Below are 72,089 nucleotides of genomic sequence, written 5' to 3'. Positions count from 1 at the left end.
GTATGTGGTTCAGTTTCTTCCAGAACTTCAGATTCCATAGTCTTTAGTTCTGAATGATTCAGAACCTCTATTTGTCATTTGTAGATACAAAGCTAGAAGAATATCCTTTCTGAACAGAACTGAGAGAGAGGGATTTTGTAGATTCTATCCATATACAAGATTCTGAATTAACAGATTTTTCAGAGCATCCAAGACTTTCTCCTTTGCTTTTACTTATACCATAAATCATAGAAGCAGTTTTAGTTTTGTTAAATCTAGAAATGTAAAACTCTTGAAGTGCCATATCATACTCATTAATAGGTTTATCAGTCATTTCTTTTAATAAAGCAATATGATCTCTTTCAAGTTTCTTATTCTTCTTTTTGGAATACTCTATATCAACTTTTAAGAGATCATAGTCTCTTATAAAATATTTCAACTCATCAAATTTTTCTTGATAATATCTCACAATAACTTGAATGAGAACAATTAAATCAGAGCGAGGTAGTTTAGAAAGTACCTCAGTTTCTTCTTCAGAGTCAGAGCTAGAACCTAGGTCAAATTTTGAGTCTAAAGATGTTGAAACCATCAGAGCTAGATTGGCTTCTTACTTATCTATTTTATATTCTTCTTATTTATCAATTTCATCCCATACTGTTATGAGACTTTTCTTGACCTTGTTTTTGAAGCTGTTCTTCTGAAAGTTTCTTTCTTTGGTTGGTCCTTCTGCAGCTCTAAGCATTCACCAAAAAAGTTACCAGGCTTCTTAAAGTTGGAGTATCCCTTTTTATCATCTTTGTTGATTTTGGAGCTCATTCCTCTGAATCTATTGCCTCTTTTGAGAACCTTATGTTTTTCTTGTTAGCCTGATATTGAAATCTTTTTATTAGAAATTTCATTTCTTCGTCTTCTGATTCTTCTTCAGAACCTTCTTTATGAGTAGTTTTTTCATATCTCCTCATCAGTGAAGATTTATCCTTATGATTAACCGACTTCAAAGCAAGAGACTATAACTTCTGAACATGTTCATATATAATCAGCTTCATCTTATGACTCTGGAGATCGCTAATCAAGCTTTCTATACTTATGCTATATAAGTATCTAGCTTCTTGAATAGAAGTCACCTTGGGTATATACTTGGCAGAAAGACTCCTAAGAATCTTCTTGACATTATCAATAGTAGTATAACTTTTACTCAACACTTGAAGACCTGATACAAGAACTTGAAACCTAGAGAACATAGTTTCGATATATTCATCCTCCTTCATTTTGAATAGCTCATATTGTTGAAGCAAAATATTTGCTTTAGCATCTTTAACTTGTTGATTTCCTTTATAGGAAACACATAGAGATTTGGAGACAGTTTTGGAAGTAGATATGTCTAGAATCTTGAGATAGTTTTGACTCTGTGATGTTTTCTCTATACCTTTTTCTGATCAGGTGTGATGCTCTTTCTATCAGCCATTATACCTACTCCATAAATAGAAAAATCAATACCATCTTCAAGAATGTCCCATAAATCGTCATCAAGACATATGATGTGAGTATACATCTTGATTTTCAGCCACTCAAAATTAGTAGAATTTCCATTGAATGTAGGAGGTTTGGAAGTATAGTTGTTCTTCTCAGATGTACTGGCTTCAGCATGGTTAATAACATCATATCCAGGCATGATGTTATTCTCTAAGGATCTTTTCTGTACCATTGTTAAGTGTTGATGCACGAAACATGATATAAATCCAACTAAAGGTGAGAAAAACACAAGAATGGGGGTTGAATTGTGTTGACTTTTTTCTTTTTCTTCTTAGGATCTCTTATCAGATTCTGGCTCAGAGTATGATTGATAGCAGGAGAAAATATTGAACAGAAGTAAAGAATAGAGCAAGGAAATAATGTCCTCATGCAAATCAGGAGTAGTCCAGCCCCCTTGCACTTCCAAGAGATTTTCACTATATCTGAATATGATTATAAGTTGATCAAGCTTACAAGAAAGAGACTTATAATGCCTAAATACACAAGTAAGGGACTTCAATTCTAAGGCACACTAGCAAGAGACTTCTGATTGCTCAAGCTCACAAAAAAGAGACTTTTACAAATGCTTAAGCACACAAGCAAGAGATTCACAAATGCTCAAGCACACAATCAAGAGACTTCACAAATACTCAAGCACATAATCAAGAGACTTCACAAAATGCTCAAGCACACAGGCAAGAGACTTCATTGCTCAAGAACGCAGGAAATATACTTTTAACAATCTATCTAACAGATAAATGATTTGATAGAGTGACAGTTACACTTGATATATAATTAGAGGTGTAAATAGATTACAACACAGAAAACTCTAAGACTTAAGAACTTCTAAGATACTACAATGGTAAGAAGTTCTAAATTAGCTTGTGCTTTTTGTTTTAACATAATGACTTTTTTTTTCTTGTCAAGGCATAGTGTTATATTAATCTCTAAATATTTAGCTCCTTTAATAGAGTTCCATGAAAGAGTCGTTGGAGAGATCTTCAAGCACGAGAGAGATTTTGTAAAGATGCTTCAATAGATCCGTTGCAAAGTGGAATTTTTGGTACAAGAAGATTATTCTTCCAAGACCAAACTAAACTCTCTTGCTTAAAAGTTTTAAGAGTGAGAACAACAATCAACTCATTACCTAAATGCTTCTGAGTGAGACCATTATGTCTACCAAAAGTATCAGATGATACATGGGTGACTTAAAACTACACAAGAGACTCCCAAACCAGCAACTATAAACTTCCCCTAATTTACAAAAATGTGAAAAGTTAAAAATACATTAGGTCAAGTCTTCTATTTAAATATGTAACACCCTTCTAATACCCCGCATAAATATTAAATAATAATCAGAGTAAAACATGAAAAAGGCATTACAACTTCCATATAATCAAAACAAAAACTCATGTCATACCATAAAAGGAACGTTAAATCCAAAATTATTCAGATCATCATGTTAACACAACGGAAATATCTTTAACATCTGAACAATGCAACATCCAAAGTCATAGACTTTAAAACACCACCATAATAAAACACCCAAATAAAAGAGCTTAACAATTAACTCTAAACGACGTTCCCAGTGTTACATGACCAGAGCATGACACGGACCCAACTAACTCTAACGGACTACTTGACGAGCTATTCCTCACCAAGTACAAGAGCTACTCCTCAATCTGAAAAATAACAACAGTAAGGGTGAGTCTCATTCGCATTTAACCAATGTTATAGGATATAGATGATAAAATATCAATCACATGCTATTCACCCAATTACAGTTACGATCAGATTCTCAACCACACAATCAGTACAACAAACACACAATCAACACATATTATAACATTGGACAATCTTCCATTCATGTTATAATAACACAAGTAGCCTAATGCAATGCAACTACATGCATGTGGTACCAAAATCTAGGATAACCCATCTCACCGATCCACCATCGTCAAGGATACGGCAACACCCACTCACTAATTCCACACAATGGGAATTAGCTACCACTGATCCACCATCGTCAAGGATCAGCCACACAATGATTATGAAATGCATGTATCAACCATAACATGCTCATCACCCACATAAGTCAACCAAATGTCATAATCATCAACTACAATAATCAATAGCTATAAACAATCATGCTATTTCTCAACCATAGTAAAACACATATTTTATACCAACAATACATGTATAACAAACACCAGTTACAACCACAACATCATACAGGTGAAATATTCATTAATATACCTGTACGCATAAACCACCACAACCAATTAAAATCGAGTGTTTCAAAATAATTTCGAGTCACGACTCAAAACACTATTTTATTATGTAAATCATTTTATTAGCTTTACTATGCTCAAAACGGCACTAAAATCGGAATTACGGTTTAAAAGTTAGGAGTTTTCAAAGTTAAGAAAGTTTTAGAAAAAGTCACGTAGAACCCGGTTCCTCCCTACGTGGGAACCGGTTCCTGAAATCCTTCAGAAACTCCTCTCTGATTTTTACTACTAGGAACCGGGTTGTACCTACATGGGAACCGGTTCCTGCAGAATAGAATTCCTTCTCTTCTGGTTTCTACTACTGGAACTCGGTTCCTCCCACCTGGGAACCGGTTCCTACGTTGCTGTATCAGAAAAACACCATTCTTTTCAACACCGTATCGACCCGAATCCATACCAATTCGCACCCAAATGCATTATAACACCAAAACGGCAACCAAAAACACAATTAACACATTTATAACACATTTTAATCATCCAATTCACATCACACATGATCAATACAACATTATTAAGCAATTCTCCCAAAACCTAACATCTCTACAACCTAAGCATAACTCAATTAGCATGAGAAACATGTTCAATTCCATTCTACTACCTATAACCCCATAATAGAAGATAAATGGAAGAGTCCCTCTTACCTGAAGGTTGATTCTTCGCTCTTCCTCTGTCGCACTTCTCTGCTCCACTTCTCTTTTCACGTGTTTCTCTTTTCCAAATGCTGTAACCTTCTCTATTCCACAACTCCCTCTATTTTATTAAAATGAAATAAAATTATTTTAATTAGTAATAGGGCCTACCAATGCACCCCCTCTTTACTAATCACAACTCAAGCCCAATTGCTTAATTCCTCAATAATTCCAATTAATTCCCCGTAATTCAATTAAATTAATTAAATTAAATTATGAAAATATGGAGTGTTACAACTCTCCCCCACTAAAAGAGTTTTAGTCCTCGAAAACATACCTTAGGCAAATAACTCTGGATAGGAATCCTTCATCTGACTTTCCAGTTCCCAAGTCACATTCCCACATGCTGGTCCTCCCCAAGCTACTCTGACTAGTGCTATCTCTTTGCCACGCAATTGTTTCAGGTTCCGATCTTCAATTCTCATAGGAAAAGCTTCAACTGCCATGTTATCCTTTACCTGTATATCATCTACCTGGATAACATGAGATGGATCCGCAATGTATTTCCTCAACTATGATACGTGGAATACATCGTGCAAATTCGCAAGCGTTGGTGGCAACGCAATACGGTAAGCCACCTCTTCAACCCTCTCTGTAATTTGATACGGACCGATGAAACGTGGAGTCAACTTCAGTGATTTCAGTGCTCTACCAACACCAGTCGTAGGAGTCACCCTCAAGAACAAATGATCTCCCTCTTGAAATTCAAGTGTCCTTCGTCTCTTATCATGGTAGCTTTTCTGGCAACTCTGAGAAGCCTTCATCTTCTCCTGAATCAATTTAATCTTCTTCGTGGTCTCTTGTACAATTTCTGGTCCGATCACCATACTCTCACCAGATTCATACCAACACAAAGGTGTTCTACACCTCCTACCATACAAAGCTTCAAATGGAGCCATACCAATGCTCGAATGAAAACTATTGTTGTAGGTAAATTCGATCAACGGAAAATAACTATCCCATGCACCACCTTTTTCCAATACACAAGCACGTAACAAATCTTCCAATGACTGAATTGTCCTTTCAGTCTGACCATCAGTCTGCGGATGATAAGCAGAACTCAACCTCAATTTAGTACCCAAAGCCTTCTGCAAACCTTCCCAGAATCGAGATGTAAACCTTGGATCTCTATCTGACACGATACTCGAAGGAATACCATGCAGACTTACTATTTTCTCAATATACAATTGAGTTAATCTCTCCATCGGATAATCCATTCTCATCGGTATAAAGTGAGCAGACTTCGTCAATCTGTCCACAATAACCCAAATAGCCTCACAATTCTTCACCGTTCTCGGCAATCCAGAAACAAAATCCATAGATATACTATCCCACTTCAATTCAGGAATAAAGAACGGTTGCATAGATCCATACGGCTTCTGATGCTCAATCTTCGACTTCTGGCAAGTCAAACAAGCATAGACAAATTCAGCTATTTCCTTTTTCATTCCAGGCCACCAGAACAGCTTCTTTAAGTAATGATACATCTTGGTAGCACCAGGATGAATACTCAATCCACTATGATGTCCTTCCTCAAGAATACTTCTTCTCAATTCGACAACATCAGGAACATAAACACGGTTGCCAAACCTCATTATACCATTCTCGTCGATTCTGAATTCACCTCCTTTACCTTGGTTAATCAGAGTCAACTTATCAACCAACTCTACATCAGTCTTCTGACCCTCTCGGATTTCTTCCAGAATACCACTAGTCAGCTTCAACATACCCAATCTAACACTGTTAGGAGTATCTTCGCATACTAAACTCAAATCTCTGAATTGTTCAATTAAGTCCAACTCTTTCACCATTAATATAGACATATGTAAGGACTTCCTACTCAAAGCATTGCCAACAATGTTTGCTTTACCCAGATGGTAATTCAGCCCAAAATCATAATCCTTGAGAAATTCTAACCACCTTCTTTGTCTCATATTTAGCTCTTTTTGATCAAAGAGATACTTCAGACTCTTATGATCACTAAATACTTCAAACCTTGAACCATACAGATAATACCTCCACAGCTTCAACACGAATACAACTGCTGCCAACTCTAAGTCGTGAGTCGGATAATTCTTCTCATGCACTTTGAGTTGTCTCGACGCATAAGCGACTACCTGTTGATTCTGCATTAGCACACCTCCTAATCCCATAAATGAAGCATCACAATACACAACAAAAGATTCCGCCGGATTTGGCAAAATCAAGATCGGCGCACTAGTCAGCCTCCTCTTCAGCTCTTGGAATCCTTCTTCACATTTAGAATCCCAGATGAACGCTTGACCCTTCCTAGTCAACTTAGTTAACGGCAATGCTAACTTTGAAAAACCTTGAATGAACTTTCTATAATAACCTGCCAGACCAAGAAAACTACGGATTTCAGAAACTGACTTCGGAGCTTCCCACTGAGACACAGCTTCTACCGTTGTTGGATCTACGGCGATACCATTCTTGGAAATCACATGTCCAAGGAAACTTACTTCGCTTAAACAGAAATCACACTTCGACAGTTTAGCATACAATTTCTTCTCTTTCAGCAATTCTAATACCACTCTAAGATGATTTGCATGTTCTTCCTCACTCTTAGAATATATTAGAATATCATCGATAAATACCACTACGAACTGATCGAGATAGGGATGAAAGATCCTATTCATATATTCCATAAAAACACCAGGTGCATTAGTAACTCCAAATGGCATCACAGTATATTCGTAATGACCATACCTCGTTCTAAATGCAGTCTTCTGAATATCGTCCGTCTTCACCCAAATCTGATGATATCCTGACCTCAAGTCGATCTTACTGAACACTCACGCCCCAACCAATTGATCCATTAGATCATCAATCCTCGGCAACGGATACTGATTTTTGATAGTAACTTTATTCAGCTGTCTATAATCCACACACAGCCTCATTGAGCCTTCTTTCTTCTTTACTAGTAACACCGGTGCACCCCACGGTGAAACACTAGGACGGATAAATTCCTTCTCAAGTAATTCTTCCAATTGACTCTTCAATTCAGCCAATTCCAATGCCGACATACGATAAGGTGCCATCGACACTGGACTAGTTCCCGGAATTAACTCAATAGCAAATTCCACTTCCCTCTCCGATGGCAACTCTCTAACATCATCTGGAAAGACTTCGGGAAAGTCGCATACTACCGGTAATTCACTTCTCACCACCTTATCCTTCACTTCCACGGATGCAATCAACATAAACACGGCAGCCCCGTCCTTAACTGCTTCATTTATCTGTCTAGCAGTCATCGCCAAACCTTCCACACTTTCATCTTTAGGAAAAATAACCGTCTTCAAGAAACAAGTGATATGAACTCGATTGAATTGTAACCAATTCATTCCCAGAATAACATCAAGTTGCTCCAACGGAAGGCACACTAAATCTATTCCGAACTCCCTACCAAAAATATCAATTGAACAGTTCAAACAAGCAAACGAAGTAGTCATTGAACCCGACGCAAGAGTGTCAATGATCATACTCCCGTTAATATCAGATATTTCTAAATTCAACCTTTTAGCACAATCCATAGAAATAAAAGAGTGTGTCGCGCCAGTGTCTATAATCGCAATTAAAGGTGTGCCATGAATAAAACACGTACCTTTAATCAACTGATCCTCTGGAGTAGTCTCGGAAACAGATAAGGCGAACACCTTACCACCAGCTTGATTATTCCTTGGCTTAGGACACTTAGGACTAATATGGCCCTCTTCTCCGCAGTTGAAACAAGTTACAGTGTTTCCTTTGCACTCAATAGCAATGTGGCCTGCCTTACCACACTTATAGCACTTCTTTTCTTCACTTTTGCACTCATGAATGTGATGTCCAGGTTCTCCACACTTAAAGCACTTAATAGGGGCACTTGAGTCTCCCCCACTAGGCTTCTTCCAACCTCCAGTTTTTTGGTTACCTTTACCATACGGCTCACCACGATCCATATGCTTCTTCCCTTTCCTGTCGACTAACTCGCGAGAGTGTGACGACTTCAGCTTAATATTGTCCTCTTCAAAGATTCAGCTGCAGTCAACCAAATCAACAAACCTGCGAATCCTCTGATATTTAATACCCTGTTTAATCTCGTCACGGAGACCATTCTCAAACTTAACACACTTCGAGAACTCACTAGCCTCATCATTGTCGTAGTGGACATAATACTTTGCCAACTCAACAAACTTGGACGCATACTCCTGCACGGTCATGTTACCTTGCGTCAGCTCCAAAAATTCAACCTCTTTCCCGCCTCTAACATCCTCAGGAAAGTACCTCCGCAAGAATTCTCTCTTGAACACAGCCGAAGTAATTGCAACACCAACAGACTGCAATTCATCCCTACTAGCCATCCACCAATCATCAGCTTCTTCAGACAGCATGTGAGTACCATATCTCACCTTCAGATTTTCATAACAATCAATCACTCGGAAGATCCTTTCAATTTCCTTTAGCCATTTCTGAGCGCCTTCGGGATCGTGAGTGCCTTTGAACAACGGAGGGTTGTTCCTCTGAAAACTATTTAACTGCCTGTCAGCACCAATACCAGCCTCATTGGCATTCCCTCCCAGCACACCAGCAATCATACCCAGAGCCTCAGCAATCGCGTCGTCGTTTCTTCCTCCTCTTCCAGCCATTGTTCTGCTAAATATTAACAATATTCATTAGAACAAGAAGTATCGATAGTATCAACCTTACACTAATCGAATACGAGGGATTAACCGACACTAAGACTCTGACTCAAACGACCGACTATGCTCTGATACCACTTTTGTAACACCCTTCTAATACCCCGCATAAATATTAAATAATAATCAGAGTAAAACATGAAAAGGGCATTACAACTTCCATATAATCAAAACATAAACTCAAGTCATGCCATAAAAGGAACGTTAAATCCAAAATTATTCAGATAATCATGTTAACACGGCGGAAATATCTTTAACATCTGAACAATGCAACATCCAAAGTCATAGACTTTAAAACACCACCATAATAAAACACCTAAATAAAAGAGTTTAACAATTAACTCTAAACGACGTTCCCAGTGTTACACGACCAGAGCATGACACGGACCCAACTAACTCTAACGGGCTACTTGACGAGCTATTCCTCACCAAGTACAAGAGCTACTCCTCAATTTGAAAAATAACAACAGTAAGGGTGAGTCTCATTCGCATTTAACCAATGTTATAGGATATAGATGATAAAATATCAATCACATGCTAATCACCCAATTACAGTTACGATCAGATTCTCAATCACACAATCAGTTCAACAAACACACAATCAACACATATTATAACATTGGACAATCTTCCATTCATGTTATAATAACACAAGTAGCCTAATGCAATGCAACTACATGCATGTGGTACCAAAATCTAGGATAACCCATCTCACTGATCCACCATCGTCAAGGATACGGCAACACCCACTCACTAATGCCACACAATGGGAATTAGCTACCACTGATCCACCATCGTCAAGGATCAGCCACGCAATGATTATGAAATGCATGTATCAACCATAACATGCTCATCACCCACATAAGTCAACCAAATGTCATAATCATCAACTACAATAATCAATAGCTATACACAATCATGCTATTTCTCAACCATAGTAAAACACATATTTTATACCAACAATACATGTATAACAAACACCAGTTACAACCACAATATCATACAGGTGAAATATTCATTAATATACCTGTACGTACGCATAAACCACCACAACCAATTAAAATCGAGTGTTTCAAAATAATTTCGAGTCACGATTCAAAACACTATTTTATTATGTAAATCATTTGATTAGCTTTACTATGCTCAAAATGGCACTAAAATCGGAATTACAGTTTAAAAGTTAGAAGTTTTCAAAGTTAAGAAAGTTTTAGAAAAAGTCACGCAGAACCCGGATCCTCCCTACTTAGGAATCGGTTCCTGAAATCCTTCAGAAAATCCTCTCTGATTTTTACTACTAGGAACCGGGTTGTACCTATGTGGGAACCGGTTCCTGCTGAACAAAATTCCTTCTCTCCTGGTTTCTACTACTGGAACTCGGTTCCTCCCACCTGGGAACCGGTTCCTACGCTGCTGTATCAGAAAAACACCATTCTTTTCAACACTGTATCGACCCGAATCCATACCAATTCACACCCAAATGCATTATAACACCAAAAAGGCAACCACAAACACAATTAACACATTTATAACACATTTCAATCATCCAATTCACACCACACGTGATCAATACAACATTATTAATCAATTCTCCCAAAACCTAACATCTCTACAACCTAAGCATAACTCAATTAGCATGAGCAACATGTTCAATTCCATTCTACTACTTATAACCCCATAATAGAAGATAAATGGAAGAGTCCCCCCTTACCTAAAGGTTGATTCTTCGCTCTTCCTCTGTCGCACTTCTCTGCTCCTCTTCTCTTTTCACGTGTTTCTCTTTTCCAAATGTTGTAACCTTCTCTATTCCACAACTCCCTCTATTTTATTAAAATGAAATAAAATTATTTTAATTAGTAATAGGGCGTACCAATGCACCCCCTCTTTACTAATTACAACTCAAGCCCAATTGCTTAATTCCTCAATAATTCCAATTAATTCCCCATAATTCAATTAAATTAATTAAATTAAATTATGAAAATATGGAGTGTTACAAAATACACCTCTACAGTCCATGGGCTTCGAAATATGCATCCAGATATTTCTTTATCCACAAGCTGATTGATGCACCAATTGTAAAGATAAATCTCCTTAAATCTTGGAATACAAATATCAAGTTTCCTAAATTGTCTAAACATCCAATTTTGGCAACTTGTATATAGCTAGAGATACAAAAACTTGTTCCAGATTAAATCTTATTAACTTGCAAAATATACTGAGATATATCCAAAAGAAATATCACATAATCAAATAAAATCTGTCAAGATTTAAAACAACCTTTGCTAATGTTCTGGTATAACATGTCACAACATCTGTCAGGAAATCCTTCCTGAGAAACATGTTAGAACATCTTCCATAACATCTTTGCAGTAAACCATGTTTTAGCAAAATTGTGCCAATCCTAAAACAGTGGTACTAACACAAAGCTTCCTCAAATGGATAATGTTGTTGCAAGCTCATTTGAACTTACTTTGCTACAAAAGGAATTATTAGTTGCAAACGTTCAGGATTCTACAACTTTCTGGTGAGTTTTCACATGACGAGAACAGGATAAATTAACCTCAGAGTGTGATAGCGACATGTCATGAATTCCTCGGCTCCTGAGCTTTGATTGGGTTCGGGTTCTTGTTCTTCAGTGTATGAGTCTTGGCTTATGATCCTTCAGACTTTGACTCTTTAGAGGATGGCTTATTCAAAGTCTGGAGACAATAGATTTAGATCATATTGATTAGAAGTTGATTCTTCAAAATATGATCTTCAAAATCACCCTCTTAAAAACTTTTCTTCAAATGTTTAGTGTAGTTTCAGAATTGTCTTTCAATCCGTATATTGATCTTTGTACCTGCACACTTGAACACACATTAAACTATCCAATTGTTCTTCAAATACTTTGATATCATCAAAACTCAAGGGATATGGTATAAATCAATTTTGTTCTAACAAACACTGCCCTTAGAATCCTATGGTGATTAGTCTAATTTGTAAATAGACAAGGGTAAGTCTTTGATCATTCAGGTGTTCTATCTCAATATGAATAATGTCTTAAGTGTTTTGTAACCCTTCAATAGTACTTTTCGTTTGAGAACCTTCAATAGTACTTGTCGCTAGGGAACCTTTGAATGATTGAATTATTTTTTTCTCCAAGCTTAACCTCTCAAAGGCATCCTAATAAAAAACATCAATCTAGCTCATAGGATCAACTAAAACTTGCTTCACCTTCCAAATATCTAATTTCATGATTATTACCATAATATCATCTTCACAGAGAAAGATCCCCGCAACATCTTCATGAGAGAATGTGATCATAGGTTCCAGGGTTAATCTTAGCATATGACGAAGATCTTCAACAGTCATGGCCTAGTAGGCATATCACATTTGAGAAGGATTGGACTCCCCGGCACCAATGATGGTATTAAGTGTAAGGAAAATTAAACTAGTATATATTTTTTTCTTCTGTCTAGTTCTTTTCTTTCCCAAACGAGGTCTTATGGGTTGCTCTCTCCCTTGAGGGAGGGATCTTTTTCCATGTTTGTTGGGAATTCCCTTGGTCTTATTCCTTCAGGTGACCCTCTTTGATGAGGTGTTATATCTCCCTTTTTAACTAGTGAGACTCATTTGTGTAGTGAAATTTAACCTTGTGGTATTTGCAACACTCTGTGGGATTGTTCCCCATCACTTTTGACTTCAGGGTTAGATAAGAAGTGATATTGTGAGTATGGTTCACTTCATACCATATATGGCCCTTTACGATATTCATATGCATGTAGTTATCCCCCGCTGATGCGAGGATTCTGCCATGCTGCATTCCCTGGAATCCCAGGTTTTTCTTGTGCCATGATCTCAACCATGGATGTGATGGGTTTTTAAGTGAGAGACTCGTTAAGTTCCTTGCTTTCAAACCATTCTGGAATTCTCCCAAAAACATTTCGCAGTTCATGTCTACCACCTTTATTGTTGCCTCATTAAATCGGGCGAGATACTCTTTTTAGAACACAAAATGCCCTCGATGGACATTAAACAGGTTGTTTGATGAAACCTTTCAATGTTTTCTCATTGAAAATTGATGAATTAATTTCTTCGTGGGATCCTAATACTAGTAATTGGGAGGTGTGGGATGTTCATATACCACCTCAGAGCTGGTTCTTTGAAAGTACTAGACATTAAATTTCATTTCAAGGAATAAATGGTACCAATCATCTCAATATGAGTATTGATAGCGGAGATGTGCTTCTAGGGGTCGCTATTTTTGTTAAACATATATAACAATTGAGGCATGAAGTTCTCCAACACTAGAGCGCCTCAGATTTTAGAGAGAGGTTAAGGGTCCAAGATTTCAGCGTCTTCGATTAGGTTATCTAAAGAGGCAACACATTATATTCTAGGATTTGGTTTTGGTGGTGCATCTTCTCCATAGCATCTCACATCCCTTCTATAACCTCGTTGTCGTCACTACAACTCCTACTAATTGTTGTGGTGCCTTTTCATGTCACCATATTGAGGAAGAATGTAACACCCTTCTAAATCCCCAACGGAATAAATTAATTAATTCAGAGTGACATGTAAAAAGGATGCTACTGTTCTACAAAAACCATTTTTTTTAAAAAAACACATGTCATGCTATCACGAGGAACTCAATAAATAACATTCACTGAAACATGTTAACACATCGGAAAAAGATTCATAAGTTGAATAACATTAAACCATCGTTCATCATCTCCAAAAACTTAACAAATTATTCAACCAAAATAAAATTAAGAGTCATCAAATAACTCTCAAACAAAAGTTCCCCAGTGTTACATATCAAAGCATGACACCGACACTACGACTAACAGACTAGCCTATAAGCTATCCTCACCAAAGCAAAAGCAGCTACTCTTCAATGTGAAAAACATCAAAAGTAAGGGTGAGTCTCATCACAATTAATAAATGTTATGAACTCATAAACAATAACATTTCATAAGCATATTAATCACCCAATTATAATATATTCAGATTTTCAGAGATTCATTCATCAACAACATCATATACAGTCAATCACAATCACCGTGAAATAACACTGGAAACCTTCCAATCATGTTATAACTGTATGTATGCAATATACTGACACTATGCATGTGGTACAAATTCATCATGGGATAACCCATCCATCGATCTAAACATCACCGAGATACGGCCCTGTCGGAACTAATTCCACACAATGGGAATTATGCCACCCACTGATCCAAAACATCACCGGGATTCAGCCACCAAATATGATAATGAATGCATGCAACATATAACATACTTACCAACATCACCGATTCGATGAACAATATCATCTCACCATAACTCACTGTTATCATCACCAATTAGTATGTACATGTCTCAGCATCATTCAATAATCAATCATATATCAATCACCACAATCACAATACAATCATATCATAACCACATCAATCACATTGTTACATAATACCACCTATGTCTCCAATGCATAACATCACCGAAATAATTAAATTGAGTTTTCAAAATAAAATCGGCCACTGCCCCAACATGTCATTTAATTATATAGAATTTTTAATTATTGACACAACACTCAAAACGGCGCTTAAACCGGACGCACGGTTTAAAAGATGTGAATTTTAGAAAATATTTTTCAAAACAGCACCAGGTGTAACCGGTTACAACATGGGCGATACCCGGTTACGCCTTTACATCAACTTATTCTCTATTATGAAAATTCTCCTGTAATCGGTTACAACAGTGAAGGTAATCAGTTACAACAGTCAAAATTGCCCAGTTTCCTTATTTTTCCACGCGGTAACCGGTTACAGTATGGCTGCTACCCGGTTACATCGTGCACATAACCAAAAATCTCAGTTTTGACAGCATCTCAGCCCCTCTACTCATCACCATTTCGTACCAATACGAATTCTACATCAAAACGGAACCAATTCCAGCAATTCAACATAATTCAAACACAACACCAATTCATCTAACATCCATGATCATTCATACACATTCTATTGTATCAAAACACACAATTGAACCTAAAAACTTCAAGATCCCAAAACCTACAACATATATAATTGAGAGAACTAATCTACCCAATCAATCCTATCACTTATGAAAACATAAATGATGATAATTGGAGAGTCCCCCCTTACCTTAGCAAAAAGTTCTTGAGTGCTCTCCTCTTCTTCCTCTTGCTCTTTCACGTTCTCCTCTTCTCCTTCTCTTTTCTCCCTTTTTTGCTTTCTATTTTCCAATTTCTTTCTTTTCCTTCTTTTATGAAAAATAGAACCAATATTAGCAAGGCCTAACACTTAGCACCTCTCATTTACTAAACACGACGTTGGCCCAATAACCTTATTTCTCAATTTCTCCAATTTAATCCAACTAAAATACCGAATAATCTAAATAATTAATTTAAATCCTAATTAAATTAATAAATGAAAAATATGGGGTGTTACAAAGATGACAGATGCAACTGAAAGTACGAAGTAAGTATGGCCTCGGTTAGTTTTATCAAGGCCCCGCGATGGGCACCAAGTGTACTTAAAAAAAATACAATGAGGTGATAAACCATCTTATGTAGGAGAAAGCAAGAATTTCCGTGCATTTGAATCTCTAAATTAGTGACTATCTTCCCAACCCTAAGGATTAGGATATTTATAGCCTTGGTCTCTGGGCCGGATTGTGGGTAAGAAAGCGTTCTTTCCTCAAATCCTTAGCTAATACGCGGGCATATGCATATCATTTCTCCCTCTTAAATTGGAAGAACGGTTTTCTCAACAACCTTGACCAAAATTGGTCCTTTCAGGACTTGGATTAGATGACCCAAGATTTAATTGGGTGATTTATGACCCGCCTTATCGTGTCCATCTGTTCTGTTTTATTTCCCTTTCAAGGCACCTTTTATATGATCGAATCATGGTCTATTTTGCTCTAGGATCCAATAAAAAAAATTCTTATGATTTTGAATAAGCTTTCTTAAATATGTGTCTTTCTAATGGTCGTCACTTCTTCCCTAATCCAAGGAAACTTTTTTGATTTTTTTTTTCAGAATGCATGTTGTAAACACTTGCTTGTCAATGGTCATCTCCCTTGGCATTCTAAGGACTTGTCGAGGCTTCTTTTCCTCTTACACATTTAATTTTTTCAAATAAATTAATTTTTAGAAAAAAAATTGGATAGTAATATGTATATTTCTTGTTGAACAAGTAATAATATATTCTGGCAACAAGATGGAATTGATATGTTTCACCTTGAGGAAGATTTAAGATTGAAATAGACCAACAAAATGAAATTTTCACAAGTAATATAGAGATGGATACACAAATTTTCTTCTTTTATTCGTGTGTACAAATTAATTTGTGTTAACTTTGGCCCTCCACATATGTTGGCCCAACAAAATGAGTTATAGTTTTATGTATTATTAATACACTCAAAATTAAAGAACCATCAACAATCTCCCAAAAATAATTACTAAAACAAAATTAGGTTCCCATGTAATGCATACATGCCACATATGAATTGAAAGGTGCAAATTTTTTTGTCATAAATTTAAAGATGCTACTGTTTCCAAGGGGCTACTCTCCTCCAAACAAGTTAATAATATCAAATTTCTATTTAAGCAAATGTCTAACAAAATCAATGGATAACTTAAAGCCTAAGTAAACTTTTTTCATAGATATAAACCACACCAAACAACTTAACACAAAGTAAAAACTCCCAAAATCCTTAGGCCTTATGAAGCCTTCTAAAACTTTCTAACTATAATTCTTTTAATCGAGATTCGTCATCATTGATTCAACCAATCCAACAACAACAACAACAACAACATTACCAGCAACAAAAAAACCATCAAATATGGCAACTTTAACTACGATCATCGTGATTCTAACAATTTTGACTCTAACATTGACATTCTTTGTGGTTGATGCTAAACAAAAGAAACAAAAACTTCAAGTACCTTTTCCAATCTATGGAGGAGGTCTAGCAACAGCAAAGCCTGATTTTACCACAAATTCAATTGGACAATGGGAGATACTTTCTGAAAATTCAGGTGTTTCTGCCATGCAGGTTAATTTGATGCCAACCAACAAGATTGTTGTATATGATGCAACGATTTATCGTCTCTCTAGACTTAAATATCAGAAAGGAATACCGTGCGTTCCTTTCAAAGATGATAGGACTCTACAAAACAAAATTGATTGTTATGCTCATTCTATGGAATATGATATTGAAACTAATTTAGTTAGGCCACTCAAGGTAAGTGTCATTATATAGCTCAAATATATTTTTCATTTTTTTTTTAAAATTGTGTTTTATATAATTAGAGAATAAAAATTTTAGAATTTGATTAATTGTTTGGTGTAATGTTTGGTGTAGGTGACACAAGATCCATGGTGCTCATGTGGAGGTCTTGCACCTGATGGAACCCTAATAAGTGCTGGTGGTTTTCAAGATGGAACAAGAACCATTAGACACATTGGTGGTCCTGCTTGCAAAGGCAATGATTGTGATTGGAGAGAATATAAGAATACATTGCAAGAGGATAGATGGTATGTATAACCAATTTTACAAAAATACTAGGGTTAGGGTTCTTCATGTTAGGGTTAAGACGGAAAATCAAATTGAAATGAACTGAATCATAATAAAAAATTTGAAGAAGCGGATCAAACCGTTTAAGTTATTCTCAAACTAAATTGAACAAAAATATTTGTTTGATATATTAGTTCTAAATTTCAAACCGAACCGAATTGAATTATTAGTAGTATTGTTTTCTTAGTCGAATTGTTGTACTTTTGAATTTTTGTTATGGTTCAATTTAGTTTGGTTCGGTTTCTTGGCTCGTACGTTATACGATGATTTTCATTGCTTTATTGTTGTTCAATTAGGTATGGAACTCAAACAATCCTTCCTGATGGAAGCTTCATTATAGTAGGAGGACGTAGATCATTTAGCTATGAGTACCTTCCAAAACAAGAAGGCCTAAAAACTGAAAAAGTCTACTTCTTCCCATTCCTCTATGAAACTTCTGACATTGATGAAAACAATCTTTATCCATTCACTCATCTCACACCTGATGGTAACCTCTTCATCTTCTCCAACAACCGCTCTCTTCTCCTTAACCCTAAAACCAACAAAGTTGTTCGAACCTATCCCGTCCTCCCCGGAGGTGCCCGGAATTATCCAGCTTCCGGTACGTCTGCCCTCCTTCCTATAGATCTATCTCTCCAAGACAATATGGGTCCTTACAAAGCAGAAGTCATTATTTGTGGTGGTAACTCTCATGACGCTTTCTATATTGCCGAAACAAAGAAAGCATTCAATCCTTGTCTCAAAGATTGTAACAGGTATTACTCTCGGGTCACTATTATAAGCAAAAGAAAATTATTTTTTAAGTTCACTGAATAACTGATGTATCTGATCTGATTCATATATATAGGATGGTAATCACTGATAAAGTCCCGAAATGGGAAACCGAACAAATGCCTTCAAGTAGAACAATGGGAGATTGTCTAAACCTTCCTAATGGACAACTTTTGTTTATCAATGGTGCACAAAAAGGAACAGCTGGATGGTGGGATGCTGATTCACCAAACCTAATTCCAGCATTGTATTACCCAGAAGAAAAGAATGGTGAAAGGTTTAAGCAAATGGCTCCGACGAAAATATCAAGAATGTATCATTCAACATCAGCAGTGTTACCTAATGGAAAAATTTGGGTAGCTGGAAGTAACACTCATGATACATACAAAGATGTAGATAAGTTCCCAACTGAGACAAGAGTTGAAGGCTTTTCTCCTCCTTATTTGGATCCAACTCTTGACAAGCATAGACCAACAATTGTTTCAGAATTTACAGGAAAAAATTTGAAGTATGGTCATAAATTTGAGATACAGTTTAAAATGCCGAAAGATCCGGCTAACAATGATTTGAATAAGGGTGATATTAAGGTTACTATGTATTTCCCACCTTTTACTACTCATGGATATAGTATGAGCCAAAGGCTTTTAATGCTCAATCTTAGGTCTATGTCTACGGATCGCCAAGGACTTTATAGTATTATGGCGTTGGCGCCGCCTTCTGGTGAAATTGCTCCTCCCGGATACTATTTGCTCTATGTTGTTCATCGCAGCGTGCCTAGCGAGGGAATATGGGTCCACATCGAGTAGGGCTCTCGGAGTGAAATGATTATACATAGTACAATGGAGAGTCGTCCGATTTAAGAGAAAAATTTTAATTTTCTCTATTGTGCTATCTTAAGCATGTGATGTTCAGTCAATTTGTGCATACTAACAAATAGGGTTTGTTAGTAGTTTTGGATTATTTATGTATACTTTTATGTAGTTGAATTGTAGTTAATGTTGTATGTACAAAATAAGGAGGGAAATAGTGATGTTATTATTAGTAATGTAAAAGTTAACTTGTTGCACAAGATTTAGTTTTTGTGCAATGTAAATAATGTAAATTGTATTGCAAGAAAGCATAGATGAAATTTTTTTCCTACAAATTATCTCTCAACTTTTAATATGTGTTCACTTGTTAGTTTAGAATGAATTGTTTAGCATTCCATTTCTTCATTGTATTTTGTGTGTAAATGAGATGTATTTTTAACTTGTTCCTATTTTCTGCACAAACTCGGACGGGAGGATAAAAAGCGCAGGCGAATGAACGAAAACTATCAGGATCGAAACACTTTTGATCCAAAGCTTTAACCAACTTTTAGCATAAGTGTGCTCAATGGTTACCATAACTTTAAGGAAATTAGCCCATTGATCTTGTAAAGAAACAAAACCTTGGTAATCTTTAGAATGGCCTAATCTTGAAAAGATTGTTATTGGTTGGTGTGTATGTTATTGAGAGTTTGGTTAGGTGTTACATATTTTGTAGAGATGTTTCAAAATCTGTCTTGAGATCGATTGGCACTGCTTACATATAAAGGTGCTATTCTGTGGTTGAGTAATAGTTGCGGATTCTTAAAGCGAGTAGTTGCGGTTAGTCCTTGTTTTCCTGCTGCAGGATATAGAATTCATAGTGGATACAGTGCCTAGCCTAGTATAAGTCCAGCACTTAATAGAGAGTATTTAACTTTTGAGGCATAGTGTGTTATGCAGTTTTTGGTTATTTCAAGTTTTCTCTTTAGTCCTTTAAGAACCATTTGATTCGCCGCTTCGGCCTGCCCGTTGCTCTGGGAATATTTTACTGACGTGAAATGCTGGTTGACCTTTAAGTCTTCTAAAAGTTTCTTGAAGTTCTTATCTATGAATTGTGTCGCGGTGTCTGTCATGACGGCCCGAGGAACCCCATTCATGACTAGGATGCTCCTCTTGAAGAATTTCAAGGTGTTGGTCATTGTGATCTTTGTTAGGACTTCTATTTCAACTCACTTGCTGAAAAAATCTACTGCTACGATAAAAAACGCGCTAAAGGGAATGAGTCAAGAATATTCCTCTCCCATTGTAGTTCAGGCAAGGGAGCATTGTGAATGTCTAAGTGTCTTTAGCATCGGTCACATCTTTTCACATACTTTTTAGCATTATGAACCATACTCAGCCAATAGTACCCAACTTTGAGAATATTTTTGGTCAGAGCATGAGCATTTAAATATTTCCCAGTTATTTCTTCATGCACTTCGGCGATAGCATTGACGACTTCTTCTTTTTCTATGAACTTCATCAAAGGGTTGAGAATTTCCTTTGGTAAAACCAACGTACCTTCAATCAAAGAGTACGAAATGACTCTTTTCTTTACGAAGGCGGCGTTAGTTGAGTCAGAAAACAACGCCTCTTGCTTAATGTATGTTGCAATGGGTGGTATAGATCAAGAAGGTAGTGTGACGTTGCTTATCACGACTCATGGGTTTTCTAATTTCTATGTTGGGGCTTGATTGAAAAATGGTTAACCCCCTAATGATCTGGTTTTAACTAGCTTAGACATGATGTCTTTTCGGGTGCTCTTCTCTCTCGAGACGTGCAGTATTTATGAAGTATTGAACTTTGCCAATTTTTCCCTGACTAGAGTGACATATCGTTACAACAACAACTCTTTGGTCTGGGGTTGTCTCTTAATTTGTGAGAACACAAGCTCAAAATATGTCATCAACCTAATGCTTTCGGCCCCCATCTCAGTGGAGTTGATATAATCGTCTTTAAGGATATGAACGCTTGTTAGCACTCTGAGGTCCATTCGAAAAGTTCTTCTTTCTTCAACAACAAGTAAAATGGTAGGACGTGTTGTGCCGATTTTAAAATGAACCTGTTCAAAGTTGTCAGTATCATATTCAACTTCATGACTTATTTCTTTGTCATAAGTACCGCCATCCAGATGACCGCATCACATTTATCCGACTTCGCTTCTATGCCATTTTCCTACATATGAAAACACAAAAAACTTGTTTGATCTTACTCCAAAGTTTCACTTTTCTGGATTGAGCCTCATATTATACTGTCGGGCTCTTCAGAATACACAAGCAAGGTGTTGGTAGTGTAGTCCCTCTTTGTCATACTTAATGATCATGTCATCTATATATACCTCTAGTATTTTGCCTATTTCCTCTTTGAAGACCTTATGCATCCTCTTTTGCTATGTTTCCCCCTCATTCTCAAGCCAAAGGGCATCACATAATATTTGTAGTTGGATGTTCGGTCATGAAGGCAGTCTTCTCTTTGATCGGCTCGTACATGGGTATTTGATGGTAGCCAGAATATGCATCCATAAACGACAGAAGCTTGTACCCCACCAAATTTGTTACCAACTTTTCTATGCTTGGGAGCGGCTACGAGTATTTGGGGCATGCTTTATTGAGATCGGTATAATCGATGCATATTCTCTATTTTTTATAAGCTTTCCTGACTAGCATCATATTGGACAATCATTTAGTCTATTTTATTTTAGAAATGAAGTTAGAGTCCAATAAACTTGGATTGTTTTCGTGGTCGTTTCGACCTTTTCATGAGATTGTCGCTTTCTTAACTAGCGACACGTCACACTAGGATCCATGTCCGACATCTCGTGGGGAGAGCCGGTGATGAGATTAGCGTTGGCCCTTAAGCACTTAATCAGTCCCTTCTTGACTTCCGTAGGTAGGTTAACCCCTATCTTTAGCGATCTCATTGGATTATCGTATACCTGGACAACTTTGAACTCTCCACCCAAAACTAGCATTAAGGATTTAATCTTGGTCCCGGCCTAGAGGCTAGCTCGTTTCCTTTTGGATTTAATTTTGTGCACGTCGAGATCACTAATATTTGTCACCCCACAAGCTTCCTCGCTTCTCGCTTCAAGGATGACAACCATTAATAAGGGATTCCTTAATATTTCTTCATGTATCTGTCGTGCTTCACGTATGTCACTTTGACTACAATTGGCTCGCCAGAATCGTTGAAGTATTTCATCTTCAACTGGATGGAGGAGGTCACAACGTCCAAAGTCGCTAAGAACGGTCAAGCAAGAATGATTGTAGACGTTTTTGCATGGGATCACAAAGAAAAGAGCGCCCTCAATTCTTTTTCTACTCCTTTATCCCAAGGAAACTGATAAGTATATATGTCCACATGGACGAGTAGAACAATCATTGAATGCTAGGAGCCTTTGGCCTTGCACAGCCTCAAATATTGCTTTCTTAAACCCAAATCTGTGAAAATTATGAAGTATATCAAGTTGGAGGGGCTTCCGTCATCTAAGAGGATCCCTGAGACAGAGTGATTAGCGATGGTAGTAGTAATGATCAATAAAAGTGTCGTATTCAGAACAGGGATGGCCTTAAGCACTAGCTCGCGGGGCGGGAGCCCAGAGCCCCATAATTTTAGGGGCACCAAAATTTTTTTTTACCCCTTATATATATATATATATCAAAAGAAAATTTTTTAATATAAAAATAATTGTTAGAATTTTCTTTTTGAAAAATACTGGCTAACAATGTGAAAGGTTTAACTATTAAACCTTTGTCACAAACACGTTGGAAAAGTCATGTGAATAGTGTATTTGCAATTAAATCTCAAACTTCAGATGTAAGAAAAGCACTTCTTCAACTATTTGAACAAGATAATGATCCCAAAATTAAGAGTGAAGCCAGATCTTTAGCAACTCATGGTATTGGAAACTTTGAATTTTTAGTAGTTATGATTATTTGGTTTGAAATTTGAATTGTTAATGCTGTTAATGAAATTAGCAAGAGTTTGCAAAAAATGACATACGTATTGATGTGGCTATAGAACTAGTAAAAGGTTTGATCAAGTATTTGAAAAATATTGAGAGTCTAGATTTGTAAATGCTAAGGCTATTGCTGAAAAGATTGGGAATGAAATGGAAATTGAATGTGTGTTTGTTCAAAAACGTAAAATTCGTAGAAAACAACACTATGATGAAAATCCATCTCAACCTACACAACGGAATTTTGAGTCTATTGAAGAATCTTTTCGAAATCACTATTTCTTATATATTGTAGATCAAACAATTGGCTCACTTGGTAGAAGATTTGAGAAGTATACCACATATGAAAATATTTTTGGATTCTTGTTTAATATTTAAAGGCTTAGATCATTATATAGGGACTTGAAAGCATGTTGTAAACATCTTGAAACTTGTTTAAAACATGGTGATTCTCTTGATCTTAATGGTGAAATTTTGTTTGAAGAATTGAAAGTTATTAGAGAAATTTTAACAGTTGAATCAAAATCAAACTATATGATATTGAGTTCTTTAAATACTTTTAATTGTTTTCCTAATTCATGCATAGTTTATAGAATAATATTGACTATTCCTATCAGTGTTGCATCTGCTGAAAGAAGTTTTTCTAAATTAAAATTATTAAAATCTTATTTGAGATCTACTATGTTTCAAGATAGATTAAATAGTCTTGCGTTGATTTCAATTGAAAATAATTTTTTGAAGAACTTTGATTATGAACAAATTATTAATGATTTTGCAACAAAAAATGTTAAGTGGGTGATATTTAAATAATTTTAAAGGTTTGGTCAAATTTTTTACAGGAAAAAATATCGGATCTAGAAGAAGAAGTGGTTTATGTTTTGATGTAGTATAAACATTTATTCAAAGATTCATACTTGTATTCTTTTTGCACAATGTCAAATGAAAATGTGTCTTTATCCAACTATTTCTTTTATCCTTATGTATTTATTTTTAACAAAAAATTTGGAACACCACTCTTTTAATTCGTCCAAGGCACCAAAATTTAAAGGACCGACCTTGATTTAGAGCCCCGTCCACCTTCACGTAGTCTTAGAACTCTAAGATTGGTCTATCGTCTTTCTGCTTCTCACATAGAGATGCTGATTTAAGATATCCTTGCGATAGAGATTCTTCCTACTTGAACGAATATCTATCAATGATGTCTCCAGTGAAGACTAAAGATGAGCTTTATTTAGAGGATTTTGTAAAATCTTTAAGAATGAAATTCAAAGTTGCTTACATCTAACGTATGTGTCAAATCAATTAAGGTTTGAACCATAGGAGATTTGATTGAATAAGTAAATATCTTATTGAATAATGAGAGATTTGATCGTGAAATCAATTCTGAAAGACGACGTCACTGTTATGTTGAAAAACTAAAATTGTTAATGCATGTTCTTGATGCGGTGGTGCAAATTACTATGTTGCAGTTATGCGGGATAAACATGTAAGATTAACACTTTAACATTCAAAATAAGTCTGTGAATAAAGAAATAGAGTGGATTATGACTATATATATATATATATATATATATATATATATATATATATATATATATATATATATATATATATATATATATATATATATATATATATCAATTATGAACATATATTTCATGGCTAATGTAGCAACATGGTCATGTTAAAAGTGTAAAAACAGAAGAAAAAGAAAGTGACCTTAATTAATTATTGTAACGAGAAGGCTCAACTAACTAGCCCAAGGTATTTTTGTTCCTCAATGAGGTGTGCACGTTTGGTGGAGGATTTCCATATTTCTAATAATCACTTACCACTCAAAAATTAAAAAGCTGTAAAGAATAAGATTAGTCCTACCCATGACATTCCAATTTCTCTATCCGCGTCCCAGATAAGTCTATATGTTTCAATTTCAATTAATTTAGTGCATTTGGTTTTCCAACAACAAAAATTAATTTCTGCAAAAAATATTTTTAAATTAATTTTATTCAAGAGTATAATAAATTTTAGTGTATAAATCATAAATTTTAATTTTAAATTAGAACTTATTATGAATGCAAATTCAACTTTACTCTAAATTAATAAAATATGTTAAAATTAATTTTATATTCAAAATAAATTATTGTGGCTTCAAATATGAAATCAAACTAAATTTATTTATGATATAGTTGACATATATTTCAATGGCTCCCCCAAATAACAATAATTTCATATAAATTCCATAAAAAGGTCAATATATACTTGACAACTATTAAATTAAATTTATAAATATTTAACGCGTAGTTCATATAATGTTGTCAAATTTGTCCTATATAAAGGCATCACAAACCAAAAGAAAAAAGTATCCAATTGCAAGTGATAGAACAACAAATTCATACAAGAAGAAAAGTTATAATTAATTAAGGCAGTTAACATGGCAATGTTTGAAAAATTGTTTGCTTTGTTCTTACTTGCAATTATACCCAACAGCATTGCCCAAGTAGATGCAACTTTTTCTAAAAGCATGTATATTACATGGGGTGCTCAACATGCATCACTTCAGAATGATGATCTCCAACTTGTGTTGGATAAAACCTCAGGTACAATTTAATTATGTATGAATAATTTGAATGGTATTTAATTAGTTAGGGGATGTAAGAATCAATGAAATGGAAAAATCAAACCAAACCAAAAATTAGTTTGTATTTGAAATTTGTTTATTTAATTAGTTATGTGGACTATATCAAGTCATTTAATTAGTTTGTATTTGAAATTTGTTTAGTATTTAATTGAATTGTATTTTAGACTGCATTTAAATTAGTTTGCAATTTGAGACTTGAAGATTTTGTGCCGAAATCTATATCAACCAATGATTTATAAAATCATTTTTGAAATCGTTAGTTAATTCAATCCGTTTGAGTTGCCACTCCGAACCATTACAATCTTAGCTCTTGGTTTAGTTTTAGACAAGATTTATAACAAATCTATATCACCGATGATTTAAAAATCAGTTTGGACCGTTAATTCAATCGGTTTGAGTTGCAAAACAACGAGTTTGTATGTTAGTTTATTTCAATTGTACTATAGTCAAGTTGAACGCCAAATTGAATTAGACTTGAACTACGATTCAACCATATTACACGTTCAATTAGTTTTTATCTTTTTCATATTTGTTAAATAAAATTAATTTCAGGATCGGCAGCACAAACAAAGATACCATTCTTATTCGGAACTATTGAATCAAGAATTAAACTAGTGCCTAATAATTCAGCAGGAACAGTTACAGCTTACTATGTAAGTTAAAAAATAAAAATAGAAAATTGCATTAAATTGAAAATCAAATTTTATATAAAGTAAAAATGCTAATATTTTATTTGACAAAAAATTGTGCAGCTCTCTTCCACAGGAAACCAACATGATGAGATAGATTTTGAGTTCTTAGGAAATATTTCAGGACAACCTTATACAATCCATACAAATGTATACACGCAAGGAAATGGAAGCAAAGAACAACAATTTCATCTTTGGTTTAACCCTTCTACTGATTTTCACAACTATACTATCCATTGGAACCCTACTGAAATTGTGTAAGATTCACAAATATTATGCATGTTAACTAAATTGTATAATAATTTCAAGTTTATAAGAAAAAATTGGTTACCCTTTTTAATTTTGTATACCATGGTTTATATTATTTTTTTACACAGGTGGTATATTGATAGTATTCCAATTAGGGTATTCAGAAACTATGAAAATGAAGGCATTGCATACCCTAACAAACAAGGAATGAAGGTTTACACAAGTTTATGGAATGCAGATGATTGGGCCACTAGAGGTGGACTTGTTAAGACAAATTGGAGTAATGCACCATTTACAGCTAAATTTAATCATTTTAGAGCAAGAGCTTGCAAGTGGAATGGAGCTATTAGTATTAGCCAATGTTCTTCAAATATAGCTGCAAATTGGTGGATGTCTTCAACATATAAACAATTGGGCTATGCTCAAATAGGCCAATTGAATTGGGTAAGGAAAAATTATATGATCTATGATTATTGTGGTGATACCAAAAGATTTAATGGACAAATGCCTCCTGAATGTTTCAAGGCACAATTCTAAATTTGAGAAGGAATCATAAGCTAGCTTGAATGGGGTGCCTTTTGTCTTTATTGTTTTTTTTGTTTTTTCTTGATGTTACAAATTTGTGATTTGATTTAATTCTTGTTTTTCAAGAAGTGAATAATAAGATATATTTGTTTGTTTATTGCAATTTAAAATATTAAGTTATTTTATTGTTGTCTTTATTGATATTTTAATAGGATCTTATTTAATAGAGAGAATAAGTTAAAGCAAAATAACTCTTTTTTTAAAAGAATTATATGACAATTTTATCATTTATATTTACAAACATTAATAAATTTGGTTAAATGTTATCATTAACATGATAATAGTTAATCCTTCTTTCTTTTACAATATAATTTTAAAGTTTGTTTTTTTACACATAATTTGATGTATTATTGTGAAAACAATTGTAAAGATCTAAAATTGTATCTAAAAAGTTAGAAAAAAGAGGATTAAGTTTTAAGACTTAATGAAATTGAATAATCTTAAGAAAAATGAAAGATTAAGTATTTCATATGTAGTTTTGAAAGAACAAGAAGATAATGCACAAACAATTATGTCATTTGTTACCATATTCAAGAAAAGTTAGATGCTAAGGGGATTGTTTTCCCTCCTTTTGAGTGTGTGTAGTTGTCTTTCTTTTTTTTGGGCTTAGGCCCTCCCTATCATCAAAAAAAAAAAAAAAAAAGTTAGTTACAACTAACTATCTCTTATTTTTTTTCAATAAGTAATGATATTACTCACAAAAGGATCAAAATTACAAAGGAAATCACGTTACCTCTTTATACAGAGAAGAGGATAAGTGTTCCAAACGTGAAAGTTACAAGCTGTAGAAGAATCATTAACTACTCTAAACCATTTCCAGGAACTAAGGACGATAGCGGAGAAACACTCGTTGAAATTAAAAATGCTACCTTTGAAGAGAATAGCATTTCTTATCATCCACAGATTCCACATGACCGCTATCCAAATTACTGCCACAGCTAATCGTTCTTCTACCACCTTAATCTTATCAAAATGATCCAAGAAATTCCTCAGATCCTCATTCTGCAAATTCACGTTATCCCCTATCCATTATCCCATTTTGTTCCAAATTCTTCTAGTAAATGGGCAACTGTCAAAAAGATGAGAAGAGGTTTCCATTTCTTGAAAACAGAAAACACAACAACAATCTATATCATCAACTATAATCCCTCTAATTTTCAATTGTTCTCTCGTCGGTAGTCTACCCAAAACGAACCTCCAACCGAATATACCCACCTTAGAAGGAACTTTAATCTTCCACACAAATCTGATTCTCCTTAATTGAATAGATTGCAGCCCCGGACCATGATTGTGACTACTGATTTCCTTGGCACAACCTTTAACAGAGAATCCTTTTTGCTCGTCTGCCATCCAAACGACCTCATCTCTACCGGAATTCTAGCTGCTGACCAGCGGCAATTGTTGATGCATCGAGCTCAACAATTCCACATATTCTGCTTCAGCTTCTTGCAACCAGCAGTCCCAATCCCAGTTCCAAACCTCTTCCTCCCAATGCCCAGCCTCAGCTACTGACATGATACGGTTTGCAGCTTTATCATACAGCTCCGGATACGCTTCCGACAAGGTTTGATTCCCCACCCACTTGCTGAACCAGAAGGACAATGTAGCTCCATTTTTGACCTTGCAAAGAAATAAATCAGAAACAGACAGACCGTTGGAGCCTTCGCAATCGTTTTGACCCTTGCCACTTGAAAATTTCGTTCGTTTAAACCTTTTAGTAAGAAGGTTCAGCCAAGGATCTTATGTAGCATGTTAGGTGGCAAATAGATTTTTATTTTTAATTTTCTTTAGTAACACCTGTAATCACTAATACCACATCAGAAATGAAAAACATTTTGAACTTAAAAAGAGACAATTGCCAACTCCTTTTTCGTCCTTCATTTTTTTACCCTAAAATATAGAAACTCCATTGAAGACAAATGTTGGTGTGTGTTGCAGAAGATTGTTGGTTTCGAAAGCAAGAAATAAAGTGTTCTACATTGGTCTCATAGTCGTGCGCATTCACTCACAAGTTGAGGAAAAAGAGACGATAAATGCGACAAAACTATATACAAAAATAACTACACTTTGACACTTATCACTTAACACTAGTAGTTATACTATCTCTTATATTTTAGTGTCCATCCAAAGAACTATGATTGTTATCAACTTTGATTTAGGATTCTAGACCAAAGAGTGTGATCCATATCCAATTGATGTAAGAATATGAGAGAATTGAGTTCTCTCCAAAGATAATTTCAATAACTCCGAAAACAAAGTCTACTAGCCAAACATTGTTACCCATATTGTTGCATAATAGGTTTGATATTAACCATCCAAGAGTACCTAAACTGAAAAATTGTTATTATATTCAGGTTTTATGATGCTATGCCAAAAAGATTTCACATCATCGTAATCTCGAACATGCATGATGGAATATGGTACAACATTACATCTAAGACATAAGTTATCAACATTCCTTGTTAGTGAGGAGTTTATAGGCACCATTTCCTTAGTGTAGTACGCAATAGAATTGGACCTTTCAACTTTTATTTCTCATGTTAGATGTATTCGTATGACCGCACTCATGCGTGATGAAATTCCTAACTTATCATGCACTTTCCATTTTATCATAAATATAGGACCATACGATTTTCATTTGAATATTTTTATCTATTTCAAAATTTTGTAGTTTGTCAAAATATAAAACAAACTAATATCCTAAAAAGTTCAACATCATTGACATAAAATTTTATGGTTCTCACTGTCATATAATAATATTTTTCGAATTTAAAATTCTAAAAAAAAATCAATAATATATATTACAGTCAATTTATTAAATATATATAAATATTTAACAAGGAGTGATTTTTTATAACATTGTCACACCCTAGTCCTATATAAAGACATTACAAAACAAAAGAAAAAGTATCCAATTGCATGTCTTCAATTTCATAAAATATCAAATTTATACAAGAGAAACTAGGATCAAAGGAGTCACTATGAAAAATTTTGAAAAAATATTTCCTTTGTTCTTCGTTATTGTTATACCTAACATTATTTACGTAAATGCAAATTTTTTCAAAAGCATGCATATTACGTGGGGTGCTAAACATGCATTACTTCAGGATGATGATCTCCAACTTATGTTAGATGAAACTTCAGGTGGAATTAAATTATGAACTTAAATAGCTTGTATTAAATTTATATATATATCTTTGCTAATAGAAGAAAAAAATCTTTCATTTTACAATAAAGATAATAGTTTTTAGTTCGGAGCATGATGCCTCTTTCAATATATATATTTCGACTTAATATCAATATATCTACTAAAAATTATTATTATTATTATTATTATTATATATTTTTTAAAACTGGTTTATTTGATCTTATTTTCTTATATGTGCTTGTTTAATCAATTTTTCTATCATTTTAATATTTTTTTAATTTATGAAAAAAAATTGTAAGTTTATATTGACATATTTAAACTTAACTGATTAGTATTATGTTTGAATTGAAGGATCTGGGGTTAAATCAAAGAGATCATTTTTATTTGGAACCATTGAAACTCGAATCAAACTCGTGCCTGGCAATTCTGCAGGAATAGCTACATCCTACTATGTAAGTTAAAATAAAATAACAACAAACTTATCTTGTTTTTACCAAACAAAAATAAAATCCACAAGAAACAATGAGTTTGATTTTGATATACATATTACTTAAGGTAAAAATGTTAATATTTCGTCTGGAAAAAATGTGCAGCTATCATCAACAGGAAACCAACGTGATCTAATAGATTTTGAGTTCATAGGAAACATTTCAGGACAACCTTACATTGTTCATACAAACATTTACACACATGGAACTGGAAGCAAAGAACAACAATTTTATCTTTGGTTTGATCCTACTACTGATTTTCACAATTATACTATCCATTGGAACCCCGCTGAAATTGTGTAAGTTAAGATAAAATAGATTGACTTCATCAATATATTGAGTTTAACTATATATATATATATATATATATATATATATATATATATATATATATATATATATATATATATATATATATATATATATATATATATATATATATATATATATATATATATATATATATATATATATATATATATATATATATATATATATATATATATATATATATATAGAGGGCATATCATATGAGAATGACATATTTATATGAGAATGTGAGAATGAATCTGAACCATTGGATTTTAAAATAAATGGTGGAGATTATGAGTGAATCTTTTTTCTCTCTCTCCTGTATCTTGAAATAAATGAAGTAGGAGAGAGAAAAAAAAGATTCACCCATAATCTCCACCATTTATTTTAAAATCCAATGGTTCAGATTCATTCTCACATTCTCATATAAATATGTCATTCTCATATGATATGCCCTCTATATATATATATATATATATATATATATATATATATATATATATAACAACTGCCACAAACGAAAAAAAATAAAAACACCAAAAACTCAATACCATGGCACATAAAGAAAAACAAAAGGACATGCATGCTAGCACCAACATAACACAATAATAACAACCACTCCAAAACACCGCCGTAAAGAACCTGAAACCAAAGAAATAGTCGAAAACATCAAATTGAGGGAAGGGTGAACAAGACCACCACTAGGAGCAAATAGGTCATTAGTCCACCATATACTCTCCTATAAGCTCAATCACAAGAATGGATCATCCTCCCATTCTCTAAAAGATATGAATGATTCATAAGATAAGGTTGGATCCACTTCTAGGATAGTCAAATAATTGTGTTCATATCCCTTGATCAATAGACTAGTTCTTTGAACAATAAAAAAACATTTTAACGAGTTTTCTAGGTAGTCCAAATGAGCGCATGTCAAATTTAATCAGACTAAACAATGTACTTTATCCCATGTGAATCCCTCTAACCCTTTAACAAATCTCCTAAAGATAAAGGCAATACAAAAGCCTTATCTAACCACCAAAAGAATTTATACCATATAGCCCTAAAAAACTACATCTTAATGATGAATTGACTACTTGATCAAAGCACAAAACACAAACAATGCAACTAAAGTTTAAAAAAAACTATTAAAACTTCATATTTAACAACCGAGCTAGAGAACAAAATATTTTAGTATTTATAACAACTAATTTAACAATCAAATTTTTAATTGATCGTTTAATCAATCTCTAAATCACTAAATGAGTTTCTGATCGACTAAGAAATTTATTTTCAAAAGGTTGCTAGACGACCAGACATAGAGAAACACTGAATTTAAATTTAGAAGACAAATTTATAATAAGATACATAGATAGTACTTTAAGAATTGTTCATAAAATTATTTGTGATTAGTTAGTTAACATTGTAACATATAATTATATTGCTAGTTAGGAAATATCAATTTTTTTAATATTATTTTTAAGTTTATATCATACAAAAAATTTAGGCACATTCATCGTAGTTTGAATACGAAACGTTGTAGTTGTGCATGTGATGAGTTTTAGTGATAATTGCCATTTCGTCTACATATAAAATATGATGGTTACACCTTTCTAATTTTACATACCTTGGTTTATTTTATTTGTTACCGCAGATTTTATATTGATAGCATCCCAATTAGGATATTCAGAAACTATGAAACAGAGGGCATTCCATACCCAAACAAAAAAGGAATGAGGGTTTACATAAGTTTACATAGGGCAGAAAATTGGGCCACTAAAGGTGGACTTGTTAAGGTAGATTGGAGTAATGCACCATTTACAGCCAAATTTAATCATTTTAGAGCAAGAGCTTGCAAGTGGAATGGAGAAGTGAGTATTTATGAATGTGCTTCAAATATACCTGCAAATTGGTGGACTTCTCCTACATATAGACAATTAAGTTATGCTCAAATGGGTCAATTGAATTGGGTTAGAAGCAATCATATAATCTATGATTACTGTCTTGATACTCAAAGATATAAAGGACAAATGCCTCCTGAATGTTTTAAGGCGCAATTCTAAAATTGAGAAGGAATGAGAAACTAGGTTGCATGGGTATCTCTGTTTTTTTCATAATTGTTTAGTATTATAAATTTGTGATTGGATTTTATTCTTACTTTTTTAAATGTGAACAGTATAGTGTGCATGTGTGAGATCTACCGGTGAAACACTTAGGTCTTGGGAGTGTGCTCCTCTCAAGGTCTCAGGAATCATGATGAAAATAATTGCAATGACCTAAAATTGCATCTAAAAAAACTAGAAAAATAGATGATTAAAATTTAAGCCTTGGGCAAAAAGGAAGATCACTCCATATGCAATATTGAAGGAAAAGAAGTCATTGTTTACCATATAAGTACTAAGAATTCATATATTATATTGGTTTAAATAAGGTCTTTGTTCTATAATTATTTTTATTTTTATCCTTAAAAATATTTTAAATTTTCGTCTTCTATTTATTTTGTGCTAGTAACTTTAGTCCTTGCTATTAACATTATATTTAGTTAACTTATTGAATTCTACAACATGGTATTTTTACTTCCACCATATGACTTTAAAATTAATAAAGTGCGCAAATTCAAATAATAATGCTTAAAAACTAAACAAAAATTGGACGATGGTATATAAATTAAGGATGTTCAAATCAAACCAAAGCAAATTAAAATCGAAAAACAATCAAGAAAAACTAAAACTGTACAAAATTGAATATTGTGTTATGTGTTTGGATGTTGCTTTTGTGTAAACCACTCGAATCGAATAAAATTTATAATTGAATTTAATAAGTCAAACCAAACCGCATACATATTTAATATTTTATATTTTTATTTTAGTAAGATGTATTATTTTAATTTTTAATTTTGTTAATACAATTTATTAGTTTGATATATAATATTTTTGTTTACTATTTGATATACTTAGAACACAATTATGAATTTTATTTCGTCATATTGAATTCAAATATAATATATATTATATTTTAGGGTTAATAGTTATTTTATCCCTTTTTATATATGTTATCTTTGAACAATTCTCTATAAAAAAACTAAATCTCAGTTTTAGCATTTTAAGATTCTCTTGTTTAGGTCCTTCTTAAAATATATTTTAATTAATTATATACTTCAAACACAGTTTATGAATTTCATTCTGTCATATTGAATTTAAATATAAGTATATATTATATTGTAGGGTTAATAGGCATTTTGTCTCATGTCATATGGGCTAACTTTTAACAATTTCCTTTAAAAAAAATAGATTTCATCCTTGACATTTTAAGATTTTCTTGTTTTAGTTCTTACATCAATGGTTTGCAATATTTAATCCACTAATCATAGAAATGATTACAATTGCACGTGCCAACTGTTGGTGACTAACAACCAGAACATTGATCAATTCTGTTAGTGATCCTGTAAGAATTGTGACCCAGCTGGTCCCTTAAGAGATATAATGATAAATAGCTTCGAATTTTGACCCAGCTGCTCCCCTAAAGAATATTTCCACTAAAGCACGTTGGTCAATTTTGTTAGTGATCCCTTAAGAATTCGGACCCAACTGGTCCCTTAAGAGATATAACGATCAACATCTCCTTTAAAAATTCTGACCCAACCGGTCCCTTAAAGAAGATTTCCCACAATGACAAACTGCCACCGTCTTCTTGAGTATATAGACTAAGAATAGTCACTCAAGGAATAATCAATAAAAATTGATTATCGATTGTGTTTACAAGATTGCTTCTATAAAATAGATTACGCAAAAGATTTAAGTACTTGCTTTTACAAAATTGTTGAGCAATATATGAGATATAACTCCTTGCTTTTACAAGATTCTACAAAGATATAAATGATAAAAATTTGATTTATATCTTGTAGTAACCTTCTTTCTCTTCTTTCTTTATCCTCTTCAACTTTATAATGTTGCAATAGCTTTTGCTATGCTTTGGTTGAGCTTCGGCTTCTTCGCATTTGAGTAGTAGCATTGCAACTTTAGCATTTGCGAAGAACAACATCTTTGGCTTTTGCATTTGCAACTAAAAATATCTTTGACTTTTGTTATTGCAGTGGCAGCCAACAACTTGTCCTTTGAGGTCTTGACCTTCATTTATAGTCTTTAGAGAAAGAGACGTTGTGAGGATGAAAGAGTACTTTATGAAAGCCAATGGTTACTTCCAAACGGATATAAGTGTAGGTGTTGGTCCTCGTAGACCACATTACTTCCTTAGACTATAGCTTGCAGCTTTGACATGATGGCATGGAAGACAGCTTTTGAATAGTACGAACGTCTTGATAAATATGAGTTGTTGAGCAAACTGTTATACTGAATCTTCTTGATAAAGTTTATTGATCTTATCTTTAAATGATGTACTTCTGATTCTGAAGTAGTAAACTTGGAAAAGATCACTTTTTTTCTTTGTTCTTATGATGATGTATCTGGCATGAGTAGTTTAGAAACTCTTTTGTTATGATAACATGAGAACATCATAACCAATAGGAACATAACTTTGTCTTTCATAAATAATGACAACAACCTTTTTGAAGTACGACACAAGACTTTCTAGACCAAATTTGTATCTGAAAAGATTATTGATTTGAAAGTAAGACAACACGAGCAATACAAGATATATTTTTAGAGTCTTTCAAAATAGAACAATGTCTTTATAGATAATAATGCAACAACATATCTGAGGAACACGTCTAGATATCTCAATAAGAGTCGTCAACTAATCTGTATTTTTGATCTGTATCAGCTTATCTTGACTATGTCTTCAATGTAACAGGCAACAGCTCTTCTGACGAACATATCTTGACACCTGATCTTTGAAGAAACAACTGGTATCTGACGTAGACATATTTCTTCTTAAGATACTTGAGATTTCTGAAGCAGCAGCTTGTTGAGAAGTGCACAGGAGATCTCATTCTGATTATCATTCAGCATTCCATATAACTACTGATGTTTCTTCATAAGTGAAGCGAATAGACTTTCTGACGACAATATATCTGATGATTCTTTAGACAATAGTCCTAAATCATACAGAGCTTCTGACCTGCACACTCAAGAAAACATTAGAAACAAAATTGTTTACATATGAAATATATGTGTTGTTATCATCAAAACTTAGAGATAAAATATAGAACCAAATCTTGTTCTAACAACAACAACCTGGAAAAAAATCTTTATTTGAATTCATCACGGTTCTCCATGATATCCATCTTATTTACATGATTTTTCACTCCCACTAAACTGGTCATTCTCAATAAACTGAGCAATACCATACTCAATTAGTCATTCTCGTATTATGATTAAAAAATAAATGGTATTTTATTCCCCCCCCCCCTCCCAATTGGTTAGTTAGTGTAGAATTAATTTTAAATATGTTTGACTCTATAAAATAAAATTGATTTTACCTCTAGAATTAATTGTATTTGAAAGTAAAAATTATAGCTTTTGGGCCTATAATTGATTTTTACATTCAAATTTATTGTTTGACTCATTTTTACATAAATATATTCAAAAATAAATTACATTACATTCAACTTTAATAATCAATTTATTCAAAATCAATTTTCATCACCACACATATATTGTATTTAAAATAAAAATAATTTATGATACACAAGTCATATTTGAATAAATAGATAAATAAATGTTAAAATTAAAGAACATAACCATATATCAAATATACAGTTGATAAAATCAATTACCAAGAAATAACAACAACAATAATAATATTAATATTAATAATATTAATATTAATATTAATAATAATAATAGTAATAATAATAATGATAATTATTTTACTTAATAGTGATAATTATTTTACTTAATAATTCAAATATATAAAATTACTGTCTTCCTTGTTATTACTAGTTAGGCTATTACCAACATTTCCATCCTAGCATTTAATTGATAATCTGTTTGCCATTATAGTAATAGCCAACAAAAATTCATAGAATTATTTTATAATATAATAATGATTGTTAATTTTTTATAAGTTACAAGATATTTCTAATTTACCATGTACTTTCCATTTGAGCAAAAAAATTGGACCATGCACTTTCCATTTAAACTTGTTTTCTGATCTGTTCATGTAAAAATGCGGTTTCCATTTAAAACAAACTATTACATTAAAAAAATCAATGTAGTTGACATAAATTTTATGACTCTCATTTTCAAATAATAATAATAATTTTTTAATATTTATAATATTGTCACACTAATCCTATATAAAGACATTAAAAACCAAAAGAAAAAGTATGCAATTGCAAGTTTTCAAGTTCCTAAGACATCAAGAAGTTAATATGGCAAAATTCAAAAAATTGGTTACTTTGTTCTTCTTTGTTGTTATACCTAACATTATTCAAGTAGATGCAAATTTTATAAAAAGCATGCGTATTGAATGGGGTGCCCAAAATGCATTACTTTGGGACGATAATCTCCAACTTTCTTTGGATAAAATCACAGGTGAAATTATATTATGTTTGTCTTTGTTAATAAAAACACTTCTATAATTTTATTATAAATAGAATAATCTTTCAATTATAATCAATTTTTAATTTATGAAAAATTATGTATGTTTTGATTGACATATTTGAATTAAAATGTTAAGTGTTACATTTGAGTTACAGGATCAGGGGCTCGAACAAAGATACCATTTTTATTTGGAAATATTGAATCACGAATTAAATTTGTGCCTGGTAATTCTGCAGGATCGGTTATATCCTACTATGTAAGTTCAACTAGAAGATCTAATAAAATTCTATTTTTTTCATTAAACAAAAATAAATTGCATTAGAAACAATGAGTTTATTTTTATATACATATTATTTAAGTTAAAAATGTTGATGTTTCATTTGACAAAATGTTGTGCAGCTATCTTCCATAGGAGATCAACGTGATGAAATAGATTTTGAATTCTTAGGAAATGTTTCGGGACAACCTTATATTATTCATACAAATATTTACATAGAAGGAAGTGGAAACAGAGAACAACAATTTTATCTTTGGTTTGATCCTACTACTGATTTTCACAACTATACTATTCATTGGAATCCCACTGAAATTGTGTAAGTTGATAATAAATTAAATTGATCTCATTATTTATCGATATTAATTTTAATACATTATAATTGTAAAAAAGAGTTATATGTCAATTTATTGTAAAATTTTCATATATTTAACTCTCATGTGGAAATGTGATATAAGAGAATCTAGATCATTTGTTTTATTCACTGCATATCAATCAAAAACATTAAAATGAAATTTTAATAGTGGAGATTGATGCTTCACACCATCGAATAAAAATTTTACTCGAAAAAAGTTGTTAAACTACTAGACTAATAGAGTCACTAAATTTAAATTTAAAAATAAATATATAATTAAAGACATAGATAGTATTTCAAAAAGTGCTTATAAATTATTTGTGACTAATTAATTCACATTGTAAAGTATAGTTATATTTTTAATTAGAGTAAATCAATTAAATTTTTATATTATTTTTAAATTTATATTGTGTGTAAGTTTTAGCTTAACTAACAAATATCAAAATTATTAAGCTAGGATAACTTCATTTGATTTTGAATTTTATTATATACCCTAATCTATATTATTTATTACAACAGGTTTTATATTGACAGCATCCCAATTAGGGTATTCAGAAATTATGAAAGAGATGGCATTCCATACCCAAATAAACAAGGAATGAGGGTTTACACAAGTATATGGAATGGAGATAATTGGGCCACTAGTGGTGGACTTGTCAAGATAGATTGGAATTATGCACCATTTACAGTCAAATTTAACCATTTTAGAGCAAGGGCTTGCAAGTGGAAAGGAGATGTGAGTATTAACGAGTGTGCTTTAAATATAGCTGAAAATTGGTGGACTTCTCCAATATACAAACAATTGAGTCATGCTCAAATGGGACAATTGAATTGGGTTAGAGATAATCATATGATCTATGATTATTGTCATGATACTAATAGATATAATGGACAAATGCCTCCCGAATGTTTCAAGGCACAATTCTAGATATAAGAATTAATGTCAAGCTAACTTGAAAGGGTGTTTTTTAATTTATTTATTTGGTGTTACAAAATTCGGGACTCTTTTTTTCTTGTTATTTAATAAATTAATAATACTTATTTGTCTTCTACAACAATTATTTATTTTATTATAATCTGTATTGTTGTTTTAATGTGATTTTACTGTTTAATTGTTGTGACGTGTTTATTGATTATAGTTTGCATTTGAATAGATATATCAAGTTGTGTCTTGATTATCTGTAATTTAAGAAAATTAATGGTTGTGGAAAAGTTTAAAATATTCTTATTTGATTTTTTACCACCATATTAAAATTGTCTTTATTTGGTCTTTGCACAATAAAGTTCTTACTTTTATTATTACAATAATAAACCGTCATATTTTATCAAACTTACTAAATCTCTCTATATTCTCTATTTTTTTTCTCTTTCATCAATTTCTCACTTTTTCTTCCAAAAAAAGTCTATTATTGATTTATATATTTTTATATACGAAAAATGGTATTTATGATTCAAATATTTTTTATTCAAAAATGGTATACGGGGAAAATTTATTCAAAAAAATTTATTATTGATCTAAATATTTTTATATACGAAAATTTAATATTGATCCAAATATTTTTGTAAATGATATCTAAACAAAAATAATATTTGTATAACGAAAAAATCTATTATTTAGGAAAAATGGTATTTATGATCCAAATATTTTTTATTCAAAAATTGTATACAGGAAAAAATCAACTATTGACCTAAATATTTTTATATACGAAATTTACTATTGATCCAAATATTATTGTAAATGATACCTAAACAAAAATGAAATCTGTATACGGGAAAAAATATATTATTGATCTAAATATTTTTATATACGAGAAATGGTATTTAGGATCAAATATTTTTGATCCAAAAATGATATACGGGAAAAAATCTATTATTGATCTAAATATTTTTATATACAAAAATTTAGTATTGATCTAAATATTTTTGTAAATGATACCCAAAAAAATAATATTTGTATACGGAAAAAAATCTATTATTTACGAAAAATGGTATATATGATCCAAAATTTTTTTTATTCAAAAATGGTATACGGGAAAAAATCTGCTATTGATCTAAATATTTTTATATACGAAATTTACTATTCATCTGAATATTTTTGTAAATGATATCTAAGCAAAAATAAAGTCTATATATGAGAAAAAACTCTATTATTAATCTAAATATTTTTATATACGATAAATGATATTTATGATTAAATATTCCAAAAATGGTACACAGGAAAAAAATCTATTATTGATCTAAATATTTTTATATACGAAAATTTAATATTGATCCAAATATTTTTGTAAATGATACCTAAACAAAAATAATATTTGTATACGTATATAAAATCTATTATTTACGAAAATGGTATTTATGATCCAAATATTTTTTATTCAAAAATGGTATACGGGAAAAAAATCTACTATTGATCTAAATATTTTTATATACGAAATTTACTATTAATCCAAATATTTTTGTAAATGATAATTAACAAAAATGAAGTCTGTATACGGGAAAAAAATTATTATTGATCTAAATATTTTTATATACGAGAAATGGTAGTTATGATCAAATATTTTCATCCAAAAATGGTATACGAGAAGAAATCTATTATTGATCTAAATATTTTTATATATAAAATAATCAATTATTTATCTCATTTTTTTCTTTCTTTTTTTAACATTTTAATTAAAATAAATGATGTATCTAAATGCGTGTAACATAACAGAACTCGTGCGTATGCACGGGTTTGTTACTAGTTGAGTATATCGTAATAGATAATTTTGACCGGGTGTCTATCAAGTAGTATTTATTTTAGTTTCTATTATGTTACAATTATATCAAGTAGGGTTTTGTCTAGGATTGTCATTATGACAACCTTAAATTTATATTAAGTAGATTATAGATATTTAAATACTTTGTATTAGTTATTATAGTAGATATTTAAATATTTATATGACTATAATATGAAGATTTGATTCATCTATTTGTTTTTTTTAATTATATAAATAATTTAATCAAGTTGATAATGATAAATAATAAAAGAAAAATTAGAATGTTTCAACCATATGAGGGCAACTAGTAGGTTGGATATATATTTTTTGTTTAAGATGATTAGTGTAATTAGTGGGGTCTCATGTATTCATGTTTCTTGTTTTTTTGGGTCCCTCATCACAAAACATGATTTTAAATTTTAATGACGTGACAAACATTGTTTGGTGCCATGTGTTATAATGTAATGTCATGTCATTATTTATTATTATTTAGAATATGTTAAATATTTTTAACAATGGGAAATACATTAAATTAATTCAATATTTCAATTTTAATTATTATATTATATTAAAATTAAGGATATAAAATCAATTCATCCCTTTTGCATTTTCTTCAGATGTCGTTCATCTTCTCCAACCCTAAACCTGGGTTCACTTGAAAAGCTGGTTAACTTCAATATTTCATTGATTTAACAAGTTTAACATTACACTTGTTCATGATACTGATAAGGCATAACAAAAAGAGACATTCCACTTGTTCATGACACTGATAAGGCATAACAAAAAGAGACATTGCACCTGTTCATGACACAATATATTACATAACAGAAAAAACATTAACTAGAACATCATGACACAAAATAAACATTACAAAACATAGAACATCATCCTAGACTCTTTATTAATCTATTCTTGATTTGGTTGTGTTGGAGTTAGTGAAGGATAGAAAAACACTTAGAAAGGGGGGGGTTTGAATAAGTGTAGCTTTAAAAACTTGACAGATAAAAATAAATTGCACAGTTATTTTTATCCTGGTTCGTTGTTAACTAAACTACTCCAGTCCACCCCCGCAGAGATGATTTACCTCAACTGAGGATTTAATCCACTAATCGCACGGATTACAATGGTTCTCCACTTAGTCAGCAACTAAGTCTTCCAGAGTCTTCTGATCACACACTGATCACTCCAGGAACAACTGCTTAGATACCCTCTAAGACTTTCTAGAGTATTCTGATCCACACGATCACTCTAGTTACAACCTGCTTAGATAACCTCTAAGACTTCCTAGAGTATTCTGATCCACACGATCACTCTAGTTCCTTACAACTTAATGTAATCAATTCTAAGAGTATTACAATTGCTTCTTAAAAGCTATAATCACAAACTGTGATATTCCTCTTAACGTTTAAGCTTAATCTCACTAATATATTACAACAGCAATGTAGTGAGCTTTGATGAAGATGAAGATTCTGAGCTTTGAGTAGAACAGAGTTTCAGCAAGTTAATATGAGTTGTTTTGTTCAGGATCGTTAACCTTGCTTCTCATCAGAACTTCATATTTATAGGCGTTGGAGAAGATGACCGTTGAGTGCATTTAATGCTTTGCGTGTTCCGTACAGCATCGCATTTAATGTTATACGCTTTTGTCAACTACCTCGAGCCTTGTTCACGCTGTGTCTACTGACGTTGCCTTTACTAGCCTTTAACGTTCCTTTTGTCAGTCAGCGTAGCTTGCCACTTGTACTTCCTTCTGATCTGATGTTTGTGAATACAACGTTTGAATATCATCAGAGTCAAACAGCTTGGTGCAAAGCATCTTCTGATCTTCTGACCTTGAAGTGCTTCTGAGCGTGATACCATCAGAACTTCAGTGCTTCTGATCTCATGTTCTTCTGATGCTTCCATAGACCCATGTTCTGATTCTGCTTCGACCATCTTCTGATGTCTTGCCAGACCATGTTCTGATGTTGCATGCTGAACCCTTTGAGACAAAGCTTCTGAGCGCTGAATTATGCATACTCTTTATATATTTCCTGAAAAGGAAATTGCATTGGATTAGAGTACCATATTATCTTAAGCAAAATTCATATTATTGTTATCATCAAAACTAAGATAATTGATCAGAACAAATCTTGTTCTAACAATCTCCCCCTTTTTGATGATGACAAAAAACATATATAAATGATATGAATTTGCGATCAGAAAGAGCAGACGGCAAAAGACAAATTACACAGCTATAGCATAAGCATATGAATATGTCCCCCCCTGAGATTAACAATCTCCCCCTGAGATAAATAATCTCCCCCTGAAATAAATACTCGAAGAACTTTAATAAAAGACTTCCCTGATTATTTCGGTAGAGACGATCACATAAGCTTCTGTCTTCAGAGAATTCATAGCTTCTGACTTCTGCTTCCATTGGACAGTCTTCAGAACTAGAATTTCTTTAGATCCCTTAGAACACTCACAGCTTCTGATTCCTGCTTCCATCTAGGACAGCTTCAGAACTTGAATTTCTTTGATCTTCAGAACATTCACAGCTTCTGATTTCTGCTTCCATTTAGGACAGCTTCAGAACTTGAATTTCTTTGATCTTCAGAACATTCACAGCTTCTGATTTCTGCTTCCATTTAGGACAGCTTCAGAACTTGAGTTTTCTGGATCTTTAGAACATTCACAGCTTCTGATTTCTGCTTCCCTCGGATAGCTTCAGAGCTTTGAATTTCTACCAACATCACTTCATGCTAGATTTGTATCAGAACATTGTTGAATGTACCAGAGCATCATCAGAGCATCTCTACATCCTGAAATGTTACAGAACAAAAACTAAACGACAAAAGTCAGCATGAACGAGTCAGAACATAAAATGTATATTAGAACACATGATATGTATCAGGGTCATATAGGCTAAAATAATGTATCAGAGCAAATAGAATTTTGTCAGAGCAAATAGACAAATATGGATCAATTTCTATTATCAGTGCTTCTGATTCATTCTTCTTTCTTGCTTCTGATTTCTGAGGCTTGACAGCACTTAGCTTGCTTCAGTTTCCATGAGCTTATTCTTTTTACAGAATAACACTTCTTATGGTTTTGCTTCTTGTGTTTGCTTTGAAGATTCTCTTCACTTCTTTATACCTGCAAAAACACTTAAACCATATAGAACTTGCAGTTCTTGTTAGTAAATGTGTGGGAGCTTTACCCAGCAACTGATAGATTAATCAAATCATTTATCATTTATCTTCTCCCCCTTTTTGTCATAACATCAAAAAGTATAAGAGAGTCAGATGCAAAGCAAGAGACAAAAAGAAAGAAACACAAATAACTTTTCATTGATTTCAAAAGATATTACATGAGAAGATGTTTAACAAGCAGATGCAACAAGGAAAGAAAACTACTAAGACCAAAGACTAAGACCCTAGCTAAGACAAAATCTGTGCCAGCATGTCTTGAACCCTGTCATTAGTTGCAGCTTTCCTTGCCATGAAGGAGTGAAACGCATCATTGACTGCTTCTTGGGCTTCCAGGCGAGGGGTCAGGGAGACTTGGTTCTGATGCAGATCTTCCACAATCTTTATCAGAGACAACATTCTCAGCAGGTGAAAATGAAGAGATTTCTTTGGAATGGGTTGAGGGAGAGGAAAGGTTAGATGAGGAGGAAGTTGAGTCTTGAAGGTAAAAAGATGAGGAAGAAGATGGAGATGATGGAGGGCTTTCACCAGGGGGTTGAAACACACGTCTAGAATAGTTTCCAGATAACTTTGCTTCGAATGGATTCACCTTGAGAGGATCATAGGTGATCTTTATCTTTTTGGGTTTGGAAGAAGATGTTTCAACAGCTTTTCTCTTTTTGTTTTGATCATTTTCATGGTTTCCTGGGCTTGATGAAGAGTTCATGATGGATTTGCAGATAATGAACAGCTAGGGTTTGATATGAATGCAAAAAGATAGAGAAGGAAAACAAAGACAGAGTGTAATAGAGAAAATATAAGAGGGAAGGAGAAGCGTTTGGAGAGTATTAAAAAAAATAAAATGAAACAAATGATGGATAGCATTTAATGTTACGTGACATGAGGAGAGATAATAAAGACAAATGAGGTGACTAGCACAGTTACCTATGGTCGGCGTCCCTTCAACTGCACGCGCGCTTATCCATGAACAGTAACGACAGGTTTACCATCCCGAGATAAAACGTTACAGCTGTTTTGCTTTAAAAGAGGTTCTGAATCAACTTAGACAATGAAACGTTAGTAATAACCGAATCATAATTTCTAAAAGATTTCAATCAGAACTTCTGATTTAAAAAGAAATCCACATTCATTTCAGAAGATACTCATACGTAAGAACTTCTCATCTTCTCATTCTGGGCATAAATCCATACTGATGTTCTTCAGAATGAACTTAAACCTATCTTCAGCCAGGGGTTTTATAAAGATATCAGCCCATTGATGGTCTGTATCCACAAAGTTTAAAGATATAACACCCTTCTGAACATAGTCCCTTATGAAATGATGTTTAATCTCAATATGTTTAGCCTTTGAATGAAGAATAGGATTCTTAGATAAACATATAGCAGAAGTATTATCACAGAATATAGGAATGTTGCTCTCATATATCTGATAATCTTCTAACTGACTCTTCATCCATAGCATCTGTGTACTGCAACCAGCAGCAGCGACATATTCTGCTTCTGTTGTTGATAGAGCAATAGTTGCTTGCTTCTTGCTATACCAGGAGATCAAATGACTTCCAAGAAATTGGCAACTTCCTGAAGTACTCTTTCTTTCAATTCTGTCTCCAGCATAGTCAGCATCACAGAATCCTACTAAGTTGTATTCTTTAGATTTTCTGTAAACTAAGCCAACATTAGTAGTACCTTTCAGATACCTTAGAATTCTCTTAACAGCAGTTAAATGAGATTCTCTAGGATCTGATTGGAATCTAGCACACAAACAAACACTGAACAGAATGTCAGGTCTAGAAGCAGTCAAATATAGAAGAGATCCAATCATACCTCTGTATAACTTCTGATCTACCTTCTTACTTACCTCATCCTTACCTAGGATGCATGTTGGATGCATAGGAGTTTTGGCTTCTTTGCAGTCTAGAAGATTAAACTTCTTCAGAAGTTCCTTCACATACTTGGTTTGGTGAACATACATTCCTTCTGATGTTTGATTTATTTGTATTCCAAGGAAATACTTGAGTTCTCCCATCATGCTCATTTCAAACTCAGCCTGCATAGACTCAGCAAACTCCTTTCCAAGTGTAGCATTAGATGTTCCAAAAATAATATCATCTACATATATTTGACAAATTAAAATATCCCTTTTAAAGGTTTTACAAAAGAGAGTAGTGTCCACTTTTCCTCTAGTGAAACCATTATCCAGAAGGAAAGAACTTAAGCGTTCATACCAAGCTCTGGGAGCTTGTTTCAATCCATACAACGATTTCTTTAGTTTAAAAACATGATTAGGAGACATAGAGTCTTCAAAACCAGGAGGTTGATGGACATAAACTTCTTCATCTATATAACCATTTAAGAAGGCACTCTTAACATCCATCTGATAGAGAGTGATGTTATGTTGAGTGGCAAATGAAATTAATAGACGAATAGATTCTAACCTGGCCACTGGTGCAAAGGTTTCTGTATAGTCAATCCCTTCTTGCTGACTATAACCCTGAGCCACCAGTCTGGCTTTGTTCCTTACCACTTCACCTTTCTCACTGAGCTTGTTTCTGAAGACCCATTTTGTACCAATTATATTGAATCCATCTGGTCTAGGAACAAGATCCCAAACATCATTCCTTGTAAACTGATTCAGTTCTTCTTGCATAGCAATTATCCAGTCTGGATCTTCTAGAGCATGATCAACAGAAGTTGGCTCGATCAAAGATACAATACCTAATTGACAGTCTGCATTGTTCTTAAGGAATGCTCTTGTTCTGATTGGATCATCCTTCTTTCCAAGAATGACATCTTCTGAATGAGCAGAGATGAGTCTGGATGATCTTCTGACAGATGGTTCTTCAGAAATGCTTAGATTCTCCAGAGAAGTTGATACTTGATCTTCAGATTCTTTGCTTCTGAGAAGCTCTGCTTCTGATGCGTTGCTTCTTGGCTCAACAACTTCTGATATATCAATATCACAATCTGCAAAATTATCAAACTGCTTTGGTTTTTCAGAACCAAGCTTATCATCAAACCTGATATTGATTGATTCTTCCACAATCAATGTTTCAGTATTGTATACTCTGTAGCCTTTTGAGCGTTCAGAATATCCAAGAAGGAAACATTTTTGTGCTTTGGAATCAAACTTACCAAGATGATCTTTAGTGTTTAGAATAAAGCATACACATCCAAAAGGATGGAAATATGAAATGTTGGGCTTTTTATTCTTCCACAATTCATAAGGAGTCTTATTTAGAATAGGTCTGATAGAGATTCTATTCTGAATATAGCATGCAGTGTTTATTGCTTCTGCCCAGAAATGCTTAGCCATATTGGTTTCATTGATCATGGTTCTGGCCATTTCTTGCAGAGTCCTATTCTTTCGTTCTACAACTCCATTTTGCTGTGGAGTTCTAGGACAAGAGAAATCATGGGCAATACCATTTTCTTTGAAGAATTCTTCAAAGGATCTGTTCTCAAATTCACCACCATGATCACTTCTGACCTTTATGATTTTACACTCTTTTTCAGATTGAATCTGAATGCAGAAATCAAAGAACACTGAATGAGACTCATCCTTGTGTTTCAAGAATTTTACCCACGTCCAGCGGCTATAATCATCTACGATGACTAATCCATATTTCTTCCCTCTGACAGATGCTGTTTTGACTGGGCCAAACAGATCAATGTGCAAGAGTTCTAATGGCCTTGAGGTAGAAACAACATTCTTGGACTTGAATGCAGGTTTGGAGAACTTGCCCTTCTGACATGCTTCACAAAGAGCATCTGATTTGAATTTCAGATTAGGGAGTCCTCTGACAAGATCTAGTTTGTTAATCTGAGAAATCTTTCTCAAACTAGCATGACCTAATCTTCTGTGCCAGACCCACTGCTCTTCAGAAACAGACATAAGACAAGTCACCTTCTGACTCATAAGATCTTGCAGATCTGTCTTATAAATGTTGTTCTTCCTCTTGCCTGCAAATAGGATTGAGCCATCCTTCTGATTTACAGCCTTGCAAGACTTTTGATTAAAGATTATATCATAACCATTGTCACTCAATTGACTGATAGATAAGAGGTTATGTGTTAATCCTTCTACAAGAAGTACATTAGAAATGGAAGGAGAGTTACCAGACTTTATAGTTCCAGAGCCAATTATCTTGCCCTTCTGATCTCCTCCAAACTTGACTTCTCCTCCAGACTTAAGCACCAGGTCTTGGAACATAGACCTTCTTCCTGTCATGTGTCGTGAGCATCCAGAGTCCAGGTACCATGACATGTTGTGCTTTGTCCTTTTTGCAGCCAAGGATATCTGCAATAGGAATAATCTTATCCTTAGGTACCCACATCTTCTTGGGTCCTTTCTTGTTAGATTTTCTCAAGTTCTGATTGAACTTGGGTTTAACATTGTAAGCAATAGGAGGAACAGCATGATAATTTTTAATGTGATTTTCATGATATTTCCTAGGTTGTGTCACATGCTTTTTGGTGTGTGTAATGTGAAAACTTTGAGCATGTGAAGTGTGCCTAATATCATGGGAGTGGCCATACTTGAACTGATCATACAATGGCTTGTATGTGAATTTCATTTCATCAACAGGTTCAAGTTTGTATGGGGTTTCACCCTCAAAACCAATGCCGACTCTTTTGTTTCCAGACACAGCATATATCATAGAAGCTAGCTGACTTCTGCCAATACTTCTAGATAAGAACTTCCTGAAACTTAAATCATATTCTTTCAGAATATGGTTTAGACTAGGAGTGGATTTTTCTGAATCAGAAGGAGATCTAACATTATTGGATAATTTTGAAAGTTTTTCTTTTAATTCAGAATTCTCCAACTCAAGCTTCTTTGTTTCAAATTCAAATAGCTTTTTCAGCTTTTTGTATTTGAGACTAATCTGAGACTTGAATTCCAGAAGTTCTGTTAGACCGGAAACTAACTCATCTCTAGTAAGTTCAGAAAGTACCTCTTCAGAATCTGATTCTGATGTAGATTCTGATCCGTCATTTTCTGTCGCCATCAGCGCACAGTTAGCCTGCTCATCTTCAGATTCTGAATCATCTTCTGACTCATCCCAGGTTGCCATAAGACCTTTCTTCTTATGAAACTTCTTCTTGGGATTTTCCTTCCGAAGTTTTGGACATTCATTCTTGAAGTGTCCAGGCTCATTGCATTCATAGCACATGACCTTCTTCTTGTCAAATCTTCTGTCATCAGAAGATTCTCCACGTTCAAATTTCTTTGAACTTCTGACGCCTCTGAACTTCCTTTGCTTGTTCTTCCAGAGTTGATTTAGCCTTCTGGAGATCAAGGACAATTCATCTTCTTCTTCAGATTCTGATTCTTCAGGATCTTCTTCTCTAGCCTGAAAAGCGTTAGTGCATTTCTTGATATTGGATTTTAATGCAATAGACTTACCTTTCTTTTGAGGCTCATTTGCGTCCAGCTCTATTTCATGGCTTCTCAAGGCACTGATAAGCTCTTCCAGAGAAACTTCATTCAGATTCTTTGTAATCTTGAATGCAGTCACCATAGGACCCCATCTTCTGGGTAAGCTTCTGATGATCTTCTTTACGTGATCAGCCTTGGTATATCCCTTGTCAAGAACTCTCAATCCAGCAGTAAGAGTTTGAAATCTTGAAAACATCTTTTCAATGTCTTCATCATCCTCCATCTTGAAGGCTTCATACTTCTGAATTAAAGCGAGAGCTTTAGTCTCCTTGACTTGAGCATTTCCTTCATGAGTCATTTTCAAGGACTCATATATGTCATAGGCCGTTTCCCTGTTAGATATCTTCTCATACTCAGCATGAGAGATAGCATTCAGCAAAACAGTTCTGCATTTATGATGATTCCTGAAAAGCTTCTTCTGATCATCACTCATTTCTTGCCTTGTCAGCTTTACGCCACTGGCATTTACCGGATGTTTGTAACCATCCATCAGAAGATCCCATAGATCACCATCAAGACCAAGAAAGTAACTTTCCAGTTTATCTTTCCAGTATTCAAAGTTTTCACCATCAAATACCGGCGGTCTAGTATAACCATTGTTACCGTTGTGTTGCTCAGCAGAGCCAGATGTAGATGTAGACTTTTCAGTTTCATCAGCCATCTTTTACTGAAGCGTTTTTCTCTTCCTGAATCTTTTCTAAACACGGTTAAGTGCTTGCACTTTAGAACCGGCGCTCTGATGCCAATTGAAGGATAGAAAAACACTTAGAAAGGGGGAGGGGGTTTGAATAAGTGTAGCTTTAAAAACTTGACAGATAAAAATAAATTGCACAGTTATTTTTATCATGGTTCGTTGTTAACTAAACTACTCCAGTCCACCCCCGCAGAGATGATTTACCTCAATTGAGGATTTAATCCACTAATCGCACGGATTACAATGGTTCTCCACTTAGTCAGCAACTAAGTCTTCCAGAGTCTTCTGATCACACACTGATCACTCCAGGAACAACTGCTTAGATACCCTCTAAGACTTTCTAGAGTATTCTGATCCACACGATCACTCTAGTTACAACCTGCTTAGATAACCTCTAAGACTTCCTAGAGTATTCTGATCCACACGATCACTCTAGTTCCTTACAACTTAATGTAATCAATTCTAAGAGTATTACAATTGCTTCTTAAAAGCTATAATCACAAACTGTGATATTTCTCTTAACGTTTAAGCTTAATCTCACTAATATATTACAACAGCAATGTAGTGATCTTTGATGAAGATGAAGATTCTGAGCTTTGAGTAGAACAGAGTTTCAGCAAGTTAATATGAGTTGTTTTGTTCAGGATTGTTACAAATTGGTTAACCTTGCTTCTCATCAGAACTTCATATTTATAGGCGTTGGAGAAGATGACCGTTGAGTGCATTTAATGCTTTGCGTGTTCCGTACAGCATCGCATTTAATGTTATACGCTTTTGTCAACTACCTCGAGCCTTGTTCACGCTGTGTCTACTGACGTTGCCTTTACTAGCCTTTAACGTTCCTTTTGTCAGTCAGCGTAGCTTGCCACTTGTACTTCCTTCTGATCTGATGTTTGTGAATACAACGTTTGAATATCATCAGAGTCAAACAGCTTGGTGCAAAGCATCTTCTGATCTTCTGACCTTGAAGTGCTTCTGAGCGTGATACCATCAGAACTTCAGTGCTTCTGATCTCATGTTCTTCTGATGCTTCCATAGACCCATGTTCTGATTCTGCTTCGACCATCTTCTGATGTCTTGCCAGACCATGTTCTGATGTTGCATGCTGAACCCTTTGAGACAAAGCTTCTGAGCGCTGAATTATGCATACTCTTTATATATTTCCTGAAAAGGAAATTGCATTGGATTAGAGTACCATATTATCTTAAGCAAAATTCATATTATTGTTATCATCAAAACTAAGATAATTGATCAGAACAAATCTTGTTCTAACAGTTAGTGCCTGTGATGAAGATCCAATTTCAATTTCTGGATTTTTCTTTGATTTCTTGTTTTTGTTTCCAACAGTCTTTCCAGCAAGGTTACTTTTGGACTTGTTGTTGTTGTTGTTGTTGTTGTTGATGTTGTTGCTGTTGCCACTCTTTGGCATAGCTCTATTAACATCCCTATTTCCCTTACAACTCCACTTATTATGTCTCATGGCTCCACACATGTGGATAGTAACTATTGCAAGTTTTTTTGGCAGCACATGTGGGTAGGCTCATCATTGGTTTTGTTCCTAAGCTTTTTAGGAAGACCAATTACCCTTCGCATCAAGGGTGGATTCACTGTTAATTGTCCATTTGAAGGCCAAAGTTGTGAGCCATTTGTTTGAAAAATAATATGTGCATAAGTCTTCATAAAGGTGGCTTTCCTACACATAGACACACCACACCATAATAGAGCATATAAATAACAGCAGTATAAAACATGGCAAGATAAATAAACAGTAATACTAATGGTTATACCTATAATAATCAAAGACATAATCCTCTGGTTTTTTCTTGTTATGCCAAATACATGTTATGTCACGGCTGCAAGGGATGCTAGACAAGTCCCATTTCCTACATGCACAAGTTTCATTTTAGAGATTGACATAATATGTTTCAATGCCATTTGTTACTAAAAAATGGCTAAATCATCATCCATATGCCATGTAGGTGACCAGCCCCCCTACATCTTTCTTGTTCTTCTCAAGTATCAATTAGATCCTTGGACAAATTTCTCCAACATACTTAAACATCACATCATTCGGAGTAGTAATACTCTTTGTTAGATAATGTTTAATCATTTCTAATAAGATGATTATAGGTTTGTCACTATGTTCTAAAATAACTCAGTTAAATACTTCACACATATTGTTTACCTGCATATCACACTTATAAAAGGTCTTGAAGTGTGACCAGCTCCATAACTTGGGAGGGACATCATTCATTTCCTTCCATGCAACCTCATTGAAAGTTTTCATTCTCAACATTGCTCTTTCCCATCCTACAATTGTTGTAGCCCTAACTTCACTCCACATGGTTTCTTTTAAATCCAAGCTAGGGTACTTCTTTTTTCTAATTTATACATAGGTGCTTCACACATAACCTTTGCTCCATATTATCACTAATACCTTGAACTACTGGGACTAGTCCCAGCATTACAATACATAAATACGAAAGGTATAATGCATAAATATGAAAGGACAAAGCAATTCACAAATATGAAAGGACAATGTATTTTACCTTTTATTGATCAAATATGGATGAATATGCTCTTTGATTGAATGCTTGCAAGTCTTTAATAAGAAGTTTAATGAACCATTCCCAAGAAATTTTAGTTTCAGCCTCTACATCGGCATAGGCAATTAAAAATATTTGATTATTTCCATCCCTTCATATAGCTGCCATTAACTGACCTTCACAGTGTCCTTTTTAGAAACATACATCTAGCTTAATTAGCTGCCTACAAGTCATTGCAAACCCAGCTTTGCATGCATCAAAATAGATGTAAATCCTTTCAAAGACATAACCACTATAAGAATCAGATCCCTGGATCACAATAGTACTGTTTGGGTTTGAGTTTAGTAATTCTTGTGCATAACTCCTTAGATGAGTGAATTGATCCCCACCAGCCCCCTATATCAATTCCATTACTTTTTTTCCAGCTCTATATGCTTGGTTAGAGGACATTTAACTCCCCATCTATCCATTACTTCAGCTTGTAGTCCAAGAGGTTTCATGTTAGGATTATGTCTTAAAATATGGGCAAATTCCTTGGCTAGCCATTCAGTTTTTGCTTGTCTATTTTTAGGTTTCCTGTGACATGTATGATCATTAATTAGACTAACTACTTGCCAGAATTGGTTTCCAAACCTTTTACTTAACCTCATATAGAATTTACAGCCAACCATACACGTAACCACAATCCTCTTTCCATCATTCTTCTTCAAGAATATGTTTTTCTTACTCTCTATGGCATATTTCTTTATAACATCCCTGATCGAATTTTGTACTGTTAAAAACCATACCCAACTGGAATTTGATAGCCCCGCCACTTTTATAACTTGGAAAAGTCTCATACTCTTGCTCATCCTCACTTTCAACGGGTGTATAGAATTTATTAGAATCCTCACCATGATTTTGTTAAAACTTAGCTTGAGATTTCTCACATTGTGTCTGGGTTATTTAAGTTTTAGCATCTAAGACTGTTGCCCAATCCAAGTTAATAGAATCTTCATTGATATCAAATATCACTTTCAGATGAACCTTCACTTCCAACATAGTCAACATTTGTATCATCATTACCCTCCTTATCATTTTGTTAACTTCAACATCATCATCAACTACAACATTATCATCCTTATCATTGTTAACTTAAACATCATCTTCAACTACAACATTATCCTCCTTATCATTGTTAACCTCAACATCATCATCAACTTCAACATTATCCTCCTTATCATTATTAACTTCAATATCATTATCAACTTCAACATTATCCTCCTTATCATTGTTAACTTCAACATCATCATCAACATCAAATCCAAGAACTGCCTCAGCCTCATCTATTATGTCAGGGTTATCAACCTCGTGCTCGAACTACAGATCAACCAAGTCGAATCCACTAAGATCTTCAATGAGTTTCAACGCATCGAGATCACAATTTAGGGGTCTAATTCCTTTACTAGAGCTAAACATAGGGTTCCAATATCACAGACATTTCATGTTAAAATAACCCTCACTTTTAATCAAAGACTCTAAATCCATATAGGATATATAGTCAACATCCATCTTCCAACTCATTTCTGTCACTACCCCACCCACATACCATTTAATAGGGGAGTGTACAAGTTCACTTTTGTGATGTAATCTTAATCTAATATCATGAATATTTGTTGGCCTGTAAATCATTTTTATCATGTAATTATATTAAATACATGGGTCCACTACACGTGAAATTAAGGGTCCACTAGTTAAGCATATGGTCAACATCTCAGATTAAACAAATACGAAAAATGGGAAATATCGTTTGGACCACATACAACTTACAGAAAATTAGGGTTCTTACATATGGGCCACATTCAGAAACAATAACATTTACCTAAGTATCTAAAAGAGAGAAGAATGATACACATACTTGAGACAAAACTTAACCTCTTAGTCTCTTTTCCATGAATGTCGTGGGTTATTCTTCATTGGAGAAATGTGTCGTTGCAAACAAACGAAAAAGGTGATTAATGTTTCGAACGGAAGAACGACACTATTTAATGAAATAACGGAGGAAGAAACCGATACCTCACCCTCTGATCATTAATGTAGGAAATTAGGGTTTTTATGCAAAATGAGAAGCTGAACTGATACGCAAAAGAGACGAACTAATTTTATATCCTTAATTTAAATACAATATAATAATTAAAATTGAAATATTAAATTAATTTAATGTATTTTTCATTATAAAAATATTTATCAGATTCAAATTAATAGTAATAAATAATGACATGACATTCCATTATAACATGTAACATAAAATAGTGTTTGACACACCATTAAAAAAAACATGATTAATGGAAACCAAAAAATTAATTTTTTTATGAGGAGGTATATATTGACTCCAAGTGAACACTTACTCCAAATCATAACCATTGATTATCATTAATCCAAGGGTTTTAATTAAAGTTTTATATAAAAAAATATTTCCAAAAATACTTAGATTAAATGATCAATTAAAACTGTTAGATTAATGAAAATCAATGTTTAAAATTTGGAGTAAGTGTTCAACACTTACTCTTGGAGTAAATATATCCCTCCTCTTTTTTTTTTATAAAGTTTAAAAATAATTAAAAAAATTAAAATACAAAGACTAAAAGTATATTTAATTTTTTTTAATATGACTAAATAAATATTTAATTTTACTTTTAATTAAATAAAATAAAGTAAAAAAAAAAAAAGAAAACAAAAAGCAAGAAGATGTAATAAGAGATTGATAAAGAGACAAAACTAGTCCGCGTGTTGAATTCATAGTTCCATTTGCGGTGGCTACCGGCTACTTGGTTTAGCGTTTCTTCTTCTTGTTGTATCAATATTCTTCTGTATCTATCTATGTAAATATAGCTTAGGGTTTCATTCCGTTTGTAAGCAACACACTATCATCAGATTCATTCAGAATTCCGATAATGGATCGAATCATCGGCGAGAAGTTCAAGCTAGGTCGTAAGATCGGAAGCGGATCCTTCGGTGAAATCTATCTCGGTGCGTCCTTTTCTTCAATCCATTCGATTTTCAAACTGTTTTTGTTGTTGTTATTACTTGTTCTGATTTTGATTCGTTTTGAATTGATTCTGTAGCTACTCATATTGATACGTTCGAGATCGTTGCTGTGAAGATCGTACGTTTGATTTAAACTTTTTTTTTTTGAATTTGATGAATGAATTGAAGTGTTTGTAGTTTTGGATTTGGTTGTTGATTTTGTTGTTTGCTGGTTTTGTGTTTGTGTTGTAGGAGACTGGTAAAACAAAGCATCCGCAGTTGCTCTATGAAGCCAAACTGTATAATATTCTTCAAGGAGGAAGTATGGTTCCTGTGTTTTTTTCTTCATTTTTTTGTGTGTATCAATATGTATGAAGCAACACGACACTGACACATTGACACTGACACATTGACACTGACATTGACATGTCAACACTTACACGTCGACACTGGTAATAATTTGAAAAAATAATAAATTAAAGGTAATTTGCAAGTGTCGGTGTCAGTGCTACATAGATTATTAGTTATTGAGATATAACACAGTGACATATTTGGTTTTGGAGATACAACACTGATATGTTTGGTTTTGGAGAAATGAAGAGTGTTAGTTTGATGCTATAATATCTTGATTATCAATCAAGTTAGTTTTTTTTGGGATATTTAGTTTGTGTCAAGTATTAATTTGATTTATATATGAGATATTCTTGTAGCATCAAATAGGTGTCTGTGTTTTAAAGTAGACTTGTTTGAGTATTACTCCAATGGTGTCAAATGACAGAGATATTGCTATTAATAATAATAACAACTTTAAGTGATATGTTTATTCTCGCCCTTGTTAGGAGGGAGTGGGTGAATTGGTATTGTTATGATATTGGGGAGACTTAAATTGAACATGTTGGAATTTTGTTTTATGCAGGTGGTATTCCAAGCATAAGATGGAGTGGTGTAGACGGGGAAGACAATGTGCTTGTTATGGATTTGTTGGGGCCTAGTCTAGAGGATCTTTTTGTTTACTGTGGGAGGAAGTTCTCTCTCAAAACTGTCTTGATGTTGGCTGATCAAATGGTAACCCTCATCACTTTTAGTTCCAGATTTTTTGTATCTTTAAGATGTTTCTTAGTTTTGTCTGTCCCACAGAGAATATGTTATTGGTGCCTCTGCGTTTTATGTCTTGCGGGGTTATGATGCCAAGTGAGGGAAGTGTGCATTTGTAATGGTTACATGTTTTTTATTCGGGTGCAGATGACCAGAATAGAGTATGTGCATTCTAAAGGATTCCTACATAGGGATATCAAACCGGATAACTTTCTCATGGGACTTGGTCGGAAGGCAAACCTGGTGAATATCCTGTTTTTAATGGTTTCCCTACATTTAGAGTTGACTGATCCTGTCATTCCCCAAACTATTTGTTGCATCAAACTGAAGTGATTATTTTGTACATGTCAGGTTTATGTAATTGATTTTGGTCTTGCAAAACGATATCGGGACTCCACAACCAATCGCCACATCCCCTACAGGTTTTTAACTTTATACCATTGTTAATTCATTCTCTTTGTTTCCTTCTTTTTTACTGGGTTTGATATTTATGTTGAAAATTTATTTCTTCTGATTCTGAGTTATTATCATATTCCAACCAGATTTGTAATCAGTTTAAATTAACACATTATATTTTGTGTATGGATATCTCTCCTTTATCTCTTTTCTTCTCATTCCCTAGAGATACCCAAAATTAATACTTAACTGTACCACACAGGGAGAACAAAAACTTAACAGGTACTGCACGGTATGCAAGCTGCAATACTCATCTTGGCATTGGTAAGTCGGAAGAAATTATTTTAACCTTTCACAACAAACTAAATGCAATTATTTTCTTTATGTTTACTGTCTATTTTATTTGTAGAGCAAAGCCGGCGGGATGATTTGGAGTCGCTAGGGTATGTGCTTTTGTACTTCCTCAGAGGAAGGTATGTCACTCTTATCTATAGCTATTTTGCCTCCAGAAATAGTTTTTGCATTTACCTATTGAGAGCAACATAATTCTATGTTCTGACTTCTGTCTTACTAAATATTTGTGTTTAGCCTTCCTTGGCAAAATCTAAAGGCTGCAACGAAGAAGCAAAAGTATGATAAAATATGTGAAAAGAAAGTATCAACTCCTATTGAGGTAAAAATTTGCCCATATATCTATTCTTATGGTTTTATTTTTTATTTTTTATCACAATCAAATTTGTCTGCTGTTTTATGTAGGTTTTATGCAAATCTCATCCTGTAGAGTTTGCTTCATACTTTCATTACTGCCATTCTTTGACCTTTGATCAGCGACCTGATTATGGATTCTTGAGACGCCTATTTCGAGAGTTATTTGCTCGTGAAGGTGATTATAAATGTTCATTAAGTTATCTTTATATTCTACTTATTTGCATGTTTAGTGTTGTGCAACACTAGCCATGTTCAATGTCCGAATCATAAGCAACCATAGGTTGGCTCAGTTGATAATTCATTTCACAAAGATGGGGATTCGAATCCTACACTTCTGATATAAGAACTTTGTTGGTGGGTAATATGTAAGCTGTAGTTCTTCTGTAAGCTCTTCGAGTCTTGGAGATTTCTATGACCCTGATGACTGATGAGCCTCTAGGACTCAACTCACCTAAATTTTATTTTATAAAACAAGGCCAAATCATAAAAAAATCTGGTGTTATGTGGACATTTTTAAAAATTAATATACGTCCTCCATTATGCAAAATTTATATTTCGTTGTGGTAAAGTTAGCTATATTTGTCCTTGTTTTCATATCTATGCTTACATGTAACTTCCCCATACACTTCTTCCCTTTTGTGTATGACAGGTTACAAATTTGATTATGTATTTGATTGGACAATTTTAAAGTACCAGCAGTCTCAAAAGAGTAGAGTCCAGTCCCACATATCTGTAAGTATATCTTCTATATTTTTGTAAGAAGATTGGGATTTGGGTCTTTCCCTTGCATCTGAAAATATTCATGTTTTGTCATATTGCAGCCGGTTCCTGTAACGAGCAACAATCGGGCAATGCCCATGGATGTTGATAACCGACAAGGTTGGTGCTTCTTGAACACCATTTTATTGTTCGACATAATAAAATGTGTTGTTCATTATTACTAATAGATAATGATTAATATTCAGGGGATGTCTCAGCCGAGCAAATTAAATCCGACAATGCTACTACTTCTGGTGTTAAGTTTCAATTTAAATCATCCGTTGGTAAAAATGTAGCTTCTGAAAACCCTCTTGGCAAAAATGTAAGTCGTTTTAAGTTCTCATTCTTTGCTATTGACTATGTTTCAAACTTGTGAAATAGACTAGTGTTTAATGAGCAATGTTTAATCTGTTTATTATTTTTGTAGATTTTTGGTGAAGCAACCGTCCCTTCTACTTCATACTCTTTCGAGGCATCAAGAAGGAACTCCTTGAAGCCTTCCCCATCCACTGAAGCTGCAAACCATAGACATGGGCAAGGGAGTAGTAAAATTGGTCCTTCAAGTAGTCGGATGAATGTTCTGCACTTAAGTTCTGCTAAGTGAATGCCTAATATGGTAATTTTCTGGTTTGTATTGAGTGTATGCTGCATTGAGTACTATTGTCTAATGTCTATATATGGCCCACTCTTATCATTGACCACTGTTTATGTTGTGCTATGTTTCTAGGTGTGAATGTGATTGAGATGCCCTACATACACACATGGAGCCTGCATATTTATGTTGCTCATTCCTCCCTAAGGTGACTCTGCAAATGATTGTTTGGTATAAAATACAGACTTCACAGGATTGGCTTCTTCACTGTAGATAAATTTCAAATATGGCACACAATAATCTTGTGTATCTATGTTTTTATGTAAAATTAATGTGTGGTGTGGCAGCATTTGCCCCTTTTGCCACTTGTGATTTGTCCCGTATAATAAGTGGTAACATAGTTTGTTTTAAATTGTTTGATAATATTACAAATTGCAGGTGCGTTTTCAGTTGTTAAGATACATTTGATCACAACTTAGCATTTTTGTCGCTTATTTATTTTATCTTGTTGTATTTTGACTGCCTACATAAGAAATAGTGCACTTGTAGTTATGTTTGTGTATATATCATGTTTTGAAGCATCCGTCTATGAAATGGTAAGCAGCTTGTCCGAATCAGAAGCAAAAGTTTTGGCGAATGACTCCCAAAATAACGGTTTCATCAGACATCAAAGGTAGTTTTGGTGGTATCTTTTCAACCCTTCCAAAAATTCCAACATGAAGTTTTCAATCTTCATATTTTAACTTTAGATTTAAATCTTAGTTATTCAAGAAGCATTTTCAGTGTCCTTCCAATTTCAAATTTTATTGAATTTGTAGTTAGGACAAAAATAAAATATGTAAATTATATCAATGTTTTGTTTAATTTTTTAGTTTGACCTTGATCTTCAAACATTTCTTGATCTGTAGGTTTTCAATTTGAAAGACAGCCAGATTCCATCTGGTTTTATTTCAATGTTATCAAGGTGTGGACAAACTGCAATACATTTGATGATGTTCCTTAGTAAAATTAATTCCAAATGAGTGATGCCACTATTGGTTTACATTTTTATTTTGCAGGGTCTCTCTTTTAATCTCTATTGGCTGAAGGATGAAATATGTGGCCTATTAGCATTAATATGGATGCTACCAACATTTTCTTGTTTCAGGATTTTTTTTTTTATAAAATCTATGAGTTAAGAATGAAAGAGTAAAAGACATTTCTTTGAATGCCATCAATTGAACACACTTCTACATATAGATGATTGTCATAACTCTAATGTTTGATCTCATTGATCACTAGAATTTTGACCAACATTAAGTCAATTTTCTTACTTTAACCTGTTATAAATTTGTGAATATGATTATTTAATGGTATATATTTTTAAGAATATTTACCACTTAGGATCATAATTAGATATCATTAAGAATATTAAAGATACAACCTTATATAAAAAGTAAAAAAGATTGTGTTAATTTTGACAAACTAGGTAGGGTAATATTATTTTACTAACTTTAAGATGTACTTTATCTTTTTAAAATTGTTAAAAACATTGTTTTAGTAACATACGTAGATGAAAAGTAATGCTAATTAATTTAAAATTAAATCATAAATTAATTATTGTGAATTGTTGTGATAAAATTGAGTAAGAGTCACTAAATTTAAACCTGTATTTGAATTAGGGTATAATCGGAAAAAAGAAAATTTAAAAACAGAAATTTATGAAAAAAAAGGGGTGCTCCAGTCTTTTTCTTTTTGTGAACTAGAAAAAGTAATACTTGATGCAATTTATTCCATAGCACATTTTATTATAACAATTGAATATAAACATTAAAATGAGACAACATGTAATTGATTCAAAATAATTGAATCTTTTCGTATGCTTGAATCAAAATACCGGAATCTTTTCATATGCTTGAATCAAACTAATTGAATCTTTCTTTTCATATGCTTGAATCAAAATAATTGACTCTTTTCATATGCCTGAATCAAAATAATGAATAAAAACATTAAAATGAGACAAGTTTGTGTCACACTTTTTCGAAAAAAAGAAAGAGTTTTTGTCACACTCGAACCAAAATATTTTTGAATCAAAATAGTAAGTTTTAATCAATGTTTTAAAAATCGAATTGAACCAGCCGGTTCATTCGGTTGGACCGTGAACCAGAGATGAATTTGGTTGGGTCAATCTTTCAAAACTGCTAGTGGGTAAAAACTAGAGTAGAACTAGAAAAACCGAATTGAATCGCTCGAAATCATTCGAATCATAAAACCAGAGTCAGTTTTATAAAACTGCCTAGTTAAAAAAAATTCCATCAAATTAGCCATTTTTTTTTAAATTTTAATATGTAAATATCAAAACTTGTTCTGGACTGGGCCTACACTTGGCCCAATCATAATCTAAGCCCCAGTCCGAAGCTACTGGGCGAAAGGCCCAAAGAACACCTGTCTGACAGACGAAGACAATGAGGTTATTCGAACAACAGCTGTCACACGAAGGCAGTGTCTCGTGCCTCTCGAACAACTACATTCCTCGCACGTGCCGACGACAACACCTCCTTGTAGGGTTTGTCGCAACGCCTCTCCGAACGTTACGAAGTCATCCTACCCCGAAAAGACCGCGTCTTCCACTTCCAGATATTTCAGGGCAATTGAAACCGGTTGGAGACAACATGCTAGTCTCCACTACACACGTAGACCCTAGCAATCTCCAACTTGGGCTTGCACATCCAGTCTAATACGAAGACCTTGGCGCATCGTTGGGGGCTATAAACACCCTCTTTCACTAGAGGGTCAAGTATTCAATATTCATACTCTTACTCTCTTGTACTTGCTGTAACACCCGAGGCCGAAGAAGGCGATGGGTGGTTACACCGCATGTAAGACTCGAGGCTGAATATGGCAAGGAGTGGTCGCCACATCAGAATGAGAGGGATCCTAAGGCCGTGCAGGTATGAGACTGCATTGTTGAAGGAAAGCTTATAAGGATTGATGGGTACTGCCTATACCAACAAGATGCATCTTCTTTTTGGTAGCCCGTTCTACAAGAACTCCACAGTTAAGCGTGCTCGACTTGGAAAAATTATGGGATGGGTGACCTTCTAGGAAGTTTCCCAGAAAGCGTGTGAGTGCGGTCAAAGCATGCAGAAAAGACCCGTGTTGGTTTGTGGGGCCAGTCGATCATCTCGAAAGTAGTATGGGGCATTACAACATTGATTATCATATGCAATTTCTTCAAATTTCTTTCCCTTCTCTAAGAAAATGGACTATCATATGCAATTCCTGGAATTTATTTCCGTTTTCAAAAAACGTGATCTATCATATGCAATTTCTAGAAATATCTTTCCCTTTCCCAAAAACATGGACTATCATATGCAATTTCTAGAATTTCTTTCCCTTTTCCAAAAAATATAATCCTTCATATACAATTTCTAAAATTTCTTTCCCTTCTCCAAAAACGTGGATTATCATATGCAATATCTGGAATTTCCATCCCTTTTCCAAAAACGTGGACTATCATATACAATTTCAACAATTTCTTTCCTTTCTTCAAAAACATGGACTATTATATGCAATTTCTAGAATTTTTTTCCCTTCTCCAAAAATATGGACTATCATATGCAATTTCAGGAATTCCTTTCAATTCACTAATAACGAGGATTATCATATGCAATTTTTGGAATTTTTTCCCTTTTGAAAAAATGTGGACTATCATATACAATTTTATGAATTTCATTCCTATCTTCAAAAACATGGTCTATCATATGCATTTTTTGCAAATTTCCTTCCCATTTTTAAAAAATATATGGTCTATCATACGAAATTTCTTTCCCTTCTCCAAAAACGTGGACTATCATATGCAATTTTTGGAATTTCTTCCCTTCTCCAAAAAATGTGGTCTATCATATGCAATTTCTACAAATTTCTTTCCCTTCTCCAAAAATATGGACTATACTATGCAATTTTTAGAATTTTTTCTCTTTTCCAAAAACATGGTCTATCATATGCAAATTTCTTTCCCTTCTCAAAAAACGTGGACTATGATATGCAATTTCTGGAATTTCTTTCCCTTTTCCAAAAAATATGGTATATCATATGCAATTTTTAAAATTTCTTTCACTTCTTACAAAACGTGCAATTTTTGGAATTTATTTCCCTTCTCTATAAACATGGACTATCATATGCGATATCAGGAATTTATTCCCATTCTTAAAAAAATGTTGACTATCATATGCAAATTCAGGAAGTCCTTTCCCTTCTCCAAAAACCATAACTATCATAAGAAATTTCTGGAATTTTTTTCTTCTCCAAAAACGTGTTCTATTATATGCAATTTCTACACATTTCTTTTCCTTCTTCAAAAACGCGGACTATCATATGCAATTTCTAGAATTTCTTTCCCTTTTCGAAAAAATATGGTCTATCATATGCAATTTTTAAAATTTCTTTCCCTTCTAAAAAAACGTGGACTATCATTTGCAATTTTTTAAATTTCTTTCCCATCTTAAAAAATATGGTCGATCATATGCAATTTCTACAAATTTCTTTCCCTTCTCCAAAAACATGTACTATAATATGCAATTTCTAGAATTTTTCCCCTTCTCTAAAAATGTGGTCTATCATATGCAAATTTCTGCAAATTTCTTTCCCTTCTCCAAAAACGTGGACTATCATATGCAATTTCAAGAATTATGTCCCCTTTTCCAAAGAATATGGTCTATCATATGTAATTTTTGAAATTTCTTTCCCTCCTCCAAAAACATGGACTATTATATGTAATTTTTGGAATTTCTTTCCCTTCTCTAAAAGCATGCACAATCATATGCAATTTCTGGAATTTATTTCCCTTCTCAGAAAACGTGGACTTTCATATACAATTTCATGAACTTTTTTCATTTCTTCTAAAACATGAACTATCATATGCAATTTTCAGAAGTCCATTTCCTTCTCCAATAATAAGGACTATCATATGCAATTTCTGGAATTTTTTCCGTCTACAAAAACGTGGTCTATCATATGCAGTTTCAAACACGTGGTCTATCATATGCAATTTCTGCAAATTTCTTTCCCTTCTCAAAAAACGTGGACTATCATATGAAATTTCTCCAATTTCTTTCCCGTTTTAAAATACGTGGTCTATCATATGCAATTTCAAGAAATATCTCTCCCTTCTCCAAAAACGTGGAGTATAATATGCAATATCTAGAATTTCTTTCCCTTCTCCAAAAAACATGGTCTATCATATGCAATTTCTAGAAATTTCTTTCCCTTCTCCAAAAACGTGGACTATCATATACAATTTATTGAATTTCTTTCCTTTTTCCAAAAAATATGGTCTATCATATTCAATTTCTGAAATTTCTTTCCCTTCTCCAAAAATGTGGACAATCATATGCAATTTCTGGAATTTCTTTCCCTTCTCTAAAAACATGGACTATCATATGTGATTTATGGAATTTATTTCCCCGGATATAGGAGCCGTTCCCGGTATCAGGTCAATAGAGAATTCCACTTCCCTTTCCGGAGCAAGAGAAGTGACATCCTCAGGAAAAACATCAGGAAAATCTCTAACAACAGCAATTTGCGAAACCTCTAACTTGTCACCCGTCTCCTCAGTAAGAACCAACAGAACAGACTTCTCTTTCTCAAACAAGAAATTAATCATGCCTACCGTACCTTCCAGTATGGTAGTCAAAACATCTTTCGGAGTAGCTTCCTCAGATGGAATAATGATTAACTTCTCTTCACACCCAATGAATACCGAATTAGCAGAAAGCCAATCCATTCCCAACACAACATCTACCTTCTTAAGTGGTAAACAAACAAGATCAATCTGGAAATTCCTACCACCCACAAATAACACACAATTCTCACACACCAACGGTGTCTCGACCATCTCATCCATAGCAGTAGTAACCGCCATAGGAGGAAATAAAGGAGTAGCTTGCAACCCAAGTCGCTTCATACATTGCAATGACACAAAAGAGTGTGTTGCTCCACAATCAAATAGCACAAAACAAGAATGCCCATTAATGAAACACGTACCCGCAATCAGAGAGTTATCACTCTTGGTCTTCTTAGCATCCAAGGTATAAACTCTACCAGTACCCCTTCCTTGCACTTGATTCCTATTCTGAGGACAATTCCTAGCCATATGCCCTTCTTGCTGACAATGAAAACATTTCACCCCTTCAAAGTTACATCTTCCAAGGTGATTCCTACCACAGCTACGACACACCGGAGGTGCACTAGATCGAGAACCTTGCACTTGCATCCCTTTGAAAGCTTGTGGCCTAGGTCGAAATTGTTGGCTTGGCCTTCCTCTCTCATGTTGATTCTTCTTCTTCAAATCTTCCTCAGTTTGAACTTTCTTCAAACTGGTCTCAGCCGCATAACATTGTCGCAACAACTCCGTATAAGTAGTGAACTCCCTCTGGGACACACTATGTGAAATATCAGCCCTTAAACCAAACAGAAACTGGTCCACCTTCCAACTCTCATCAGGAGCATACGCGGGCTGCCTAGAGTAAGCAGCCAAAATTTCAAACTTCTCAGCATAAGTAGCCACTGACATATTTTCCTGCCTTAACTGTTGGAACTCCAACTCCTTCTTAGTCCTCAGCGAACTAGGAAAGTATTTATCCATAAAAGTGGTTTTGAAATTTTCCCATTCCTTAGGTACTTCCTGAGTAGTCATCAAAGCAGAAGCACCCTTCCACCACCTCATAGCTGGACCCTTCAGCGAATGAGAAGCAAACACCACCTTGTTCTCTTCACTACAATGCACGATCTCAAAGATTCCTTCTACATTGGCCACCCACTCATGCGCCTTTATAGGATCTAGTCCGCCATGAAATTCCGGAGGATTCATGCGAATGAAATCCCTATAAGTCCCACCTACAGCTTCGGGCACAACCACGGGAAAATTATGACCGCCATTCATCTGTTGCATCATCTGCAGCATGAACTGATTCTGCTGCTGTTGCATCTGTTGCATGAACTGGGGCCATGGAACATTCGCACCGCCATCCGGTGGATTCACTTGTGGAGGTCGTGTGGGGGGTCGACCACGAGTCCTGCGTCCGTCCACCATGTTCCTGGAGGTCATCAAAATGGGATTAAGTTGACCAGGCTCAATACCATAGTCATAACACAACAAAACTCATGGGAACACAACACATCTTGGACAGAAAGAAACACTTATAATATCTCATGGCTAGGTCGAGGATATGACCTGCTCTGATACCAACTGTAACACCCATATATAAATACATACATCAAAGCATATAGGTATACATGAATCCAAGTATTTGGTACTGAAAATACTTATAAGTTCCTAGTCAACACATTATACATATTAATGCCCTAACACAAAGATTCTACCAAATGGCATAATACATACAAGATGTCCAAAAGTAAATACTAAGAACTAGATCAACAATGATCACAAAAGAAATCCACAACGGAAGCTTCGCCATATCCAAAAAGAAACATAAGGAATAAGGAAAATCAAACTGCCTTCTTCCTACCCTTCGCGGAACCTGTGGTACCTGAAATCAATATATAATGGGGTGAGATACAAAATCTCAGTGAGTTCCCTATCCTATGGATCCTCTCGGCTTTACAAGGTTCTAGCCTATAAGTCTCAAGTCATAAAAAGAACTAGACCTTGAGTTCACACACTAACATTATATGGAATCATACATAGAGTTCAACAACTCAAACACAATATTACTAATCGGAAAACCGTTACCAAGGTATCCCTCTATTCCCGTCCCCTTCTACGTCTAGGAGGTGGCACGAGTTATGGATCCTTTGGAAAATCTTGACATACGAAATGGATTCGGATTCATGAGCCTTCCCCCATGAATCGTCACTTCACATGACCCGTACACCATCACAAGTCTCTACCCTTAGGTTCCATTCGTACACAAAAGAGGGAATCAAACCTGCCAAGATTATTAGTGCCTCTCTCCACAGTGCCTCTCTGCACATGGAATGCCTATTAGCATTCAAAAGAAAATAAAGAAATAAAGAAATAAAGTAGTTCCGATTAGTACATCATACAATGGTGATTGCTCACGCAAATTACTAGGCCTGTTAGCCTTTCTTCATAAAATTATAAGTACACGTATGTTCCATATAATGTCTCATCCTAGGTTTTCTTTGTTAAGTTACACATACCTAACAAATCCTAGTTTTCCTCACTTATCCGTTATTCATATAACAATGAAGTTATTCAACCTTCCTTGATATATAAACATATATAACAAAGGTATACCAATCTACCTGCAATAGAACTCAACCAAACAATTATCATCATTGTCTGTAAAGGGACAATTTATCACAATTATAGAGTACATATTCGTCGTACCAAAAGCATACCGTTCACATGGTTCCGAACGATAAATAACCCAAGTAATCAAGCAACTACCGACTCTCGATTAAATAATTCTCCTTTTGATCCCAAAACCTACACTACTAGAAAGTACACGCTTCTAGCTTCCTACCACTTCGAACGGTGATTAAAACAGAGTTTTGGTTCAAAAGTTATGATCGAAACGGTTTATCTCATTAAACTAAAGAATTGGCTAAGAAGGTTTCAGTTCGCGCCGCGCAACAGCTAGGTCGCGCCGCGAACCCTCTGGCAGTAGCAAACCTCACCAAAAACTCATGGTGTTCGCGCCGCGAACCCTTGTACGCGCCGTGTACTGATGGCAGAACCAGAACCCCAAAATTCTTCTGCATGGTTCGCTCCGCTACCTATAGTTCGCGCCGCGAAGCGCGCGAAAACAGAATTTCCAGATCTATTTTCTTGCTTCCTCCCATGGTTCAATCCAACCATTCCCACATCCAAACATGTTCCATACCACACTAAAGCCTAGAAACAACATACACATAGTACACTTATGATTTACTACACTCAATCATGAACATTCAAGATTTAATTCAAAACCTAGGTTTTTCTATAGAAAACCCCAAATGCAAAACTTATGATTTTCATCCATAAATCAAAAACTATAAGTTTCTAACTAGAACCCACCTTGATTATGAGTCTTTGATGGAGAAGATGAGTCGATTCGGCGGAGAAATGATGAAAATCCAAGCTTTTCCTCTTTTCTCCTCTCGCTCTTCATTCTCTCTCCTTCTTCTCTCTATCTTTCTCTTCTTGTTGCCAAATGAAGAAGAAAAGCAAAAGGAAAAGATATAAGAAAATATCTTAAGTTACACTACTAACTCAAATGTCCAAAAGTATCTCTAATGTACCGATTAATAAAACCTCAGTGTCAGCTAATAACATTAGAGCACTTAATTTAATACGGGGTATTACAACGTGGATAGTCATATGTAATTTTTGGAATTTCTTTCCCTTCTTCGAAAAACGTGGTCTATCGTATGCAATTTCTACAAATATCTTTCCCTTCTCCAAAAACGAGGACTATCATATGCATTTTATAGAATTTCTTTCCCTTTTCGAAAAAATGGTCTATCATATGCAATTTCTGAAATTTCTTTCCCTTCTCCAAAAACAGGGTCTATCATTTTCAATTTCTACAAATTTCTTTCCTTTCTCAAAAAATTTGGACTATCATATGCAATTTATGAAATTTCTTTCCCTTCTCCAAAAACGTGGACTATTATATTTAATTTTGGGAATTTCTTTCCCTTCTCTAAAAATGTGGACTATCATATGTAATTTTTGGAATTTATTTTCCTTCTCAGAAAATGTGGACTCTCATATACAATTTCAGCAATCTTATTCCTTTCTTTAAAAACATGGACTATCATATGCAATTTCTAGAATTTTTTCCCTTCTCCCCAAACATGGTCTAGCATATGCAATTTCTGCAAATTTCTTTCGTTTCTCAAAATGGACTATTATATGTAATTTCTGAAACTTCTATCCCTTTTCCAAAAACGTGGACTATCATATGTAATTTTTGGAATTTCTTTCCCTTCTTCGAAAAACATGGTCTATCATATGCAATTTCTACAAATTTCTTTCCCTTTTCCATAAACGTGGACTATCATAAGCAATTTATGGAATTTCCTTCCCTTTTCGAAAAAAAATGGTATATCATATGCAATTTCTGAAATTTCTTTCCCTTCTCTAAAAACGTGGACTATCATATGCAATTTCTGGAATTTCTTTCCCTTCTCCAAAAAATGTGGATTATCATATGCAATTTATGAAATTTCTTTTACTTCTCAAAAAACGTGGACTATTATATGTAATTTCTGGAATTTCTTTCCCTTCTCTAAAAACATGGAGTATCATATGTAATTTTAGGAGTTTATTTCCCTTCTCTGAAAAGGTGGACTCTCGTATACAATATCAACAATCTTTTTCCTTTCTTCAAATACATGGACTATCATATGCAATTTCTGAAATTTTTTCCCTTCTCCAAAAACATGGTCTAGCATATGCAATTTCTGCAAATTTCTTTTCCTTCTCAAAAAACGTGGACTATCATAAGCAATTTCTAGAATTTCTTTCCCGTTCCCAAAAATGTGGTCAATCGTATCCAATTTCTAGAATTTCTTTCTCTTCTCCAAAAACGTGAATTATCATATATAATTTGTAGGATTTCTTTCCCTTCTAAAAAAAACGTGGACTATCATATGCAATATCTACAAATTTCTTTCCCTTCTCAAAAAATATGGACTATCATATGCAATTTATGGAATTTCATTCCCTTATCCAAAAACGTAGACTATTATATGTAATTTCTGAAATTTCCATCCCTTCTCCAAAAACGTGGATAATAATATGTAATTTTTTGAATTTCTTTCCCTTCTTCGAAAAACGTGGCCTATCGCATGCCATTTCTACAAATATATTTCCCTTCTCCATAAACGAGGACTATCATATGCAATTTATAGAATTTCTTTCCCTTTTCGAAAAAATGGTCTATCATATGCAATTTATGAAATTTCTTACCCTTCTCCAAAAACAGGGTCTATCATATTCAATTTCTACAAATTTCTTTCCCTTCTCAAAAACATGGTCTAGCATATGCAATTTCTGAAATTTTTTCCCTTCTCCAAAAACATGGTCTAGCATATGCAATTTCTGCAAATTTCTTTTCCTTCTCAAAAAACGTGGACTATCATAAGCAATTTCTAGAATTTCTTTCCCGTTTCCAAAAATGTGGTCTATCGTATCCAATTTCTAGAATTTCTTTCCCTTCTCCAAAAACGTGGATTATCATATATATTTTGTAGGATTTCTTTCCCTTCTAAAAAAACATGGACTATCATATGCAATATCTACAAATTTCTTTCCCTTCTCAAAAAACATGGACTATCATATGCAATTTATGGAATTCCAGTCCCTTCTCCAAAAACGTAGACTATTATATGTAATTTCTGAAATTTCTATCCCTTCTCCAAAAACGTGGACTATCAAATGTAATTTTTGGAATTTCTTTCCCTTCTTCGAAAAACGTGGTCTATCATATGCAATTTCTACAAATTTCTTTCCCTTTTCCAAAAACGAGGACTATCATATGCAATTTATGGAATTTCTTTCCCTTTTCGAACAAAAATGGTCTATCATATGCAATTTCTGAAATTTCTTTCCCTTCTCCAAAAACAGGGTCTATCATATTCAATTTCTACAAATTTCTTTCCCTTCTCAAAAAACGTGGACAATCATATGCAATTTATGACATTTCTTTCCCTTCTCCAAAAACGTGGACTATTATATGTAATTTTGGGAATTTCTTTCCCTTCTCCAAAAACGTGGACTATCATATGTAATTTTTGGAATTTATTTTCCTTCTCAGAAAATGTGGACTCTCATATACAATTTCAACAATCTTTTTCCTTTCTTCAAAAACATGGACTATCATATGCAATTTCTGGAATTTTTTTCCCTTCTCCAAAAACATGGTCTAGCATATGAAATTTCTGCAAATTTCTTTCGTTTCTCAAAAAACATGGACTATTATATGTAATTTCTGAAACTTCTATCCCTTCTCCAAAAATGTGGACTATCATACGTAATTTTTGGAATTTCTTTCCCTTCTTCGAAAAACGTGGTCCATCATATGCAATTTCTACAAATTTCTTTCCCTTTTCTATAAACGTGGACTATCATAAGCAATTTATGGAACTTCCTTCCCTTTTTGAAAAAAATGGTCTATCATATGCAATTTCTGAAATTTCTTTCCCTTCACCAAAAACGTGGAATATCATATGCAATTTCTGGAATTTCTTTCCCTTCTCCAAAAAACATGGATTATCATATGCAATTTATGAAATTTATTTTACTTCTCAAAAAACGTGGACTATTATATGTAATTTTTGGAATTTCTTTCCCTTCTCTAAAAACGTGGACTATCATATGTAATTTTTGCAATTTATTTCCCTTCTAAGAA

At 33.8% G+C, this 72,089-nt stretch overlaps 5 protein-coding genes across 5 annotated transcripts; all 5 read left to right on the top strand.

Annotated features, from left to right (window-relative positions):
* Positions 1 to 16,854: 16,854 nt before the first annotated feature.
* On the top strand, positions 16,855 to 19,666 carry LOC131598696 (aldehyde oxidase GLOX1-like). The gene is made up of 4 exons (XM_058871281.1): positions 16,855 to 17,418; positions 17,539 to 17,711; positions 18,048 to 18,506; positions 18,599 to 19,666. Exons 1-4 carry the CDS (start codon positions 17,017 to 17,019, stop codon positions 19,326 to 19,328), a joined length of 1,764 nt encoding a protein of 587 aa, XP_058727264.1. The 5' UTR covers positions 16,855 to 17,016; the 3' UTR covers positions 19,329 to 19,666.
* A 6,022-nt stretch (positions 19,667 to 25,688) lies between these two features.
* Positions 25,689 to 27,542, top strand: LOC131598695 (probable xyloglucan endotransglucosylase/hydrolase protein 26). Its single transcript, XM_058871280.1, has 4 exons — positions 25,689 to 25,904; positions 26,498 to 26,598; positions 26,698 to 26,891; positions 27,012 to 27,542. Exons 1-4 carry the CDS (start codon positions 25,739 to 25,741, stop codon positions 27,418 to 27,420), a joined length of 870 nt encoding a protein of 289 aa, XP_058727263.1. The 5' UTR covers positions 25,689 to 25,738; the 3' UTR covers positions 27,421 to 27,542.
* Positions 27,543 to 30,449: 2,907 nt separating this feature from the next.
* LOC131598694 (probable xyloglucan endotransglucosylase/hydrolase protein 26) lies at positions 30,450 to 33,476 on the top strand. The gene is made up of 4 exons (XM_058871279.1): positions 30,450 to 30,612; positions 30,968 to 31,068; positions 31,210 to 31,403; positions 33,068 to 33,476. The coding sequence occupies exons 1-4, from the start codon at positions 30,450 to 30,452 to the stop codon at positions 33,474 to 33,476; spliced, it is 867 nt and encodes a 288-aa protein (XP_058727262.1).
* Positions 33,477 to 37,744: 4,268 nt separating this feature from the next.
* Positions 37,745 to 39,473, top strand: LOC131598692 (probable xyloglucan endotransglucosylase/hydrolase protein 26). Its single transcript, XM_058871278.1, has 4 exons — positions 37,745 to 37,907; positions 38,072 to 38,172; positions 38,316 to 38,509; positions 39,065 to 39,473. Exons 1-4 carry the CDS (start codon positions 37,745 to 37,747, stop codon positions 39,471 to 39,473), a joined length of 867 nt encoding a protein of 288 aa, XP_058727261.1.
* Positions 39,474 to 55,922: 16,449 nt separating this feature from the next.
* Positions 55,923 to 60,188, top strand: LOC131594298 (casein kinase 1-like protein 3). The gene is made up of 15 exons (XM_058866389.1): positions 55,923 to 56,180; positions 56,276 to 56,316; positions 56,430 to 56,499; positions 57,094 to 57,242; positions 57,420 to 57,515; positions 57,624 to 57,694; positions 57,931 to 57,992; positions 58,078 to 58,141; positions 58,257 to 58,341; positions 58,425 to 58,551; positions 59,026 to 59,108; positions 59,198 to 59,255; positions 59,342 to 59,457; positions 59,563 to 59,751; positions 59,863 to 60,188. Exons 1-14 carry the CDS (start codon positions 56,105 to 56,107, stop codon positions 59,737 to 59,739), a joined length of 1,275 nt encoding a protein of 424 aa, XP_058722372.1. The 5' UTR covers positions 55,923 to 56,104; the 3' UTR covers positions 59,740 to 59,751; positions 59,863 to 60,188.
* The last annotated feature ends 11,901 nt before the right edge of the window (positions 60,189 to 72,089 follow it).

Source organism: Vicia villosa, linkage group LG4 (assembly GCF_029867415.1).
Source record: "Vicia villosa cultivar HV-30 ecotype Madison, WI linkage group LG4, Vvil1.0, whole genome shotgun sequence".
Taxonomy (NCBI): Eukaryota; Viridiplantae; Streptophyta; class Magnoliopsida; order Fabales; family Fabaceae; genus Vicia; species Vicia villosa.
This window is presented reverse-complemented; position numbering and strand designations above follow the sequence as displayed.

Excerpts from the sequence above, each read along its gene's own strand:
- LOC131598694 (XM_058871279.1), top strand. The coding sequence starts at position 30,450 with ATGAAAAATTTTGAAAAAATATTTCCTTTGTTCTTCGTTATTGTTATA. Across the intron at positions 31,069-31,209 it reads GAATAGCTACATCCTACTAT|CTATCATCAACAGGAAACCA; the intron begins GTAAGTTAAAAT and ends AAAAATGTGCAG. Across the intron at positions 31,404-33,067 it reads TGGAACCCCGCTGAAATTGT|ATTTTATATTGATAGCATCC; the intron begins GTAAGTTAAGAT and ends TTGTTACCGCAG.
- LOC131598695 (XM_058871280.1), top strand. The coding sequence starts at position 25,739 with ATGGCAATGTTTGAAAAATTGTTTGCTTTGTTCTTACTTGCAATTATA. Across the intron at positions 26,599-26,697 it reads GAACAGTTACAGCTTACTAT|CTCTCTTCCACAGGAAACCA; the intron begins GTAAGTTAAAAA and ends AAAATTGTGCAG. Across the intron at positions 26,892-27,011 it reads TGGAACCCTACTGAAATTGT|GTGGTATATTGATAGTATTC; the intron begins GTAAGATTCACA and ends TTTTTTACACAG.
- LOC131598692 (XM_058871278.1), top strand. The coding sequence starts at position 37,745 with ATGGCAAAATTCAAAAAATTGGTTACTTTGTTCTTCTTTGTTGTTATA. Across the intron at positions 37,908-38,071 it reads TTCTTTGGATAAAATCACAG|GATCAGGGGCTCGAACAAAG; the intron begins GTGAAATTATAT and ends TTTGAGTTACAG. Across the intron at positions 38,173-38,315 it reads GATCGGTTATATCCTACTAT|CTATCTTCCATAGGAGATCA; the intron begins GTAAGTTCAACT and ends AATGTTGTGCAG.
- LOC131594298 (XM_058866389.1), top strand. The coding sequence starts at position 56,105 with ATGGATCGAATCATCGGCGAGAAGTTCAAGCTAGGTCGTAAGATCGGA. Across the intron at positions 57,243-57,419 it reads TGATGTTGGCTGATCAAATG|ATGACCAGAATAGAGTATGT; the intron begins GTAACCCTCATC and ends ATTCGGGTGCAG. Across the intron at positions 57,516-57,623 it reads TTGGTCGGAAGGCAAACCTG|GTTTATGTAATTGATTTTGG; the intron begins GTGAATATCCTG and ends TGTACATGTCAG.
- LOC131598696 (XM_058871281.1), top strand. The coding sequence starts at position 17,017 with ATGGCAACTTTAACTACGATCATCGTGATTCTAACAATTTTGACTCTA. Across the intron at positions 17,712-18,047 it reads ACATTGCAAGAGGATAGATG|GTATGGAACTCAAACAATCC; the intron begins GTATGTATAACC and ends TTGTTCAATTAG. Across the intron at positions 18,507-18,598 it reads TGTCTCAAAGATTGTAACAG|GATGGTAATCACTGATAAAG; the intron begins GTATTACTCTCG and ends TCATATATATAG.